The sequence below is a fragment of the Oenanthe melanoleuca genome, chromosome 21, assembly GCF_029582105.1.
Source record: "Oenanthe melanoleuca isolate GR-GAL-2019-014 chromosome 21, OMel1.0, whole genome shotgun sequence".
NCBI lineage: Eukaryota > Metazoa > Chordata > Aves > Passeriformes > Muscicapidae > Oenanthe > Oenanthe melanoleuca.
The window spans coordinates 5,399,447-5,467,985 of NC_079354.1; the positions used below are offsets into that span (position 1 = coordinate 5,399,447).

The window sequence follows — 68,539 nt, forward strand, 5'->3', positions numbered from 1 at the left end:
CAGAACACCTTGGAATCATCCCTGGGAGTGTCCAAGCCCGGGTTGGACAGGGCTTGGAGCAACCCGGGACAGTGGGAAGTGTCCCTGTCCCTGCCCACTGCAGGGTAATGGGATGAGCTTTAAGGTCCCTTCCAACACAAACCATTCAGAAAAAGCTAAACTCAGCTTTCTCCTCGTGCTGCTCTCCTATTTTCCTGAGGAGAAACCACAGGAGTTTTTAAAGAATTCGTGTGAGGATGAGAAACCACAGCTTTTAAAGAACTCGTGTGAGGATGCTCTCCCGGTTAATCCATCCCCGTGTCCCTCATCCATCTCCCATCAGCAACAGGTGCCGGCAGTTCGTTTGGGGAAGGGAAGGGAAGGGAAGGGAAGGGAAGGGAAGGGAAGGGAAGGGAAGGGAAGGGAAGGGAAGGGAAGGGAAGGGAAGGGAAGGGAAGGGAAGGGAAGGGAAGGGAAGGGAAGGGAAGGGAAGACTCGGACCGGGGGCTCCGGGTGATGCCGGGTCCGGAGGGAGGCGGGCGGGACCGGGGGCTCCCGGGGAGCGGCAGGGCTGGGGACTCTGTTGTCGCCCGGTTGTCCCCCCGGTTGTCCCCCCGGTCCCCGCAGCCCCTCCCGCCGCCGAGGGCGGACTCTCCGCCGCCGCAGCCCGGATGCCGCCGCCGCCGCCGCGTTCCTGGCCGCTCTCCCAGCGCCGGTGCCGCCGCTTCCTCCGGGAGCTGCCGGCGGGGGAAGCCGCGGGGAGGGCTCCCAAGGGCTTCTCCTCCTCTCGCCGGGTTATTTTTTCCGGTGCTCTCTCCAGCGGGGGAGGTGGGAAGAGCCAAAGGCGGCGGTACCCCCTTCCCGCCCCCCCCTCTCCGCCGCAGCACATGGGAAGCAAAAGTTTTCCTCCTCCTCCTCCTCCTCCTCCTCCTCCTGCTGCTGCTGCCGCCGCTGCCGCTGCTCGGTGCCCTCCGCCCGCTGCCCTCGCCCCGCAGCCCCCCGAGGATGCGGCGGCTCCGCTCGGACCCCGATGTCGCGATGGAGGAATAGAGCCCGGCAGGAGCCGCGGCAGGGCGGGCAGCGAGCGAAGGCGACACCGCCAGCGCATCTCCCGGGGACGTCTGCGGCCCCGCGGGGCACAGGAGCTGTCGGGATAAAGAACCAGATGCTTTAGCGCTGCAGCCGCGCTCCGGCCCCGCCATGGGCACCGGGATGTGCTCCCGGCGGCAGAAGGGGCTGCTGCAGACCGCCTTCTGCCTGCTCACCCTGGCCTGCCTGGCCTCCGGGGTCTTCCTCTACAGCCACTTGCAGCAGAAGGTGCGGAACGCCGAGGCGCTGGCGCAGAAATACAAACAGCAGCAGGAAGCGCTGTCAGCCCAGCTGCAGGGTGAGTGACCCCCCTGGAGGTGTCCCCAACTTCTGTCCCTCCCAGCCACGAGCACGGTGCCCTGGAGATGCTCAGCGCTTGGCTTTAAGGATGCTGTGGCCCTTTCCTTTCCTTTCCTTTCCTTTCCTTTCCTTTCCTTTCCTTTCCTTTCCTTTCCTTTCCTTTCCTTTCCTTTCCTTTCCTTTCCTTTCCTTTCCTTTCCTTTCCTTTCCTTTCCTTTCCTTTCCTTTCCTTTCCTTTCCTTTCCTTTCCTCTTCCTTTCCTCTTCCTTTTCCCTTCTGTTTGGATGTCAGGAATTAGAGCAGCCCTGAGTCTGAATTTGCTGCTCGCAGCAAAGGGGGGATCGGGATGTGTTGGACGGGCTCAGCTGCGTCACTTCTATTTCATTTCTGTTCCCTTTGGCTGCAAATCTAAACCCGTGTCCCGCTAATAAAAACTCTGGGACGCGGCTCCGCTCCCGCTGCCCCGTGTGGAAGTGAGCAGAGAGGGAAGGAATCTCTCACCCAAGTTTATTGTCCCAGGCTGCTGCTGCCCATTGATAAACCCACCTCAAGAGGTTGATCCGGGACTAAATAAGTCGTGCCAGCATTTTGGGGCTGCAGGTTTTTAGCTCCCTAAAAAGAGGAGAAGAGGAGGAAGAGGAGGAGGAAGAATTGGCTTTTCTGATCTCACAGCACTTGGTGCCTCTGGCAAGAGCTGCGGAGACCGGAAGGCGAGCACAGAGCGTGGATTCCTCCTCCCCCTCTCTCCCCTCGTTTGTCCTCCTTACATAAACGCCTCGCTGTGGGAAAATGGGATTTTAGCGCCCGGGGAGCGGTGACTCCATGGCTGAGCGCTCCTCTCCTGTGCGCACCCCTCATTCCAGCCGTGCTGGGGGTGCCCGTGCCCAGCAGCTGGCACAGCGTTGGAGTCTCCGGAGGGATTTGCTGAGCTCCCCGTGGAGAGGCTGGGTGGGAATTCCCTGGGGGTAGCCAGCACTTGGCTGTGTGATGCTGTGTGTGCCTCTGGAGTGCCCACAGAATGAATGGATGCAGCCAAAAATCCTTCTCAAAGCCAAGAGATTATTTATCCCTTTTTTCCCCCTCTGAAAAGTCATTTTACGTAACAGCGTTTATATGGGAGCTCTTCCCCCGGCTAAAATCAGGTACAGGGTGTCTGTCATGACTTTTGTGGCACATCCAGGGATATTGCTCCTACAGCCTGTATTGCTGCAGACTCAACATTTCAGTCTCATTTTAGACTCTCACAGTCTCATTCTGTGACTCAACATTCACATCTTTCAGGGTTAAATCTTCTCCCTGTGGTTCTGTGGAGCATCCATCCCTGGTGCCCAGGGCTGTGTGTTCTGTGTTCCTCTCCAGAAAACAAAACCCAGTCAGCCTTGGGAATGGATCTGAAGCGTGTTCAGGTTTTCAGTGCTGTTATCTCGTGGTCTGGTTCCATTTTCCCTCACTCCACGAGGCAATCCAACATCTCCAGCTCAGTCCCAGCCACGGTTCCCACCTGCATCCCGAGTCTGGGGTGTGCAGAGATCAGAAGTTGTGTGTCAGCATCCCTTGGAGAGAGGGGCTGCTTCTCCCGGGGATGACAGTGGCAGCCTCAGGGAACCCCAGTTTTGGGAACAACAGAGCAACAACTGAGCCAAGCTCGTGTTTTCTTCCACCCAAATATGTGTGAATGGCAGAGCTGCAGCCTGTTGCTGGGATTTCTAACCCCTTGTCAGCCCTCCAATTCCTAAATACAGTTGTTGCCATGGCTACCCTTTTTTATTTTGAGAAGACACTCACTTGTCCAACAATTCTAACAAAGGCAAGGCTTCTTTTTGATTTGGCTGCAGGGAGGAGCCTGGCAAGGGGCAGATGCAGCGATGCCCGTGGGGGTCTGGCAGTGCAGAGGTGCTGGCACATCTGGGCTGGCACATCTGGGCTGGCTCTGGTGCTGTGGCTGCTCCCTGCACTGCTCTGGGGACAAACCTGGGGCTCTGGGCTCTGTCCCTGCACTTGTTACATGTTTTTAATTCCCATGTCCTCTTCTGCACCTGGCCCTGCCTTTTCAGCAGGGGTTTCATTGTTCCAGCAGCTCCTTTGGCAGCAGGTGGAGGTGCCTTGGAGCCGAGTCCTGGCTGGATTCCAGCTGGATTTAGACACTGACCACCCTCCATTCTCTCCTCTAAAAGCAAATTGTTCAAGACTTCCTGGCTCCCTGCTTCAGAACTGTGCGGTGCCAGTTTGGTCAGATGAGTTGTTGCTGTGTCTCACCACAAAGATGAGTAAAGAATCACAGAATTTTGGATTGTCCTGAGCTGGAAGGGACCCTCTGGGATCATCAGAGTCCACCTGCTGGCCCTGAGCACCCCTAGAGCTGAGACACTGCTGTGTGCAGTGCTGACTCCTTGCTCTGGGTGAAGAAACCCACTTTCTCTGGGCTCTGGGGACCTGTAGGAAAGGCAGGAGAAATGAAAACTTTATTTTCTAGGCACTGGAGGTTACTTCAGTTTATCAGATATATAAAAATGGGGTCAGGGAGAGCCAGATTTTGTGCTGTAAAATTCTGAATGAGCACCTTGTGATCTGGAGCTGTCCCTGAAGCCTGGCTGGGATCTGGGCTGGGGGTGTTAACACAGCCCAGTGCTGCTGGGAAGTTGCCATCACATCAAGGCCTTGCCCTCTGCAGCTCTGCTAGATCAGACTGCAAGAAAGTCAGATGTGAGAGAGTCAGAAAGTGAGAGCCCAGGGCTCCCAGATCTTCTGGGAAGTGCCTGATGTTCCCAAGCTGACAATTCCCTGGACAAGGAGTGAAGGAGCACCCAGGACCCTTTGTGTGCTCAGCTGGGGAAGCCCTCAGGGTGACATCTGAGCAGTCTGTTGGGAAAAGTGCTCCTAAAAGTAAAGCTGTCACCACTGAGGAGGCACTTGCACAGCTGCAGGGATGGGTTTGCTGCTTAGCAGGGGGAAACATCCTTCAAACCACTGCAGGAGTGGTTTGGACAACGTGGTTCAGAGCAGAGCCTGGGTGCAGTGACCCAGGCCAGGGGAAACATCTGCATCCCTGGGATGTCTGTGTGGGTAAAGATAAGGAAGGAGACAGCCTGGAGGTCAGAAAGGACAGAGGAATTTGCTGCTCCAGCATGACCTGAGTGGAGCTGGCAGGGCCCAGAAATCCACTTGGAGTGAGAGCATGAGTCACTTGTGGCTGTTGGCTTGGCCAGAAGTCAGCAGGGAGTGGATTAGCACTGGCTTCATGCACCTCAATTCATTTTCCTGGAGACTGGGAGTTAAGGCACAGCTGGCCCCCAAAATCTTGGCTCTGGGAGGTTTCCATCACCTCTGGGTGCTGCCCAGTCCAAGGGCATGAGGAGCTGTGGTGGCACTCACAGCAGAGTGGGTCCATCACACCCCTGGGAGCCTTCCCTTGGTCAGCTGGCTGCTCAGCCCTCTCCCTTCTCAGTTTTGTGGGCCACGGGCTGCTTGGTTCAGCTTTTCTCTGTGGGTTGTGGAAGAAGAAAAAATCACCTGCACTGAGGGCCAGTCAATGGCTGGGTTGTGGAAGGGTAAAAATTCTCTCCTGCATGGAGCTGATGCCTTTCCAAACAGGGAGTTTGGCTGCTTGGGCCTGGCAGGCACCTGGCCCACAAAAACATCATTTAGCCACTGAGCACTAAAACATCTCCTGGGCATCACCTGGGATTCAGAGCAAACCTGAGTGCAAATACTCCCAGTCTAGGGTGAGACTGGTGTGGTGCATTGGGAATGTCCATGGTCTGCAGCCCAAGTGTGCCAGGCAGGAGGATAAACATGTGAGAAAAGAGCTGTGGGGACAGTTCTGAGGCTGTGGGTGGGGATAATTGTGAGGCTTGTGTGGATAATTCTGAGGTTTGTGGGACATTCTGAGGTTTGTGGGGACAGTTCTGAGGCTGTGGGGATAATTGTGAGGCTTGTGTGGATAATTCTGAGGTTTGTGGGACATTCTGAGGCTGTGGGACAGTTCTGAGGTTTGTGTGGATAATTCTGACGCTCTGGGACATTCTGAGGCTGTGGGGATAATTGTGAGGTTTGTGGGACTGTTCTGAGGCTGTGGGACACTCTGAGGTTTTTGTGGATAATTCTGAGGTTTGTGGGACACTCTGAGGTTTGGGGGACACTGAGGTTTGTGGGGACACTCTGAGGTTTGTGGGACACTCTGAGGCTGTGGGACACTCTGAGGCTGGGGGACACTGAGGCTGGGGGATACTCTGAGGTTTGTTGGACACTCTGAGGTTTGTGGGACACTCTGAGGTTTGTGGGACACTCTGAGGTTTGTGGGGACACTGAGGCTGGGGGACACTCTGAGGTTTGTGGGACACTCTGAGGCTGTGGGACACTCTGAGGCTGTGGGACACTGAGGTTTTTGTGGATAATTCTGAGGTTTGTGGGACACTCTGAGGTTTGTGGGACACTCTGAGGTTTTTGTGGATAATTCTGAGGTTTGTTGGACACTCTGAGGTTTGTGGGACACTCTGAGGTTTGTTGGACACTCTGAGGCTGGGGGACACTCTGAGGCTGTGGGACACTCTGAGGTTTGTGGGACACTCTGAGGTTTGTGGGGACGCTCTGAGGCTGTGGGACACTCTGAGGTTTGTGGGACACTCTGAGGCTGTCCCAGCTCCTGTCCTGCTCCCACAGTGGTGTACGAGCACCGCTCCCGGCTGGAGCGATCCCTGCAGAAGGAGCGAGGGGAGCACAAGAAGACCAAGGAAGGTGAGTCAGCATTGTCCCCATTGTCCCCATTATCCCCAGTGTCCCCAGAGTCCCCAGTGTCCCGAGTCCCCAGTGTCCCCATTGTCCCCATTATCCCCAGTGCCCCCATTGTCCCCATTGTCCCCATTATCCCCAGTGTCCCCATTGTCCCCATTGTCCCCATTGTCCCCATTGTCCCCATTGTCCCCAGTGTCCCCAGAGTCCCCAGTGTCCCCAGTGTCCCCAGTCCCCTCCTGCCCTGCTGTGGCTGTCCCTGGGTGGGGTTTGGGGCAGGGAATGATGTGCCCTGGTGCTGCAGGTGGGGTCTGTTCTCTCTGTTCTCTCCTGCTCCTCCAGTCTGGGAGCAGCAGTGCCCCTGTCGTGGTGTTTGAACAATTCAAGTGCTGACTAAACCTGGCACTGGACCATGATTTTTTTGTTTGAAAGATGTCAGCTTGCTCCTGTCAGGAAAATTAATCCACAAACACCAGAGGTTTGTGTCCAAAAAGAGGAGTCCTTTTTGCTTTATTGCAATAAAGGGAGAGGCCATGGGACATTCCCCTGGGGTCTCTCAGATTTTTGGAGGACTCACCTCCCTTTTTATCCCAATTTCCCTCTCTCTGTCCCCATGGGCTGAGGTACTTGAGAGGCACAGACTTCCCAAACACCTGATACCTGAGATTCCCCTCTCATGTCCAACTCTTCCTTTACATTTTTAATTCTTATAGAATTCATAGTTTTCCCCATTGCTTCTTTCATCTTCCAATATCCAATTTCATTTCTCAGCAAACCTGCAGTTTGTTTGTAAAGGCAAATATCCTTTTTTCCATTCATCAATCAGTGGAATCCATCCCATTGTTTCTTTTATTTCCTAGTGCTGGTTCAGTGCTGAGTTCCTCCTTCCCTCCCCCTCCCCTCCCAAATCCAAACCAGATCCTGTGAAATTCCAGCTCCTTAAACTGCCTCCTTTTCTCCCCTCTCTAGATTTTCTAGTGTACAAGTTAGAAGCTCAGGAAGCTCTCAACAAGGAGAAGGTAGGTGTGCTTTGTCCCAGGGTTGTCTCTGCAGCAATGGGAATTATTTTTAATGTATAATTCAATTTATAATTTAATAGATAATTTTGATAGTTGAATAGATAGTATAAATGAATTTAATAATTAACAGAGCAGGGCTGTGAGGCCACTGGAAGGCAGGGAAAGCTCTGTGTGTGCATGGTGCAGGCTGAACTTTGGCTGACTCCTCTGCTCAAGGAGTGGGTGAGGATTTTCTCCTTCCCAGGGAAAAGGGCTGGAGCTGTTCTGTCTGTTCTCCCAGCTCCTGGTGTGGCAGGGGAATTGTCACTCCACGGGACAGGAGAGGCTGAGTGCAAAGCTCATGGTGCTGCTGGGCAGAGCACATCTTTGTTTTCTGCCTCCAGGGGTTTGCAGGTGGTTTTCACCAGCCTGTGCAGTCCCCACTCAGCAGGAAAAGGATTCTCAGTGAGGGCTGGGAGGAAATGCATCCCTGGGAAAAGTCTGTCACATTCACTCTCGTTTCCAGGCTGGGTTTTTTCCTTTCATCTGTGCATGAGATGCTGGAGAAGGGGAATCACTTCTAGGCTGCTCCTCCTTGGGTGAATGTCAGCCTATGGCAGAAAATATCTGAGTTTTTTTAATGGTGGGCAACTCCCTTGCAATTTGGGGATATTTCAGACTATGAAGTATTTATTGACTATTTATTGAGTATTTATTGGGTATTTATCGTGTTAAATTGGGGGTTGGAGTGGCAGTCTCTGTGTGGAAGCAAATGAAGCAGAGACTGCCACTCCAGCTCTGGGGTGTTGGAGATTTTGGAGAGACCCAGGATGGAACTGAGCCCCATAAATTGGAATTATTCGATAGAAGAAACATTTTTGGTCATGCAACCCAATCAGCAAAACTTGAGAGGTGCCTGATCTAAATATATCAATATTGAGATTATTTTTCTATCGATCACACAGACATGTACCAGTTAGTTTCTAAGTTATTGCTGGGTTATTTTGCACACCCTGAGATGCTCACAGCAGGTTTGGGAGAGCCCCAGGATGGAATTGAGCCCCATAAATTGGAATTATTCTATAGAAAAAAACATTTTTGGTTATGCAAGCCAACCAGCAAAACTTGAGCAGTGCCTGATGAATGTACATGAAATTCTTTATAAATTATGCAGATATGTGTGAGTTGGGTTCTGCTGGGTTATTTTGCACACCCTGAGATGCTCACAGCAGGTTTGGGAGAGCTCTGGGATGGAATTGAGCCCCATAAATTGGAATTATTCTATAGAACAAACCTTTTTGGTCTTGCAACCAAATTAGCAAAACTTGAGAGCTGCCTGACATATTTACTTTAAATTCTTTATAAATTATCCAGATATGGATGAGTTAGGTTCTGCTGGGTTATTTTGCACACCCTGAGATGCTCACAGCAGGTTTGGGAGAGCTCTGGGATGGAACTGAGCCCCATAAATTGGAATTATTCTATAGAACAAACCTTTTTGGTCGTGCAACCAAATCAGCAAAACTTGAGAGCTGCCTGGCATGTTTACTTTAAATTCTTTATAAATTATGCAGATATGGATGAGTTGGGTTCTGCTGGGTTATTGGCACAGCCTGGATGTGGGCTGAGGAAAAACCACTCAAAATGTGAATTAAACACACCATTAACGAGCTGCTGGATAGCTTACTTTGAAAAGTTTTTTTGAAAAAGTTCTTTGGAAAAGTTTTTTTCCTGCCCTGCCTGTTCTGCTGGTCCCCAAGGTGAGCTGGTCCCAGTCCCTGCCTGCAGGTGAGGATTTGGGCTGAGGGCTGGGGAAAAAACACTCAAAATGTGAATTAAACACACAATTAATGACCTGATGCATAGGCTGCTTTGAAAAGTTTATTTGAAAAAGTTCATTGAAAAAGTTCTTTTCCTGCCCTGCGTGTTCTGGTCCCAGTCCCTGCTGCAGGTGAGGATTTGGGCTGGTGCTTCTGTGTGGTTTTTCTCCCTCTCTCAGATTTTTCTGGACCCTAATGCCACTGTTGGCTCTTTTTTTTCTCCCCAGCAAGACTCCATGAACAGATATGGGGCCCTGAGTTCCCAGCACAAGATCCTGAAGGTAAGGGAGCTTTGGCTGTTCTAAGGGATGGGGAATCCCAGGATCCTGATTCTCTGATTTTCTGGTTCTGTATCAGGTTACAGCTCTCAGCCACACCTCCTGTCAATGGCAGCCTTTGGGCTCTTCTATCATGCAGGGTTTTGCTGTTTTTCTGGGTTTCCAGGTGTCAAAATGAGTTTATTCATTGGGAGCTCGTCCTTTGGGCTTGTGCAAAATATTCCAGTCCATGGAAGAGGTTCAGAGCAGGGCAGCTTATAGCATTTTATAGCATTTTATATCATTCTACAGCATTTTATATAATTTTATAGCATTTTATAGCTTATCACCTGATCTACCTGAAGCATATCTTGATGTTCAATTTTGCTTTTCTTGGAGCTCTGCAACTGGGGGCTGCTGGGGTGGATTTTTAGGACATTTTTAGTCTAAACCTTGGCAGTGAAATGCTGATTTAACTCTGGGATGGAGAGAGAGGGCTGGGTTCCAGCAGCCCTTAGCACCACTGGGCTGGATTTCCTGAGCTGAGCTGCACCTCCAGCTGCCTGGGTCTGGATTTTGGATTCCAGCTTGGGGAAAAGGGAAGTACAGTTCTGTCTCTTGGGTATTCTCCAGCACTGTGGATTCTGGGAACTCTCTGCAACAGCAACATTCCTCTTCATAGCAACTGCAGGCTGAGCAGAATTCTTTGCTTCTCTCAAGGGGACACTCAGAGCTTTTTTTTTTTCTCCTGGCTCCCTTTCTCTTGCTTCCTTTTATTGGAGGAGTGGGAAAAAAAGCCAACCACCTATTTTTTTTTTAAACTACATTTACAGCTGCTGAAAGACAAAAGCAGCCCTTGGGACTGGGAGATTTCAGTCTGAAAAAGCAGTTTTTAGCCCATTGTGAGGCTGTGGGTAACACTTCTGTCACTGGGGCCCAGGGGAAAAGTGTTTCCCAGTGGAAGTGGCTTGCTGAGGAGGAAGGTTGTGGCAGGAATGTCATCACCTGGGACATGGAAATGGGAAATGGGATGTGCCATGCTGAACAGAAGGGGCTGAGCTGGAGGTCCCAAGTGTCACCAAAGAAATGTCACCAAAGAAATGTCACCAAAGAATTGTCACCAAAGAATTGTCCCCACAAAGCCACACCAGCACATCTGGCTCTGGTTCCTGGCCCTGCTCTCAGCCTGGTCTGTGCTGGTGCTCCCTGCATGGCTGATCCACATCTGGAGCTGGCACAGATGTGAACCTCAGAGGGGGGAGGGGCCTGACTTTGCCCAAAATCAGCAGCTGGAGCCGTGCCCTGTGTCTGGGGTCCTGCTGGGCCAGGCTTTGTCTGACAGAGTCCTTTCTTCCTCTTGAGTGGAGATGGAAATGTTTGGCTGCCATCCCTGTGCAGCACCCCTGGCATTCCCTGGAATTCTCACAGGAACTTCCTGGGGCTGCTGGAACATGAAAAATGAGCTGTGACCCTCCTGTGGGTTCAACATCCAAGTTATGGGTTCAACACCCAGGTTGTGGGTTCAACACCCAGGTTGTGGGTTCAACATGCAGGTTATGGTTCAAAATCCAAGTTATGGTTCAAAATCCAAGTTATGGGTTCAACATCCAAGTTATGGGTTCAACATCCAAGTTATGGGTTCAACATCCAAGTTATGGGTTCAACATCCAAGTTGGGGTTCAACATCCAGGTTATGGGTTCAACATCCAAGTTATGGGTTCAACATGCAGGTTATGGGTTCAACACCCAGGTTATGGGTTCAACATCCAGGTTATGGGTTCAACATCCAAGTTATGGGTTCAACATGCAGGTTGGTTCAACATCCAGGTTGTGGGTTCCACTTTGTCCCAAAGCTGCTCTGGAATCAGGGCAGGAGCAGCTGGGTTTGAGGTGCTGTTGTTGCCTCCCTCACCTTCACCTGGTCATTTCTGCCTTGGGCAGAGAGGTCTGGAACATCCTGGGCACTCCCTGTGGTTTGAACGGCAGCAGGAAGCTGAGATGGGAAAACTCGCTGCTCTGAGTGGAGGAAATCCTGATTTTTGGGAGATGAGCTGGCTTGGGAATGATAATTTCCACAAATTGCAATGTGAGGAACTAAGAAATGCCAGGACATTTGTCACCCCTCACCCCAGCTGCACTAAACATCTCTCACAAAATATCCATGTGCTGCATCCTGCAGGTGGGTGGAACAGCAGGGCTGGGAGGAGGAGAAGGTGCAGAAGGGAAAATTCTCACTCACATGGAGAAGGGAAAATTGGAAAATTCTCACTGACATGGCCAGGGGAGGTTCCTGGTCTCCTCAGGATGCCTGCCCTTGGAATGTTCTGCTCACAGATAATTAAATCCTCTGACTAATAATCCCCTGGGGGGTGTCCCAGACCTGCAGCTCCTCCAGCAGCATCCTTGGATTCCTGCTGGGGTTTTTCCCCCTGGGAGGGAGCTGCTGGGTGTGAGACCTTGGTCCAGGCACCAGAGGATGAAAATTTCCACCCTCCCTCCTGCTTGGAAGCACTCAAATTATTCACATCCCCTTGCAGGCAGAATGTGCCTGAGAGATTAATTGGCCAGAGCTGGTGAGGACTAAAAATTCCTTGGATTTCACAAGAGTTTCTTGTTTAAATCAAACCTCATTCACTAATGTGGTTTTTGTGGTGTTTAGTAGCAAAATGATTTTAGGGAACTGGTTCCTCTCAGTTCTTTCTGCCAGGGGCTCTGGTGAGAGCTCTAAGAAAGGCAAAGCAGGAATCTTCAGTTCTCTTTATTTTCCTCTCAGATCCTGTGATCTGGTTAACCAGACATCCTTATCTCTCTTTTTCTTCTGTCTCTGGGCCCCCTCCATCTTCTCCTCTGCTCTGCCTGTATCTTTGGAGCAGAGTTACATCTCTTTCAGTGCAGGATCATTTCTGCAGGGGGAATCCTGGGCCACAGACACTTTGTTTTCCTGGAGATAAATGCATTGACAGCATTTAGAGGTTTTAAAAAAATTATTTTTTTTTTTTTTAATTTAATTTTTCCCCCAGGAAGCCTGATTGAAATGTCTGCCTGAGTCCTGGGCCAGGGTTCACCTGAGAGCCACTCACTCTCCACACATAATTGGTGTTGACAGATTGAATGGAAGGAATCTCTCTGGGTTACCATGGGAACAACAGCAAAAAAAGAATAATTAAAAAAAAAAAAATAAGAAGGAGGTGAATTCTGGTTCAGTGGGTGCCAGCAAAAGGATGTTGGTATGTTTCTGTGTGTTTTCTGCAAGAGATCAGCTCTCCAGCCCAATTCTGTCTGGTGAATCCTTGGGGAGTTTTGTTACCCTGGAATTCCATGTGGGATCCCTGCACAAACTCTGCTCCTGGTGAAGCAGCTCTGGGAGGGGCTGGGAGAGCTCCCAGGCTGTTGGGAAGCAAAGCAAGCCCAGGGAAAAGCCCTGGGTGTCCAGGTGTGACCAACACCTGAGGAATATCCAACACCTGAGGAATATCACACCTGGGAACTCAAAGGTGATTATTGCCAGCCTGCAGTGTGCAGGCTGCATGGAAAGGAGCAGGAAATGTCCTTTACAGAACTCTGCCTTTGTGTTCCACAGGTTTTTTAGTTTGATACCAGCAGATTTCCTGGCCTGAACTGTGATGGATTCCTGCAGGAGCAGCTCCTGACTCTGTCCCAGAAAGGAACTTGCCACCAATTCTGCCTCCAGCTTAGTGGCTCCCAAAAAACCCCCAAAACCTCCTCCCAGAGTGGGGTTTAATTTGTTTTAATTTCTCATTTCCCTGGACATTGAGCTGTTTGGCTGTACCTGGGGTTTGTGGCTGCCTCCCTGAGGACAAACACCTCTCCTGCCCCACACCTGGCAATGCCAAATCCCTCCCCCAGGGCTGACCCTGCCCCTTGTCTGTGTCTCCAGAACCAGCACGATGATGTCAAGAAGCAGCTGCTGGACCTGCAGCTGCAGCACAACAGCCTGAGGCTGGAGCACAGGAAGAGCCTGGAGAGCCACAGCCAGAAACTCAGCCAGCTGCAGCAGGAGAGGGACAGCGAGGTCACCAGCCTGCAGGGTGAGACAGACACCACTAAACCCACAAAAAAACACAAAAAACCACAAAAAAACCACAAAAAAACCACAAAAAACCACAAAAAAACCACAAAAAACCCACAAAAACCCACAAAAAACCACAAAAAAACACAAAAACACAAAAAACCACAAAAAAACCACAAAAAAACAAAAAAACCCACAAAAAAAAAAAAAAAAAAAAAAACACAAAAAAAAAACACAAAAAAAAAAAAAAAACCCACCAAAAAACCACAAAAAAAACCACAAAAACACCAGCCTGGCATCCAGACAGGGCAGAGATTCCCCTGCAAGCCCCCAGGAACAATTTGGTGTGACAATGTGACTTGGGGTGTTGTCACATTGCAGGAGCAAATCGTGCAAATTCTGACATCTGAGCCAAATGAAACTCATTTTTTGTAATTAATTAATGGTGTAGGTCTGTAAAATGCAATTTAATAGTGTGAGTGTTGTGGGTAATGCTGATCCTTTAATTCCCAAAGAGTGGGTTTTATTCAGTTGCTGTTTAATTACATTGTGGGGCTTTTAAGGTTTGCATCTGTTCCTGCTTGGTGAAGTCTGGAATATCAAAATCTGCTCATGGATGTTTGGGGTTTTTTTTCCCCTCTGCTCAGCAAAGCCCAGAATAATATCTGATGAGCTTTTGGGTTAGAAGAGGGGAAATAAATGAATATTTGATTGTGTCTGTTCCTGAAATAAAGATTGTTAGAGGGATTTTTTTGGGTTGGGTCTCAGTGAGAGCCCCATTCTCAGTTTGGTGTCAGCCTCAGTGGCAGAATGTGTTGTCCCAGGGCTGAATATCAAGAAAAGAAACCCTGTGATCAGAAATATCTGTAATTTTGATCCTTGTGTGCCATTCAGTCATGGAAAAATTCCCATGCCAGCCCACAGAGAAACCCCAGTGCCTCGTGACCTGGGGATGTTCTGAGAGATGCAGGATCCAGAATCAGGCTGGATTTTGGGAGAGGGTACAGGATGATCCCCAAACCTCAGCACATCACATTCCTGACACTCCTGTGTGTAAAAAAAGCTCTTTTCCAGCTCCAGCCTCGGGGATGCAGGGCACAACTGTCCTTAAAATAAAGGAATAAACGTGCCTGAGGACAGAGCTGCCCCATGGTTATTTGCTCTAAGTGGGTCATGGATTTTTTTTTGGTTTGTACCATCAAGCAGCAGCAAGGAGAGGGAATCTGTGAGCTCAGGAGAGCTCCAAACCCTTCTTGGGCTTCTTCCTTAAGCTTCCAGTTCCCCCAGGAAAGAGAAAGAAAGGAAGGAAAAAATCAAATTATCTGAGTCCTGTGGCAAACACAGGAGTTAAAGAGCCTGGAGAGGAGGAATTCCTGGGGGTGCTGGAGGAGTGATGAGCAGCTTTAAAGAGAGATCTGTGGGGTCAGGAGGAATTTGTGGTGAGAAGGGAGATGGCACCCTTGGAAAAAAAAAAAAAAATCACTTTTAAGCAAATTTCTTCTCCTCCTGCAGACACGGTGTTTAAACTGAGAGAAGAGAGCAAGCTGCTGAGGAAAGCTCACCAGGAGGTTCACTCCCAGCTCCTCAGTGCCCAGGTAACCCTGGGGTCTCATCCAAATATTCTCTAAACAAATCCAGTTACCAGCTCTATGCCAGGGTGGGGAGTTGCCCAAAATGCTGTTGGTAGTGTAGATCCATTCTGCAAAATTCTCCAGCCTGGAATCTGTCCCAAAAATATAAATTTGCTGCACAAAGACCCAGAATTCCCAACCCTGGAATGTCTCCCCACATTCCAGATGCTTCCAGGAGATGGTGAATTGATGGGTTTGGTTTGTCCTGACTGGGAGCTTCCCACAAATTCATATCCCAGGAACTCTTCTTGGCTGCCTTTTCCTCCTTCCTTTGGTGTTTGTTTTGCTGAGGGGTTTGCTTGGTGTTTGTTTTGTTTTCAATGTTAATTTTGAGGTCCCATTTCAGGGGGAAGAACTGAAATCAACAGAGCTGCTCAGGAATTAATTTCCTGTTAAACTTCACTTGCTGCTTGGAATCTTTCCTACTCTGCCCAGTCCCTAATTTGGTCCATTTCCAGAAATCCTGGCAAGCACATGAAAAGGTCTCCCCCCTCAATTTCCTATAAATAACCAGGGTGGAGATGAGGAGCTTTTCCTGAGTGGCATTTTCAAGGGTTGGAGGTAAAGAAAGGAAGGAGGGGATGCATTTGTTTACCCAGCCCCCTCGATTTTCCTTTGTCTTGCAAAATACATTGGATTGTCAGGTATGATTATACCAATTATATTGGTATTTATACCAATTATCAGCCCCCTGGGAGGAGCACATCCAGGAGGAAATCCCTGAGCAGCAGCTCAGAGTAAAAGTGCAAGAAAATAAAAGGCAAAGAGGCAATACAGAAATCTGGGGTTGTCAGTGATGGTTGTGAGTGAATTTTCTCCAATAACTTCCAACTTTTTCTTGAAAATTTTCCTCTGCCAAACAAATCAGGAGATGTTCAACCCCGTGTGAGGATTCTCTGTGTCCTTCTGCTCCCCTCAGGCACAGATGGAAGAGTTCAGGCAGCTCAAGGAAGCTCTCCAGAAGATGCCAGGCTTGAGAGGAGGAGGAGGAGGAGGAGGGAGGGGGCAGCAGCCCTTGGTGCCAGCCAGCAGCCAGCTGCAGCCAGGGAGGCAGAAGGTTGGTACCCCCAGGAAAGCTGGGATCAGCATTCTGCAGGGTCCTGCAGCTTGCAAACAACAAAACTGAGAGTTTCCCTTTTCCTTTTTCCTTTTTCCTTTTTCCTTTCCTTTCCTTTCCTTTCCTTTCCTTTCCTTTCCTTTCCTTTCCTTTCCTTTCCTTTCCTTTCCTTTCCTTTCCTTTCCTTTCCTTTCCTTTCCTTTCCTTTCCTTTCCTTTCCTTTCCTTTCCTTTCCTTTCCTTTCCTTTCCTTTCCTTTCCTTTCCTTTCCTTTCCTTTCCTTTCCTTTCCTTTCCTTTCCTTTCCTTTCCTTTCCTTTCCTTTCCTTTCCTTTCCTTTCCTTTCCTTGCCTTGCCTTGCCTTTCCTTGCCTTTCCTTGCCTTTCCTCGCTTTTCCTTTCCTTTTTCCTTTCCTTTTTCCTTTCCTTTTTCCTTTCCTTTCCCTTCCCTTCCCTTTTCCCTTTCCTTCCCTTTTCCCTTCTGGAATCCTTCCTTCTTCTTTCCCTCCTCCCTCTCACTTTTCCCAGGATCTCCATCCCGTGCTGCCCTCGGTGGTTCCTGGCTCTCAGCAGCTGCCAGCACCAGGTTCCTCTGGCCCCAGAACCCGAGCCCAGGATGCCAATTCTGTGCCAGGAGCTGTGCCAGGAGCTGTGCCAGCTGTGCCAGGGGCTGTGCCAGGGGCTGTGCCAGCCTGGCCCCGCTTCACCCGCACCATGAACAGCCTGCCCAGCCCTGTAGGTTCTGCTCAGGTTTGGGGTGCCCTGGGCTTGTGGCAGCTCAGAATTGGGGGGGTTGTGATGCTCTGGGTTAGGCTCGGGGGAGTACAAAGAATAAATCATCAAAACTCCCCTGGCCTGCTGGGGTGGCTCAGAGGGAGCAAATCTCTAAAAAAAGACAATAATTGCAGTGTGGCTGGACTTTAATTAGAGATGTCCATGACCTTCTCTGCTACCAGGGGGCCAGCCAAGAAAAAAAATATGGGCCAAGTAGCCTTCAAGTAATATAAGTATAAATAGTTGAATTTAAATGATCTGTTTAGTAAATTGCAATTTAGCATCATGGATAGAAAAGTTTTTTAGTGCTAATCATAGTGCCTTGTTTTTTCCATGCACTTAACTTAATGATTGATAATTAACTTAATGATTAATAAAGTCTGTTAAATAAATCTTTATGGTTCTAAGAGCAGGGGGAGATGTTGGAGTCAGTGAGTTGAGGGTTTGTGAATTCTTCAGAGGTGATTTTGTTGTTGCTCTTTTCTTGGAGATTCACCCACCCCAGACAAGCCTGGCTCACTCAGGATCTGAATCTGTGTCTGGTATCTGACTGTAGATTTCTTCTGGAGCACCTCAGGATGTTTTGTTCTTTGAGAACAAACCCCCAAGCCCCAGGTTTGGGGTGTCTGAGGTGCCCAGGTGTGTCTCCCCTGCAGGATGTGAGGATGATGATGCACATCCAGGTGAGGAGCCACGAGGGGAGCCAAGCTCCTGGGCTGTCCCTGCCTGAGCCAGGACAAACCTCTCCAGCAGGAAAACCCCCAGTGCCAGGCAGCCAGCCCTCAGCAGGGAACAGCCAGCTGCAAATGCACAGGTTGGTGACACAAAACTCTTCTTCTGCTGCTTCTTCTTCTCCTTCTTTCTTCTCCTTCTTTCTTCTCCTTCTTCTCCTTCTTTCTTCTCCTTCTCCTCCTTCTCCTTCTCCTTCTCCTTCTCCTTCTCCTTCTCCTTCTCCTTCTCCTTCTCCTTCTCCTTCTCCTTCTCCTTCTCCTTCTCCTTCTCCTTCTCCTTCTCCTTCTCCTTCTCCTTCTCAAGGAGCATCCCAGTTCTCTCCCTTGTTGTGTTTATTGTGGATTTGCTTGAAAAGTGGGTGGAGGAGCAGGTTTTTTTTGGGTATGTTGCTGGTGTTGGTGGATTCCTGGGAGTCTGGGCAGGGCTCAGGATGCAGTGGATGCTGTACAGACCCTGGGGAAAGCATTTATTGTCTCAGCAGCACTGGCAGGAGACTGCTCTGTTCTGCAGAAGGAAGAAAATGTCTCTGTGGCTGTAATTCATCAAAGCCTGGCCACAACCCAAAAAAGTGGCTCTGAAAATAAAATGTGCTTCCTCCTCTAACTTATTTATCCCCTGTGTGTGTGCAGGTCATATCTGTTCAGTTTGTTGGAGCACACAGGATTTTATTTCTGGTTTATCTGTAGAAGAAACTTCTGGATTTCATTCTAGACTCAGCCTGTTCCTGCCCTTTCTTCTCTTCTATTTTTGTCTGCTCACTTAACCTGTGACCTTTCCAGGGCAGAGATTGTGCTTTGCTTATTTCTTTAAATGGCCACATCCTGCCCAAAGTGCTGTGATCAATAAAATCTGCAGGGACACACAGGAACAGCTCAGGGGATGGTGTCCTGGTGATGCCTCTTTGGGCTACCTAAAAACAAAATTAGGAGAATAAAAAACAGTTTAATTATATTTACTGGAGGGTCTTCAAGTATATTTAGGGCAGGGGCTACACCCAAAAATGGACCACGGGTTTTCACACTTATAAGTTTGGTCCATTTGCAGATTGGGGGTTAATCCTCCAATTGCAGCTTCAGGTAATGAAATAATTTATCCTAATTTTGCTCCTCCTAACTCATTTTTGTTTATATTTTTTGTGGCCTGTGAGCTGTCCTGGATTGCCTGGAGAGGAATTGTTGTTCTGAGCAAAATGGGAGAGCTGCAGCTCACACTGTACATAGAGTTTAGAGTTCTAACTAAAGAACTGCAGGATTACAAATACATGAGAAATGTAAAAGTCAAAACCCTGAGTTGTTGCAGGCAGGGTCTGGTGTGGCTGTGATGGCAGAATGGCCTTTCCTCAGCACTCAGAGCCCAGCCAGGCTCCTGGCACTAGGTGAGACAGAAAATGCAAATATTGATTTGTTTGGGGAGGGATTTCAGCCAGGACAGGAATCCTGGGCTGTGTGGTGAGCTTTGCTTTTCCTGGAGCCATCACCAAGGAATTGCAGAGCAGCTGCAGGCTGGGGTTTGTGATAAGGAGCACAGAACCCAACCCTGCCAGGGCCAAGAGCAACAGGGGCTGAGGCAGAGCAGAGGGACCCACACCCAAACTGCCCTGGGGGCTGACCAGGGGCTCCCAAGCAGCTCCTGGTGGTGGCCAACCTGCATTTGCATTATTTTGTAATTTTATACAGGATTTTTAGGATATTTTAGGATATTTAGGATATTTTATAATGAGGAAATCTGAGCTGAGGACTGGGATTTTTCTCACTGAATGGTTTCTGTGCTGGCTTCAAGAGCTTCTGAAGTTAAAGCCACTTGTCCTTTCCAGCAATTAAAACCTGAAATGTTTTAAGCAGACTATTAAATCTCATTTGTTTGTGTGCTGGCTTCAAGAGCTTCTAAAGTTAAAGTCACTTGTCCTTACTAGCAGTTCAAAATTGAAATGTTTTAAGCAGAGTTTTAAATCTCATTTGTTTGTATGCTGGCTTCAAGAGCTTCTGAAGTTGATGCCACTTGTCCTTTCCAGCAATTAAAAACTGAAATATCTTAAGCAGACTATTAAATCCTATTTGTTCATGTGCTGACTTCAAGAGTAGCTGAAGTTAAAGCCACTTGTCCTTTTCAGCAATTAAAACCTGAAATATCTTCAGCAGAGTATTAAATCCCATTTGTTTGTGTGCTGGCTTAAAGAGCTTTTAAAGTTAAAGCCACTTGTCCTTTCCAGCAGTTAAAAACTGAAATGTCTTAAATGGGTTTTTAAATCTCATGTAGAGGACAGGCTGGAGCAAGCAGTCAGCCTGTTTGGAAATTTGCTGTGACTTATGGGGTTAAAAGGTTTTGCTTCACTTATTTTTGAGTCCCTGTCACTGGGATTTCATCCCTTCTTTGCTTCTGAAGCTGTCCCTGACTTAAGGCTATTGAGATATTTGGGAAGCATTCATTTTCATTTAGTAGCATCTTCATTTTCCATGAAGTTGGGGCAATGAAGAGCACTTGTGGTTTGGATATTTTTAAACCCTTGGATGTGTGTGTTTGGGTATGTGTGAGCCATGAGTAAGAACTTATTTAGAATTGGAGTTTGTTGCTATGTGAATGTCATTGTCATATGAATAATATTAAGGGAGTTTTACAATAAATTGTATTTACAAAGCAGAACTTATTTTCTACTATGTGGCATATTAATGTTCTTTTTCAAGCAGATATCTCAGTAATTAATACAACCTGCTGGTTTTCACCCCCCAAAAAAAGTTAAATTAGGCCAAACTTCTGCATGTGTTGCAGTATTTATTTTTTTTTAATAGTTTCATGGAATATTTCCTGAGGCAGAGGGTTCTGTTTGCTTGCAGCTGGAAGGATCTTGTCAGCAAAGTGAACGCCCAGATGGATGAAGAACAAGCACAGGGGCACCCCAAGAGCCCCCAGTTTGCCCCCAGGGGTGGGCAGGGGGGCAGCCCCCAGCCCCCCAGCCCCAGGAGAGGGGCAGAGACGGCAGCAGAGAGGGAGAGGATGGACGAGGAGGAGCTGCAGATGGGTATGGATGTGGTGGAAAATCTCTGCATGCATTCCCAGAGATAAAGCACCAAGCTGGTGGCAGTGGCTTTAAGGAGACCCCACTGACTGTCCTGGTTTGCAGGACAGGTGTCTGCCAATAAAGGCAGGAGCTTCTCTTTGAAATGGGGAATGTAAACCCCCTCCCTCCAAATTATTATTATAATTTTGGAATTAAGGGGCTCTCAGGCAAAGAGATGGGAATTAGCAATAACAGTTCTTTACTAGGAAAATTAAAATAGCAATGCAGTATTACACAGAACAATCCCAGCCCTGCCAGAGTCAGAATCCAAGCTGACACCCGTCAGTCAGTCAGGGTGTTGGCACAGTCCCATTCAATGGTGGCTGCATCCTCCTGCAGGGGCAGATGTGGTTCAGCTGGAGCAGTGCTCCTGGAGAAGGTGCAGTTTCCTCTGAAGCTCCAGGGATGATGTGCAAAGGTCTGGCTTTCCTCTGGGATCCAGTGGGAAGAAGGTTCCTTGGTGTCCAAAATCTCAGTTTTTATCTGGGTAGGAAAGGCTTGGCTCCTCCCCTGGCTGGAGCATCTCCCATGGGATGATGGAATTTTATCAGTCATGCCCTGGGACTCAGTGGCCATGAACAGGAGATATCTCCTGGAGGGAGGATGGGCTGTGGGAAGATAAAGATGATTGCCCAGCTGGTTTAAAGATGGCCCATGAGCAGATAATGTGTGCCAGGAGATCAGGGGCACTGCCCCAGCTGGGTTAACAGATGAGGACAGAATTCACATTTCTGGCCACATCAACTTAACACATTGTCCTGTCCCTGTCCCTGTCCCTGGCAGATGCAGGAGTGATCAACAGGGAGGACAAGGTGCACTCACAGAAGGAGCCCGTGGTCCAGGAGCCCATGGTGAGTAACCAGAGCCTCACAAATCCACTCCAAGAGTGGGAAGGGCCCTTAAAGCTCATCTCATCCCACCCCTGCAGCAGGGACACCTTCCACTCCCCCAGGGTGCTCCAAGCCCTGCCCAGCCTGGCTGGGAAAAGTTTTCATCTTTCCATCCTGCCATGTTTCACCTGGATGCAACTCTGGCTCAAAATAAGAGTCCAGTAAGTCAATAATTAGCCAGCAGTTTCTGTAATGTGCAATTCCAATCTCTTTGGGTCTAGAGGGATAACAAATAATGTTTTGGGGTTTTTTAACAAACACTAACAGGCTTGGAGAGGTGCAACCAAGTGCTCCTGCTTGCTGGGGAAAGCATTTTCTGCCTCCTGAGGGAAAATCCTGCCAGCTATTCACAAGAGGCTTTTCTTGTCCAGATGCCAGATGATGCTGCAGATCCTGCCCAGGACCCCAATAACCAAGGTGAGGACGAGTTTGAGGAGGCTGAGCTGGAGAGACCTGACTTTGAGGAGAAGGTGGGAGGCTCAGAGAAGTTCAAGGAGCCCAGTGTTAAAGAGGAGCCAAAGGAGAAGCCACCAAAGGTGAGTGGCTGGGGACAAGCAGCAGGGCCAGGGAGGGATCCCCAGCTGGGGATGGGTGGGCACAGAGCTTAAGGACTGCAAAGGAAACATCACATTCCTGGGTGGATCCACAATCCCACCAAGAGGATGGGGCAGGCAGGAGAAAGCTCTGCCTAAGTTCTTCCACTGGGGCTTGAAATTTCCATTTCATAGGACTTTTGGGGTTTTTGTTTTGGTTCTGCTTGTGTTTCTTCCCAGTACAATCAGCTGTGCAAGTCCAGCTCTGGGATAGAGTGGAGCAGAATAAGCAAAGGGACAATTTTAGGAAATTATCTTACAGCCCTGTACCAGAGTTTGCTCTGGCCTTGTCCTCTCAACTTGTTAAAGTCTCCCCTGGGGCTTGCAACACCTTTAGGGATGGAGAGATGTGGAATAGGGGATGGCTCACTCCCAGCTCTTCCTGCACAGGGGCTGGGGCTTTTCATGCACTTGGGACCAGAACCAGAGACAAAAATCTGATTTTGTGCTGGGTCCTGGTCATGCAGCCCTGTCCCAGGCTCCTGGCAGCAGTGACAACATGAGAGAGCTCTGCCTCCCTGTTTGCCTCCTTACAGATGGAATCCATTTATTCCACAAAGTGTTTCTTGCTGCCTGAAGCAGGCTCTGCATCAGGGAAATGTTCATTTGTTTTGACAAGCAGCTGAACGTTGCTTGTTTTAAAAAAGGAGTGTTTTATCTGTCAGGCTCTAAAATCATGATTAATAGTGGGATTAAGAAAGAAAAAAAAGAAATCCAGGCCAATGAAATCAAGTAACAGAGAGATGCTGGCACCAGCAGAGCAACACCTCCTTGAGATTAGTGAAAATGTGGAAAGAATTAGTGACATAAATACCTGGCTTTCAGATCTGGCTGTGCTGTGCTCCCTAAAGCTCCACCCTAAATGACTCAAAGTTTTCCAGAGTTCTGGGGCTTGAGGCACCAGCCCTGGGGCCCTCCTGCTGCAAGTGGAAGGAGCTGCCAGCAGGTGGGAAAAGAGACTGGATGGAAAAAATAAATGGAGTTTGTGTTGCCTGATTGTCCCTGTGCTCCCCCTGATTGCTGATCCAGCCCCCAATTCCAGAGCTGGGAGCTGTGTCCTGGCAGGGAGTGGGGCTCTCTCAACCCCTCCTGGCTGTGTTTTTCAGGATGCTGGCAGACCTGCCAAGCCCAGGGAAGATCCACTGGAGGACTACCAGGAAGATCAGGAGCAGGAAATTGTACGACACCAAGGTTCTTCCTCTTTCCCTCTCTGCTGTGGGGTCACCTGGGTGTGTTGGCAGCCAGGAGCTGTGAGGATTCAGCTTTTAGGGAGCCAGATGTGAGCAGGGACCCCAGGTCTGCCCCTGCCTGCTCAGTGAGGTCTCCAGAACAAACCTGGAGCCCACTGCTCCCTTTTCCACTGTTCAGGGCACGCTTTGTGCTCTTTGTCCCCTCCTGCTTCCTGTCTGCATCCATCTGCAGCAGCTGAGCTGTGGGATGCTTCCCAAACAGCAGCTGGGAGGAACCACAGCAGGAATCACACAGGAATTACAGGAGGAATTATAGGAGGAATCACAGGAGGAATTATAGGAGGAATCACAGGAGGAATTATAGGAGGATATATGGGAAGAATTATAGGAGGAATCACAGGAGAAATCACAGGAGGAATTATAGGAGGATATGTGGGAGGAATCATAGGAGGAATCACAGCAGGAATCACACAGGAATTACAGGAGGAATTATAGAAGGAATTACAGGAGAAATTATAGGAGGAATCACATGAGGAATCACAGGAGGAATCATAGGAGGAATCATAGAAGGAATCACAGGAGAAATCTTAGGAGGAATCACAGAAGGAATCTCAGGAGGAATTATAGCAGGAATCTCAGGAGGAATTATAGGAGGAATTCTAGAAGGAATCACAGGAGGAATTATAGCAGGAACCATAGGAGGAATTCTAGCAGGAATCACAGGAGTAACCACAGGAGGAGCCCCATGATGAATTCCAGCAGGAATCTCAGGCTGTGCCAGTGCAGCAAGGCACAGATCAATGGTTTTCAAGCATTGAGAGGATCACCCTGGTACCTTCTGGCTCACAGATAGAAATGAATCCTCTTCCAGTCCTCATTCATTCTCTCCCTGCCCTTTGTGAGTGGCCCCTGAGGGTTTTTTCTGCAGTTTCCCCAGGACTGCAGAGGAGCTGAGGGTTTGGGCTGCCCACTGAGGAAATCAGGGGTGGGCAGAGCAGAGCTGGTGTCAGGTCTGCTTTTCCTGAGAGAATCCAGACCTCTTGTAGGTGCCTAAAATCACCCATGGGGGCTGTGCTGGCTGCTGCATGTCCTGGTTTGTGACACAATTTTAAACGGGGTAGATGTAAAATATCAGCTGCTCTTCTCTGCTCTTCATATCTGCCCCTCATTCTGCTCCAGGCTGAGATATTAAAGTTGCATTGTGCTGCCAGGATATTAAATGTGCTTAAAACACCCTGGCTGACCATGGCAACACCTCTGTGACACCTCAAGGTCCTGGCTCTTCCCTGTGTTCCCTGGGTTTTTTTGTTTGTTTGTTTGTTTTGGTTTTTGGAAAGCTGGGCTGGTTTGGTGGAACAATTCTGGTGTGCTGTTATTTAGGGCCTTCTTCTCCAGGATTCCCTTTTTTTATTTTCTGATTTTTCCTTCCTGGCTGTTCCCTGTGCCCCCAGGAGGATCCTGGAGGGGAGGTGGATGACAACGATGACCTGGAGCTGGTGCAGGAGCGGAAGGAGCGAGCGGGGATGAGGGGAGCTGGTGGCAAGAAGGATGATTACTTCTGAGAGCTGCTGAGGAAAGCTGGACACTGCAGGAACGAGGGGATGGGAGCTCCTCCTGGGACCTGGCTCCCCAAATCAGCACTGCCCAGAGCAAAGGCAGGAGGAGGGAGCTCTCTGCAGGGTTTGCAGAGCAGAATTCCATCTGGGAATGGGGTCCTGCTGCCCCCCGGGAGATCTCTCCAGGGAAGGATCTTACCCTGCTGCTTTTCTTACAAGCACTTTTTGATTTACTGTGTTCTTCACCCTCTTGTTTTTCACATCCCCTTTCAAAGCTGGAGAGGGGTTTTTTGGTTGGTTTTGGGGGGTGTTTTTTACCCCCCTGGGGTGCCTGAGCTGGTCCCTGGACTCACTCGACTGATCTCTAATACAAAGGAATCTGTCTTCATAAATTATTTTGCTCAGCTGTGTTTCTTTAACACACCCTTTGCTCTCCTCTGAGTAGGGTGGGGAGGGAAATTTCCTGTTCTTTGTCTGGAGCTGTGCAAGAGCACCAAGCACAGCCAGCAGTATGTGTGGATGTGAACACTGCAGCCCCTTGCTGCTGCAGAGACCCTCCAGGGCTTTGGAGCAGATCCTTGGAGAGTTCTCCTTGCCTTGGCTTTGAGCTGTGACAGTGTGACAGTCCTGCTGGGCTCAGTGTCCCCTGTGCATCTTCCCTGGCCTGCTGGAGGTGAGGGCTGGCCTGGGCTGAGAGCCCTTCCCGATGGGGATGGAGTCAGCCACACCAATAAAAGGGAAATAAGGAATATTTGCAGCTCAGCTAATGCACTTCCAACCTGTTTGGTTTCTCTCCAGTCTCCCAACATTGGACAGGGGGCTCAGGTAAATTCTGTTCTAGGCAGGTCTGAATCAGCAAGCTGGCTATTGTTGATGCAGAAGATTGGATCCTGTGGTACTTGGCCTCCAAAAGACACCTGACCTCAGGGACAAAGAAGGAACAGTCTGGAATCTCTGGAGTTTAAAATGAAAGGAGAAAGGGTTTAATGATGATATCTCAAAGCCCAGGACCTGTTTGAAGTGAGAAGAACAGAGCAGAGCTGTCCCACTCCCTGCCCTGTGCCAGACCCTGTGCCTGAGCTGTCTCCTCTTCCTCATCACACCCTGGAAATCCCAGACTCTGGCACCTCAGTCATCAAACACAGCTTGTGCCTGAATGACATCACCTGGTAAAAAACCAGAGCATCTTTGTTTTCTATTTGAATTAGTTGAGCTCTTTTTAATCCTTGTTTGTGGCATATTTTGCAAGTGCTTTTAAACACTAGGGAAAATTATATTTATTTCCCAACAAGCTCAGCCTTTTTCATTCTGACAGCATTGATTATTTTTTTCTTCCACTGGTTGTAATGGAGCTTGAAATTTACATTTCATAGGAGTTTTTGATTCTTTGTTTTGATTCTGCTTGTGTTTCTTCCCAGTGCAATCAGCTGAGCAAGTCCAACTCTGGCACAGAGTGGAGCAGAATAAGGAAAAGGACAAATTTTAGGAAATTATCTTTTAGCCAAGTGCCAGAGCTGCTCTAAGGAGCTCACTGCAAAACTGGTGGGGTTTAAGAAATCCAAAATGCCCTGAGATGGTGAGAGCTGCATTGGTGATGCAAGGCTGCTCCTCTATGAATAGCTCACAGCAGATCAGCTGAGGCTGCAGTTGCTGCTCCAGAGCATCCTGATCAAAAGTGCCTCCAGCTCCAGGTCAGAGCAAAAGCTCAGAGCCCAGCACAGCCCTCCCTGCTCCACACCCCCTGCTCTCCCCAGCCTGGCACTGCCACGTTCTGCCCTCACTGGAAGTGAATCAAGAAAATAGAAATAGAAGCCCAGTGGGGGTGAGGCTGCTCACTGATTCAGGCTGCAGGATAATCTAAATCAGGAGGCAGATCCTCTGTGTTTGCACATCTAGGGTGAGTAATCCTCAGAGTTATGACTTGGGGGGAGCTGCAGGCCTGAGTGCAGAGCTCCCAGCTTGGAGGATGCTTTAGGAACCATATGTCATGTGCTGCCCTCAAACATCCCTGCCCTGGGGATTGTCTGCCCTGGCCACATCTGAGACTAAAATTAGCAGTCTTGTATAAATTGTGAGCTGTGGGTTGTCAGAGCTTCACTGCCTGGCCTGCAGCGAGTTTTAATTCTCACTCACTGTTTCCTCCAAGAAGAAACAATAAAGCCAGGGGAGGAGAAGCAGAAAAGCCAAACCCTGTGGTGCTGGGTCTGTCTGGAGGCTGTGGAGCAAGCTGGGGTGCTGCTGGGGCCCAGAGCTCAGGGCAGAGCACAGGGTTTGGTTCCAGCAGAATGCTGAGGTTCTGTGTTACTGCAGAGCGAGGTCTCAGGAAACAGATGGATTGCTAACAGAACAAACAGTGCCACAAAGGGTTCACAGGGAGCCAGCACGGGCAGGCTGACACAGCCAAAGCATGAGGGTCTGCTGGGCTGGGGCAGAAATAATTGAGGTTTTGCTCAGACACACTGCAAGGCCAAAAAAAAGTGCAGAAGTGCAGTTAACCTGTAGTGCTACACATTTTTTGATGGGTTCAAACCATTTTTCCTCCCTGTTCCAGAACTCAGAGCTGTTAATCACAAGCAACCACAGAGGTTGGTGCCAGATCTCTTCCCTGGACATGGAAATAATGACAGCTCTGGAAAGCAATCTGCTCTTCATTGCTGGTAGGAGAAGGACACAAAGTCTGAAGGAGGAAAAACTTGCTTGCTTTGGCTCCAGCCACTTCCTGAACATGCTCACATTTCTCAGGAGGGGCTGTCAGGTCTCCAGTTTTTGCATCCTGGCTGGAATTCCACAGGTAAATTTGCCAAGAAGTGCCTTCAGCAGCACAGCACCTCTTCCTGCTCCAATATCTGAGAGTTTTCCAAGCCATAACTGCACCTTCAGCATCCTTTTCTATGCTGCTCCTATTTTTTTTTATTGATTCCCATTGATCCCTCTTAGTATCAAAAGAGATTTCTGGCAACTTTCCATAGGCTAGCAGACACCCCCATTAAATCTGGTGAAAAATTTCCACATTTCCAGATCTGGAAATAACTTGCAGTACTTGATATTGGTAAAATAAAGATTTCGTTAGGAACCACACACTTGAAAACTCCAGTCTTTCCAACAGGAAAAGGTGTCCTGATGCCAGACCACCCATGTTCAATGCATCAGAAAACAAAATTATTTAAACAAATTCCACACTGCTGTGAATTAAATTTATGTATATGCAAGCATCACCTTCCAGGTATGATTTGAGTTTGGTCTGTTCAGGCTGTGAAATAAAAATAGGCCTTGGGATCTTATTTTTGTTGTATTGTCAAGTTAGATAATTCAAATTTTGTTTTTAAAGGAAACATACACAGCAAACTGCAGTGTGTTTCTAAATAAGTAACAGTGAAAGCTACAGCAATGTGTTTAGGCACATCTCTGAGGGCTTTAACAAAACAATATGTTAATTATTCTGTTTTACAAGTTAAATATAGACAAATGCTTATGTTTTGCTATAAAATCTGGAGCACAATTCTCCATAAAACCTGATCAAAACAAACAAAAAAATGTTGTTTTCCCCCTGCTACTCAGAAAGGACTTAAAGCAACTTTTACCAGTTTAACAGCTCAAAGGATCTCCAGACACTGTTTAAGGCTGTATTTTTGTTTTTCTACCCACATTTAGCCAAGTGAATACTCTCCTGTACCTCTCTCAAGGTCAGAGAACATTAATTACAGAGTGATGCTGGGATGGAGCCCTGCTGTCTCCTCCTGTGCTGCAGAATCAGCTGCTGCCTCCAGCTGCAGGTTTGGGTGCAGGGCTGGTGCTGCTGCAGAGGGAGGAAATGGAATTTGGGGAGGGCAGGAAGAGGAAAATCCCCGATCCTTCTGTCTCAGGGCGTGCACTAAGACCCAGAGTTATCCCTGCTCTCAGCTGACCTCCTGGGAGGATCTCGTGTCTCTGTTACATCCTGGCCGAGTTTATTTAAATTCCCAAAGCCAGGAGGTTGAAGCAGCCTGGGTGTGCGGTTCTCACTGTTGTAAAAATAAAATAAAATCCGTGTGAGCTCAGTTGTTTCTACAAGGTTTGCATCAGCTGAAGGGGAGCTCTGTCACCTTCCCCAGCCCTGCTGGTGTCAGCCCTCGGGGACAGAGCCACCTCCGGCCACCCCCAGGCACAGTTCTGGGGGTTTGAACCGTGTAACGTGAGAATTGCTGTATTTTACAGGTTAAATACAGATAAATGCTTATGTTCTGTTATAAAATTAAAACGAGATCCTGTGTAAAACCAGATCGAAAACATGATTTTTTTTTTTTTTTTAATAGCATTGTTTGGTGTGGAATGAAATCTGCAACTCGATCAAGACAGGACTGAGCAGCCCCTCAAGCACTGGGGGGGATGGGCACAGCAGGGATGGGGGGGCTGCACATCCCCAAGGGTGCCAACCCTTGTGGGGTCTGAGAATCCCCTGTACCAACCCTTGTGGGGTCTGAGCATCCCCCTGTGCTAACGCTTCTGGGGTCTCAGCATCCCCTTGTGCCAGTCCTTATGGGGTCTGAGCATCCCCCTGTGCCAGCCTTTGTGGGGTCTGAAAATCCCTCTGTGCCAACCCTTGTGGGGTCTGAAAATCCCCCTGTGCCAACCCTTGTGGGGTCTGAAAATCCCCCTGTGCCAGCCCTTGTGGGGTCTGAGCATCCCCCCGTGCTGACTTTTATAGGGTCTGAGCATCCCCTTGTACCAACCAACTTGTAGGGTCTCATCATTCCTTTGTGCCGACCCTTGTAGGGTCTCAGCATCCCCCCGTGCCCGCCCCCGCGGGGTCTCATCATCCCTTTGGGCCGATCCTTTGCGGGGTCTCAGCATCCCCTGTGCGGGCTCTTGAGGGTCTCAGCATCCCTTTGTGCCGACCCTTGCGGGGTCTGAGCACCCCCAGTGCCGGCTTTTACGGGGTCTGAGCATCCCCCGCGTCCGCCCTTGTGGGATGTGAGCATCCCCGTGTGCCGATCCTTATGGGGTCTCGGCATCCCTTTCTCCCGAACCGTTCAGGGATCTCAGAATCCCTTTGTGCCGACCCTTGCGTGATCTCAGCATCCCCTTGTGCCGACCCATTGCGGGGTCTGAGCATCCCCTTGTGCCGACCCATTGCGGGGTCTGAGCATCCCCTTGTGCCGACCCTTGCAGGATCTCAGAATCCCTTTCTGCCGCCCTCGCGGGGTCTCATCACCCCTTTGTGCCGACCCTTTGCGGGTCTCAGCATCCCCTGTGCGGGCTCTTGCGGGATCTCACTATCGCTTTCTGCCGCCCTCGGGGGGTCTCGCCCCCCGCCCCGCGGGCTCCCCGCTCTCCTGGCCCCGTGCGGAGCCCCGAGCGCCGCGTCCGTGCGGGCAGCCGCAGCCGCGGCCGCAGCGGGCGGGCGGGCGGGCGCTCCGCAGCCCGGCGAGAGTTAACGGCGGCACCGCCTCTCCACCGCCGGCCCCGCCGCGGCTGCCGAGCCCGCGCTCGCCCCGCGCTCGCCCCGCAAGCCTCCATGCGGCGGCCACCGCCGGCATGCCCGGCACGCCCAGCCTGCTGCCTCCGCTGCTCGCCCTGCTGTGCCTCGGGGCCGCCGACCCCAGCGCCGACCCCGACGAGCCGTGGTGCCCCTACAAGGTGGGCGGCGATGCTGCGGGGGCGCGGCTGTGCTTCCGCCCGCCGGCCCGCGGCTTCCAGTGCTCGGCGCGGGGCTGCCGCGCCCACCGCTCCGCGGGCGGCGCGCTGGTGGCCAACGTGCTGCGGAACGGCAGCGTGCTGCTGCAGTGGGGGCTGCGGCACTGGGGGGCTCCGGCGCCGCGCCCCTCCGCCGCCCTGCGCGGCTTCGTGCTCAACTGCTCCTGGGACGGCACCTACACGCGCTTCCCCTGCGACAGCGTGGAGCTGGGAGCCGCGTGTCGCGACTACCTGCTGGCCGAGGCGCACGGCGGCGTGCGCTACCGCCTGTGCCTGCGGCCGCGCTTCGCCCCGCCGCGCCCCGCGCCGCCCGCGCAGTGCGTGGAGTTCCGCGTGGAGCCCGCGGCCATGCGCGACATCGTGGTGGCCATGACGGCCGTGGGGGGATCCATCTGCGTGATGCTCGTCTTCATCTGCCTGCTGGTGGCTTACATCACCGAGAACCTCATGAGCCCCCGCGGAGGACGCGCGGCCGCCGCTGCGCGCCGCGCCTAGTGCGGGAGGAGGGGGTGATGCTGCTGCTGCTGCTGCTGCTGCTGCTGCTGCGGGTCGTTCCGGAGCTTTCCGGCGAGGGAAGAGGTTTTCCAGATTGTTCTGGCAGCGTGGGGTTTGCCGTGCCCGAATTTCCAGGTTGCGCGGAGTTCGGAGCTCTTCTTGCTCCTGCGGTGGAGCCGTTCGTGGTGACCCAGCTCGTGGCGTCTCAGCGGATCAAAAGCGGCGGCAGAGCTCCACAAGTCCCAGAAATTGTCTGTTTTTAAGGGCAAGCGGCAGATCTTACCAAGACTCTCCAGGACACCTTTATTTTAAACCTAAAACCTCTTGGTCTTAGATCCATGCTTGATTTTTTTCTTTCCTGTGGGGTGAAGTTGTCTGAAGTTCAGGAGAACTGACTGGTGGAACCACAAACCCCATAGCTGAGTGTGTGTTTGATCCAAAGCCCACTTAATCCTGTGTTTTAGGTGGGTTCTGTATCATGCTGGTCACAAATTTTGGGGCCTAGACTGGCCACTGTCCAAAAACAACGGGGGTTTTCTGGTCTGGGGTTTTCTGGTCAGCTCCAGCGACCATCAACATCCAACACCTGCTTTTCTCCCATCAGAACTGTGTCATAGTTTCACAAAGAGTGAAGATAAAGGGATAAATCATGGAAGAAAAACTCCATTTCGTTGAGGAAGTAGGAAGCAACCCTTAATTATAAGTCAGATATAAGTGAGCCCCCCCCTTGGCCCCTGAAATCCCCTCCTTTAGCAATGCAGCTGCACTAAGGTAGAAGCTTCTTGACCACAGAACTCACTGATGTTGTAGCCGAGTGTTTTGAGCGTAGGAACACTCCCTGTGAACTCCTCACTTGATGCTGTAGTAAAGTAAGGTTTTAGCCATACTCTAGTACTGATTCTATTGTGCCTTAGTGCTGAGAATTTGTCCCATTTCTATCAGTGTATCTGTTCCTGTAGTCCTCGTAGTTAAGTGTATCTCCCTCGTGTTCTTGTCTCTGGGATTAGTGGTTGTTGGTTTGTCTGATTGTTTTCTTTTTTAAAAAAAAACCGACTTGGGCTGATCATTACTTGAAATTTAATATATACACGAAGTAGTTACCTTCAGAGAGGTATCTAGTGAGGTAGATTTTAGTATGTGTTGTTTGTATGTAGTTGACTGCTGTAACACGAAAAATTAATTTATTATCACTTAGGAACTGTGCACCTAGAGAAAAAAAAAAAAAAAAAAAGTGGGGGAAAGGCTCTGCTGTAAAGGGATTTTTGCTGTTGAAACACGTCAGGTTCACGTGTGATCTGTTTGTGTAAATGTTTAGCCTTGGTGAACGACCTGTTTGCTTGTTTGTGAAGTTTAAACTTGGTGGTAGAGGTTAAATTTAGGAAGTGTGTGGAATCCTTAATAATACACAGTATTTGTACTGAACATGATCCCTTCACGAAGTTGGGAGAGGCTGAGGAGCTGAAGGTCTGCGTTTCATCAGGCAGAAACTCCTTTTTCTCTGTTATCCCTGCTGTGTTTGCATCCTCACGTGCAGCTGACTCCATTTCAGTGTTCTGTGTTTATTACCTTGCCTGTGTACTTGATTTAACTCATTGGTGCCATCATTTTTGGTTTTTTTATCCCCGAGGAGATCAACTGCTGGAAGAAAAGGCAATTTTTAAGAACGTTTAGATAAATTTTGGTCTTTTAAAGCTTTCAAGTCAGCCTTTGCTGTAGCCATTGGAGTGCCACAGATTTTGCACATCTCTGTCACCTTTTGTCAACCAATGTCACTGTTCTGTTCCTCATCTTGTCATGAATTGCCAGATGTGAAAACCAGCTGTATAGACAATGAGCCTTGTACCACCTCGGCAATGAACTTAATAAATTAAGAGGATAATGAAAAGAAATGGAAATTTCATAAATATTTAATGGTTCAAGATCTTGCTTGACTCAAAGTGAGTCTGCCCAAACTGGTCATAATAATATTCCATTGCCTACTGTAAAATTATGAAAGCATTAGTGGGAAAATAAGAGAGTTATTCTCTGAATACTTGATTTTATTTACTAGAGGTTTGGACTGTAAATAACTGGGTCATTCATGTGGCAACACTGATGTAAGTCTGAGGAAATGGAAATTTAATTTCCAGTTTTGAATGTGACTGTCTTCAGTAAGACACCTCAGCAGGTAATAATGGAGACAGTGACCTGCTAAAACAGCAGCTAGAAGATACTAAAGAGGTGTTTTTGTAGTCATTTCACATTTTTATTCATCAGTCTCTGGGGATTGCATTGCAGCAGCAGAGGGTAAAAGAAGAATATAAATCCTGATAGAAGAAAATCTGCAATTTTCTAAAGGATTATTTTCTTTTTTTTTTTTTTTTTTTTCCCTTTTCCTTTTCCATGCACTATAAATGGGATGTGGGGAACAATATCTCAGTTTCTCGTTCATTTTCAGTTAAGTTTTACTTGAACACATCTGAGTGTGTGGAAAAGAAAATCAGAGCATTCCCTGTCTTATTTTTTGTGACATTCAGCAAAACAGCTGTTGACCCGTTGATAACTGGATTTTTCCTTTTATTACTATAGAAATTTCCTTCATCATGAATGTAGACATTTCTTGTGATAGGGAAAATTACATACACACAGGCTTGGTATTAATTCAGCTGCCACAGCTGAATTAGTGAGACTATACAGTTAAAGCTTTCTCCAGGCTTTGCAGCAATTCCCAAAATGTGCAGAGTAGTTTGTGGAGTGATAATCCATCCTGGCCTGTCCAGGCAGCAATAAAGAAGTGGCAGAATGCTGATTTATAACTGCCAAGAAGCTGCTTTGGGAAAAGTGGAAATAACTCCTAAGGCAACTACACATTCTCCATGTTGCCATACAAGTACCTGCTATTAAAAAATCCATGTGGTGCCTTCTTATCCTGCATTTATCCAGTCAGTTGCAGTACAAATATCAGGCCACATCCAGGAGTTAAAATGGAGAATAATATGCTCATTAACAAGCTGCTTTTTCCTTGCTCTGTGCTAAATGTGAGGAAAACAACTGCTTAAATGTGAGCAGCTCAAAGCCCAGCTTGACCCCAGCTTTGAGTCTTTTGGAGGAAACAGTCTGTGCCTCAGGCAAAGAATCTCTCCTAATTGCATTCTGATTTTTTTTTTTTTTTTTTTTTTTTTTTTTTTGTGGGCTGTAAATGGGAAAGCTGCCTGGCTTTATTTGGAGGTGCAGGCAAAAGCTGGGATTTTGCTTCCATGGAGACCTGGAGTTTCAGTTTTATGAGGCTGCAAACTGCTGCTGTGTTTCACCAGCATGTTCCAAAAGAATGGTGGGCTGGGAGGAGGAAAAGAGGCAGGTAACAGTGGCACATTCCTGGGAAAAGCTTTGGAATTGCAGCAGGGATGCTTGGATGAGGTTTTTGCTTTAACCTCAGCAAAACCACCCTGAGATTGGTGTTGCTTCAGCACAGGTCGGTCACTGGATCTCTGATAATTCCCTGACCAGAACCATCAAATGATCAGATCTTATTATTTGCAGAATAAGAATTAAGAAGATGATACAGGGATAGGAATGGCTGTGAGGAGACCCAAGGAAAGAAGTTTTTGCAGGCAGGGGCAAGGAAGTGCTGAGGGGACAGGTTTAGGTGGGAAAAGGGCTGCATGAGGAAAGGGGAAAGATTTCTTTGTTAAAATTGAGGGGATAGTGAGAAAAGCTTTATTTTTTGTGGAAAATACAAGAGAGAGGTTTTACATGGAGAGAGGAGAGGAGAATGGTGCTGAATGTCAGGAAAAGTCTCTGCTGGAAATGCTGTGGTGATAATGGGGGGAAAAAATTCCTCAGAAAGCAAAAAGGGAAAAAATATCAATGAGAATATTTTTAGGAAGCACTGAGGAGAGAATCCTGCCTCACTGTGAAGTTCAGCTGGGCTGGGGAATAGATTTGTTCCTGGTTTATCTACTGTATTTCTCCCTGCCCCATTACCTCCTGCCTTTGAAACAGTGCAAGGAGGCCAAAGAGGAAGCTCTTTATGAGATGGAAAAGGGAAAAAAACCACAAAAACCTCAAAGAAAAATGGGATCGAGCCGGGAGCAAGGAGCACCGTGGCAATTCTCTGCGTGCGAGAAAACAATTCTGAAACCAGCGAATGGTTTCAGCGGTGGGTGCATAAATAACTCCTCGTTCTGGCCATTCTAAATTTGTGCAGTTTGCAGTAACAGCGTGAGCTTTTCCTCCTGAAATGCAGAATTCCATGATTAATCCCGGCACCAACCATCTGCTCGTTGCGGATGCCCCTGGGCACAGCCTGGATTATCCCGGGTGTCCAGCCCGGCTCTCTTCTCTTCTCTCATGACTCAATCCTGCATCCAGACGCTTCCCCTCGGGATCTTCCAGCCCTCGGCGGCGTTCGGCTGCCATCTAGTGCCAGACAGAGGGGGAATTGTCCTAAAAACCTGCTTTTCTGACAAGTGCGGCTGTTTAATCCCACAAACCCAGAGAGGCAGGATCGGCGCTGAATGGATGTTTTGTGTTGGGAGCGCTAGAGGCCTCATCACCTCAAAGATAAAAATGTGATGAAATCTTCCTAATGTGCAACCTGAACCTCTCCTGGTGCAATTGGGGTCGTTTCCTTTCAGCCTGTCCCTGTTCCCTGGGAGAAATCCCGATCCCACCCGGCTGTCTCCTCCTGTCAGGGAGTTGTGCAGAACCAGAAGATTCCCTTGAGCCTCCTCTTGTCCAGCCTGAGCCTCCTTTTCTCCAAGAAAAAGAAGCTTTTTTCCAGCTTTCCCAGCTCCTCCTGGGGCTCCGAAAACTTCCCCAGCTCCGTTCCTTTCCCTGGATAAGGAGAACCTTTAGAACCATGGAAGATCCTGAGCTGGAAGAGACCCACAAGGATCAGAGTCCAAACTCTCACCAATCCCAACCTGTGCATCTTTGGGAGTGTTTTCCAAACTTTCTTGGAGCTCTTGGGGTAGTGCCCAGCACTCTCTGAGGGATGAACCTTTCCCAAAATCCAACCTGAGCCTCCCCTGGCCCAGCTCCAGCCGTTCCTGGTCCCCACAGAGATCAGCGCTGTCCCTCCTTTCCCCTCACGAATCTGTGCCCTGCCATGAGGCCTCCCCTCAGCCCTCACACTCCTCATAAAGCTTCTCCTCTCAGCACCAACACCTTCATACCTTTTTTTTTTTTTAATATTATTTTTAATATTTTTTTAATATTATTTACTCAGGCACAACCCTCTCCCTCCACGTTGCGCCTGATGTTTGCCAGACCCATCGACGACTCTCACTCCACCCGCCCTCACTCCTGTTAGAAATGAGAAACAAAAGTCTCGATATTCAGCAAAATTTAGATTGCTTTATTTTATATAGACAGAGCAAGCAGCGCTGGGGAGGCAGAGGGGTCACAGCCCACTCCATGCTCCACCAAACTTTGGTTTGCAGCTCTCTTTTATAGCATAGTTTCCTTGTAGCCATCAATAATTGTTATTTTTTTTTGCTGTCATAATCCTGCCAGGTAAGCAGTGGTGGTCTGTGGGGTCTCTGGACAAAGTCTCTAGACAATTTGTCAAGTCTCATAGATAACCATCTGCTCTTGATGGATAAGGAAATGGCAGAAGATGAGAAGTCTGCTCTCAGGGATGTAATTGATAAAAGATTCGTGTTAATCATAAAAGTATTGGGGTTTGTATAAATCAGAATACTTAGGTGTGAAATGAAGAATGACACGAAAGAAAGGAAAATATATGATTAAATCATTTTATTTGAAATCTTATGTTTTCTAAATAAGTTGTATCTACTGACAGCTTGCAAAACAAGGCTTTCACACAGCCCGACAGATTCTGCAGAATCAGATTTCCTGCCTTTGTGTAATCAATCCCAAACTATCTGCTAAAGATCAGAATTCCCACTTCTCCTGTTTTTATCTCCCAAAACCAGATGGTTCCATGACCCATTGTCCCAAGAGCTGTCCCACGGAAATTTGGAAGTTTCTTTGACCACCACTGCTTACCTTGCAGAATTACTACAACAAAACAATAACAATTATTGATTATTGCAAGGAAAACCAGACTATAAAAAGGGAGCTGCAAACCAAGTCCGGGCTGTGACCCCTCACGTTTCCCCAGCTTGCTCTGTCTACATAAAATAAACCAATCTAAATCTTGCTGAATATCGAGACTTTGTTTCTCATTTATAACACAGGTAAGCAGTGGTGGTCTGTGGGATCGCTGGACGAGGTGAAGTCTCTAGACAATTTGTCAAGTCCATGGATAACCATCTGCTCTTGGTCCATAAGGAAATGGCAGAAGCCGGGAAGTCTGGTCTCAGGGATAGGCTGCAATGATCACACAAAGGCAGGAAACCTGATTTTGCAGGATCTGTGAAAGCCTCGCTTTGCAGGCTGTCAGCAGACACAACTTATTTAGAAAGCACAATATTCACACCACGATTCTCCCGGCCCTCCCCTCACGGCCGCCCCGCCCCTGCCCACACGGCCCGTCCCGCCCGCCGCGCTGCCGCCGCCATTTTGTGGAGCCGCGGCGGCCGGCAGGGAAGGGGCCGGCAGGGCAGGAGGGAGTCCCGGCCATGCCGTCCGCGCCGCTCCGCGTGGCCGTGGTGTGCTCCAGCAACCAGAACCGCAGCATGGAGGCGCACAACATCCTCAGGTAACCGCTGCTGCCCCGCTTCGCCCCCGCCGCGGCGCGGCTGTGGGGCCGGCCTTCGGGGCCTGCGCCCGGCCCGCCAGGCCCGTGCTTGCGGGGCAGCGCCCCGCCTTCATCCCGCTGGTACCCGCTTCTCACTCCGCTTCCACCCCGCTTGTACGCTCTTTTTATCCCCCTTTTACCCCCTTTTCAGCCCGTTTTCACCTCGCCTCCTCCGCGCCCCGCTCCGGGCCGCGGTTGGAGTCGCGGCCCTCCCTGACGGAGCTGTGGACTGGGGTTGAGCAGGGCCTGTGTCTCAGCGTGTGGAAGCTTAAATATTCCCCTTTTTTTTTTTTTTTTTTTTTTTTTTTTTTTTTTTTTTTTTTCTTTCCGTCTTTTTGAATGCATATGAAAGGGGCCCACAGGCAAGCCGCGAAGGGAGGACTCTTAAGAGCAAGGAGTAATGGGTACATGGTGAAAGTGGGGGAATTTAGGTTAGATGTTCTGAATAAATTTTTTAGTGTGGTAAAAAGGGTGGTGAGGCGCTGGCACAGGGAGATTGTGGCTGTCCCACCCCTGGAAGTGTCCAAGGCCGGCTTGGACGAGGCTTGGAGCAACCTGGGATGGTGGAAGGTGTCCCTGGCCATGGGTTGGGTTTTAAATTTAACATTCTGTGAAGACTGAGCCACTCTGTGCCCTCAGAGGGAGCCCTTTTCTCTCCCAGGAGAACCAGAACGTTCGGTTCAGAGCCTAAATGTCTTGGAGATTATAAGTGTTAATCTGTTTAGCAATGAAGAGGTGAGAAGGGAGGCTTGGGACAGACTGATGGACAGGAGAGACCTGATCTGCCTGAAATCGTGTCCCTAAACCTTCCCTTTGCACTGTAAAACACGATAAGGATGGTCAGGTTTATTTTATTGAAGTTATGCAAAGAAACGTTCACATCAGAAATACACGCTGATGGCATAGTAGGCAAAAACACAGCATAAGCTGTGTGCTACATGTAAATAAAGATAAAAGCTTTGAAAGGAATAAATAATGGAAGCATTTGGTCTGGCAGCCATCTTACTGTGACAGCATTTCATGCACTTCACGCTCACTCTTGGCATCAGATGGTACCTGTGGCAGTTCTGTGAAAACATGACATTGTTTTTCCTCTAATAATGCTGGAACTGAGTTTTAACTGGAGGCTGAGTATTAAGGACAAAGTAAAATTTACTTCTAATGTCTGGCCTTTTCCTTCCCCTGTGTTTTTTGCAGAAATAAATCACTTCCGGTGTGACTGATGCTTGCCAAATGTGGCAGGGTGGTTTTTTTGGTCTGTTCTCCCCTGTTTGATTTAGAAGTAACAAAATTCTATTTAGGAAATGTTTCATTTATTAACATCTTTTGTAATTAGAGCAACAGTAACGACAGCCCATTTGCCAATAAACTTGGGGAAAATGTCAGTGTTGGCTCGGAGCCAGCCTGCCTCACCAGTTCAGGGTGGAAAGAACACGTGATTAAAAGAGGAAGAAGCTGAGGAATGATGAAACTTTAAGGTATTTTGTTAGTGGGTGACAAGACTTTCAAAGACACAAAAACAAAGCCTGGCCTCCAGCACTCAGCATGTGCTGGTGTATTTTGTGATTAACCACGTTTTAAACACTCTAATTTTCCAACAGCAATCAGGCTGAAGGTGTGTCTGAAGTTTGTAGATAGAGTAAGAGCCATCAGCACTTTGTTGAGCCAAGGAAGCAAAGGGGAGCAGGAAGAGCAGTGCAGAAGGACACAATCCCTCCCTTAGAGCTGTCAGACTGGCTGGGTGTAACCCCTGCCTGGGTCACATCTTACTCACCCTGCAGGATTTGCTTTTGCTCTGCTGGGGTGGGGTGAGAGAGCAGCAGAGCAGGCCTGGGTGCTGTGTAAGCCCTGCACAGCAATAACAAATAACAAAAACAAATCCACCACTCAGCTGCTGGGACAAAAATTAACTCTATCACAGCCAAAACCAGCATGCTCTGTAGGTGACTTTATATTTTATATTTTGCTCTAGAGCAGACTCAAGCTCAGTTCTCCCTCAGAGGAGGAAGGCAGAACAGTAAATCTCTCACAGCCAAACTTTTTTTATGCAGCAACTTCCACATTTCTGTTTGCTTGGTAACACCATGGTGGCTTTGGAAGGAAGTTACAGAGTTCATGTTCTCTGTGTCACTTAGTGGCAATAAAAATTTTTAAAATGCTGATACACACTTCAGCCACATATTCCTTGTTTTAGAATCTAACTTTTAGGAAATTAGGAGTATGAACACAAGATCTTAATGGCAGCAGGGAAATTCAAATATTGCAACCCTTGTAGCAAAATCTTAGTTTTCATATTGATGTTAAGAATTGCAACTCAACATTGAGGTGTGAGAGGATTTAAATTGCACCTGTGCTGTTTCCATAAGTTGTTCCTCACAGCTTCTCTCCTGGCATCATCTGTCAGCACCAAGATGCAGTGAGATATTGACATTGCCTCATTTAAGAAATCCTAAATTAATAACCCCCCCAAGAAGGAGATATTCTCACATTTTTATATTAAAGCACACTTCCATTTGACAGCTTAGTTAATAATAATAATAATAATAATAATAATAATAATAATAATAATAATAATAATAATAATAATAATAATCTAATAGCAAGTTGTATTCAGAATGAGTTAACAATGGTTTGTCCTGCTGTTCAGTAGTGTGGGCTTGTTTTGGGGGCTTTTTTTTTTTAATATTGATTGGGAAGTAGCCTACAAGGGTTGCTGGTTATTTTTCTGCTACCCATTGTAGAAATGAATTTGATAAAATTAGTGATTTGTCCCCTGAACAACTTCACCACTCTCAGTGCAGTGGCACTGCAGGATTTATTGCATTTGCTTTAATATTTAGTAATATTTCCTCCAGCTTTATAAAGAGAGGCTGTGCTGTTATGAAACTACAATAAGCTGAAAAGCAATTTAATAAGAGTGTGTGAGATACCCAAATAACAATGAAATAAAAGAAAGGTGTGGGCAAAAATTCATGTCTCAAGCTGCACAATTATTATTATTATAATTATTATTATTTCTCCTGCCAGTGCCTGGAGCTGAGTGTCCCAGTCTCACACTGTGGTGTCAGTGCAGTTCAGGTTGGTCTTTGGTTTCAGATTTGTTTTCAGTGAGCTCTGAGATCCTTTGAGGGAAGAGCTCAGGGCCACTTGGAGAGCTCTGGGCTGAGAGGTGAGCAAGTGCTGAAAATGAGATGTGGCAGTGACTCACTTTGTCCTTAATACATTGGGAGTTTATCTAGATCAGCCTTAATAGTATTTATAGAAACAACTTCCTGAAATACAGTCATTACCAGTCTGTTAAAGTGTAACCTGCACATTTTCAGAAATCAGTGCTGGAGTAGTCTGTTAGTCTGTCTGACTCTTTACTTTTTATGACAAAGCTCTTTTTTTTTTTTTTTTTTTTTTTTTTTCCCTGGGTAGTTATACCAGGCCAAAACCAAACACTAAATTCCCATTGCCTTTTAGGAATTGTTCATTTTTACAAATGTGCCACATTTCCACAGACACCTCATGATTCACTACACTGGATGTGTCCAGCTGTTTAACAAAAGTTGATAATATTTAATAAAAGCTCCTGACTAATGGCTCTGTGCAGGCATTTTCCCCTCTCTTGTGCCCTAGTTGTTGCAAGAAATGTGTTGAAATGTTTTTAGAATAATTCATTGTACCTGGGGCATAAATAGTGTAAAAATTGGCACTACCACTCACCAAGATACAAAGATGAAATTCCATGTGAGGAACTCATATTCCAGCTGTTCAAGGAAGTAATTTTGGATGGGTCATGGGCCTTGGAGGCACAAATTTTTGATGTGTTGAATGTCAGAAGATTTCAGATTGGCTTTAAATGAGATCATGCAAACTTCAGGGACAGCTACAGCAATTAGAGGTGGAGATTTTAATGTGTGTGATCCAAGCTGACCTGTTTCAGAGAATAATATTAAAGGAAAGAAAATAAAAGTTAGGAGGAAACCAGAGAAGAAAAGATCAAATTGAAACATGAATTTTTTAGCACTGCAATTTCTTCTGTACATATTATGTCTCTCTTCACATCTAGTAGAAGCAGCAGAATCAAAACTTGGATCTGCAAGTATTGCAGGGAAAATAAATGAACAGTGACTCATAACTGCACCAGTTACATGTGATGGAGGGCTGGGAGGGGCAAAGAATTGCACTTTTCTCCACTTGTATCCATTTTCAGTCATCAGTCCTGCAGAAAGAAGCAAAAAATCCTCACTTATTTTGTGTGTTTACAGGAACAGGCACCTATAAATAGTTGCTGAAGGAAAAAGTGAAAGAAAAGAGAAAGGAGGGGCTGTGTTGCAGTGGGAGGAAGTGAAGGAAATAAGTGTTGGTGGTTTCAGAGCTGTGTTTGAGTTGGGGGCAGGAGGTGATCACAGGCTCTGCCCAGAAGTGTTTGGGATCCCTGAGGACACCCTTGGAAGGCAAACAGTTCTAAGTTGGTGTCCTGCTGAGTTTCCTTGGATTGCACACCAGCCAGTCTGGGGCTGACTCTGGCACTGGATCCAGCTCTGCTCGCTCCCCTCAGAGGAAAGCACTGCAAATTTGGGGATGTTTGTGGGTCTGGGGGCACAGGCACTGGGTTGTTCACTTGCTTTTTGTTTAATATTGTTCACTCCATTCAGAGTGAACTCTGCTAAAACCATTCAAGCTGAAAGTGTGAGTCCTTAAAAAACAGATTAAATCCTGGTCTTGCAGTTTCAACTTATGTTGTCATTACAGACCCAAATGTTTCAGCCTTCTGAGTGATAACAACAGTATTTTACTACACAACTTGGTCCATTAGATCACCAAAAAAATATTTTTTGACCTATTATTCAGTAGATTGCCATATTTTTTAATATTACTGAGGGAGATATTGAGGTTTGAGTATTTCATTTAATCAGCAAGAACATTTTGGCATTGCTCCTAAAGACAAGCAGGCTCCTGCCTCTCTATTTATTTTTTTTAAATTAGAACTATTAAACAAGCAGTTGTTCATAAGAATGGAATGAAGTAATCCCTGGTTTAGCCAAGAGTTTTAGAACAGCCAGCAGAACATCTGCCCCACTTGTGTAAAGGTAATTGCACTGTATGGTTTCCAGTGGCAGGCACACAAATGTTTGTCCTGGGCTAATTAAATTACACCAGAGGCAACAAAGAGAGAAGAATAATGCAGTGAGGCCAGCAGGAACTGGAGTATTGATCAGTCTGTACAGTTACTTATTTGTATCAGGAGAAAACCATCCCTGCCTGTGTTACCATGAATACAGAACGTGTTTGTTGCAAATCCAGGTGTCAGAAAGCACAAAAGACATTTCCAAGTAGCTGTGTACATAATTGTCAGGAAATTCCTGTCAAAGAGAGGTGCTTCTCTTGGAGTGGTGGGTGAATTTAGGTTGTAACTGCAAGGAAAATGCACTTTGGGTACTCTTGCAGTTTGGTTGCTGAGAGGTGGTTTTTAAAATCTACTTTTATGTTCTTCACACTTTTAACTTTTCAAGTCCATGCAGTGTAATTGTGCTCTCTCCCCTCCCCTTGTGTCTTTCAGCAAACGAGGATTCAGCGTGCGATCCTTTGGCACAGGGACTCACGTGAAACTGCCAGGACCTGCCCCGGACAAGCCAAATGTTTATGACTTCAAAACAACATATGATCAGATGTACAATGATCTGCTTAGGAAAGACAAAGAACTGTATCCCTGTGGCATGGCCTCTTTAAAAAATCCAGTGTGGTTCATCCTTGAAAGGTGTAATTCATTATTTGGCATTAAGAATCTATAGAGTTGCTTGGCTGGAGAACTTTTAACTGATTTAAGTTTATAGGAGGTTTTTTTTTTTAACAATGGGCCTCTAATGCTCCCTTGTAAATTGTTACCCAGTTGCAATGCACACATTCCAATGCTCTTTTGTAGTGTGTTACCATGTTAGCTCTGAATGAACACATCACTACCCTCAGATTGTCTCCCCTGCACTGTGGATCCTTCTCAGTGCAAAGACTGTCCTGAGTGTGGATTTGGGAAGAGCGACCACCTCGACTTTAATGTTGTATTTAGCTCAGACAAACTGCCAGGTAAGGCTTACAGAATACTTTCTCTGGGAGAGAGGATGCCTTTCATTAAAGAGCTCACCCTTCTCACTGAGGATTTTGTGATATGTGATTTGCTCTGTGCACCAAGGAAGAAATAACCCTGTAGTTTATTCTAAAGGATGGACAGAGGAGGGTCCAATAACATTTAATCCTGGAGAGCAAAGGTGATCAGGGTTAGGCACACTACTAAAAATGTCCCAACTGCAGTGTTTTAAAATACCTATATTTAAAGTTGATTTTGTTTTTTTAAATAAGAAAACCCACAAACAAAACTTGGGGAACTCGTTCTAGATATTTTTTCAACAAGGATCCTTTTTTTAAAAAAGTTCAAATGTAGGCTGTAATCTTAATACATCACATGTGAGTGCTGGTTTCTTTAATTTTTTTTTTATCCCTCTGCCCAAAGAGAAAAGGAAAATCTTGCAAACCCATCTTAATGAGGTATGCCATATCCATATCCTGATTAAAAGACCTGCTTAAAAGAAAATTCCTTGAACTGAGAATTAATTTTAACAAGCACCAATGACTTGAGATTTCCTTTTTGAATTCTTCACTGCTGCTGTGATGAATATGGCAGTACTTAAGAAAAAAAAAACAAAAAAAAGAACAGAAAGCCAACCTGTTCCCCCCTCTCAGCATGTTTTGGAGTCACCATTGTGGTTCTGCTCCATGCTTTGCTGTGTTCCCCAATATATTTGCAGTGTTACAGTTAAACCTTTTCTCAAGATAAAGGAGGTTTAAACAACTGCAGGGGAAATAGGGCAACAGCAGATGCCTCTGTGACTTTGCTTTTTTGATTCTCAGATAATTTAAGGTTTTCAGACTGAAGACTGGCAATACAGAAAGCAACTCCATTTCCAGAAGTGGGTTTTCAGGGTAAAGACTTGAACCAAAACCAGAGCTGCTCTCATCAGCAAGTTGTGGAATAGTTTTTTTTGTGACCCAGGGCCCCAGGGGCTCTCAGTTCTGTTGGGTGAGCATAACTTGAGAGAGGGGCTGGGAATTTCCTGTGGGGTGGGAGGGGCTGCTCTCCTCCTGGGCTTGGAGTGTGCTTGGGGTGGGGGTACAAAAGGAGGGGTGGTTCCATATGATTGAGCTGCTTTTCTGTTTCCCAGCCTTGCTTTCATCATCTGTAGTCTGAAATTTTGAGTCTTGCTGCCAACACTCTGCTTGTTCCCATATTCCAGTGAGGAAACACCTGAGGTTGGAGTGCTCTCCTTGCAGGCACTGTGGACACCAGATCCTCAGTGACATTGTGGCTGTGAGGGAACATCCTCTGCCCAAAGAAACCACCCCAGCTTCAGAAAACAGTGGCCTCAAATAAAAAGGAGCTGCTGCACTGCTGGACCTCACTCAGAGCAAGGTTAAAATTGCATTAGAGAAGAGATGCACTGAACCTCTACTGTTCACTTGTGAAGAGGGGGAGTAACTGTTAAAAACCCACTCTGCAGAGATTAAAAGCACCTTCATTGCAGTTAATTAGTGAAATATAGAGCACAGCCTCTCATACCTTGAAGGCATATGTTGAATTTTAGTAGCACAGGAATAGGGGATTAATGGAGCTAGGAATACAGATTTGTTTGAGTAGGTGGTTACAGTAGATCTAAAATGGAAGGACTTCAAAGCCTTTTAAGATGTGGCAGTTAAAACTTAGAGTTAAAATTAGTATCAGCATCTCCCATTGAATTTTTAGAATGTAGCATTTAAATTCCCTGAGGCCCAATCGAGGACTGCCCCAAAACCATTTAACAGTGTTCTGAACATTGATTTTTCAAACATTCCTCTGTTATTTCTAGGATAGCAGTAGAGAATTCTGCTCCTGATCTGAGGAAGACACAGCCATGGGCTGTAGTTCCCATGCACCACCTTGTATTTGCATGTGTAACCCACCTTTCCAACATTAGGATTATTTGTCCTTATCATTACTTGCCCCTTACAACTCTCTGAAGGGATTTGAGGACTTAATTCTAATTCTGTGGTGGTGACCTTAAAGCTGAAACAAAAATAGAGCAAAACTGCTGGTGAGCCTTGCCTTCAAGTGAAGGCAAAAACTAGTCAAGGGTGAAACTTGCTAAACAATTTAAATTTAAACCCAATTTACATCTTCATCAGCTGTTGATGTTGTGCCCAGGGATAGGAGCTGTTCAAAAGGAAATTTGGCCAAAATTCTGCAGGACTTGCTCCTGGGTTCTATATCAATGTGAGTAACTCCAGGGCTGATTGTTTCTTTCCTTTCCTAAACACTGATGTCTGTGACCCTCACATTAAAGATGATTTTCACAGCTAGGGGGTATTTTTAATTAGGATTTCTAGGCAGCCTGCACCTACCCTGCAAGCTTGGCTTCCTGCTCTGTTTCTGACATTTTTTACCTCCTCTTTTAATTTGATCTCCCTAACTTTAGATAAGATTTCAGTTTTAGCTCCTTAGCTCCATGAGGTTATAAAATCGAGGGGAGGGTGGAAAATGTGTCCTGAAGAAGTTCCTAAAGCTGCTTCAGTTAGAAGGAAAATTCCAGAAATGAAGAAGAACTCTGTGCATCTCCCTTGAAGACATTCATTCTTCTCTATCCCCCCCCAAAAAAAGAAAAAAAAATTACAATCTTGGTGATGGGATCTAGCTTTTACTCTGTGAATTCCATATTGAAGTTGGATGCCCATGTGATATCTTATATATAGCTCAGTCTTGAGGAATAATTGACCTAAATTCTACTTCAGGTAAGCTCTTCATGCATGTATTTATCTTATATTTTCATCTAGTTTTTCTTCATGGATTTTGAACTGCTAAGCACTTGTCAGCTTCTCTCCTGAGCTGTCATTCCAGTGTTCAGCAGCAGAGCTGTGTCTCTGGAAGCCACTTTGGAATGTTTCATTTAGATATGTTGAGGGATTTTTTAATATTTTTTGTTGGGTTTGGGTATTTTCTTCTTCTTCTTTTTTTTTTTTTTTTTTTTTTTTTTAAGCCTAACCTTGCAAGAGCTAAAAATAGCTGAAATCATGGCCTGTGTGTCAGTGGCAGAACTTCTTCCCAAAGCAGTGCAGTACAAGTCTCATTTTCTTTCTTACCATGTCTTACAAAGCACTTCAGTGCTCCTAGAAATAGAGAGAAGGGATGAGGATGGAAAGAAGTGCTTAAACTGGATTTAAACAGGCTTCTAAGAGGCACATTTCTGCAAATCAACACACTTCCAGCCACAGGCTGCATTCCAATCCCTTTTTCTCCATGAAGGATTGTAAGAGCAAAATGCTTCACAAAATCTCAGGCCTTTCAAAGGCAGCAAATCTTCAGTTCTTCTGATCACTCTGCCTTTAATCTTGGCTTCATTCACACTAAAAAGGAAATACATCAAGTTATTAAAAATATATGAGCTGGATATATATTATTTAAATATTATTTCCCCTGTGTTTGAGCTTTGGGACGTGGTAGAAACTACAGACTCCAATCTAATAGCAAAATTCTGTTCAGTAATATAAAACAGCCTCTGTCTCTTCTGAGGAGTCTGAAAGGTGAGTCCCAAACAGATGTTCTGAGGAATTCTGAGTGAAGGATCCAGTCTGGGGCTGATGACTTGTAAAATCCATTCAGAGCTGGAGTGGTTTCATTCTTTGGCAGTTTCATTCCAGTTTGAAGGAGTGAACTGACAGTCGATGCTTCTTGCCTTGAAGTTACCTCCCATTAACACAAAACTTCTGTGCCAACATTAAGGATGCTTATACTTGTTTTTTCTTTATTCCAAACCAATTCCCATTTTCATGGTGGCAGCTGTAATTCCTTGAAGTGGCATTGATTGCAAGGCAGGAATGTTTCCTGCAGACCTCATCCAGCCTGGTGCTTTCTTTGCAGGCTCCTGGTGCCAGGTGCCCTGCTAGCTCTGTGATTGTATTTTCAGGTTTCCCAAATGTGCTCAATGAAATGCTTTAATTGATTCAGGGTTTGCAGTGCTTGTGGTTTGTTCTGTCTGAGGTACCTTCAGCTGTGACTGGAAATTCTGAGCTTTAGAGCACAAAGGGTGACAGCAGCAGGAGCCAGTTTGGGAATGGCTGTTCCCTGTTTCCCTGAGCTGTTCCCTGTTTTCCCTGGGCAAGGGGATGATTCATCCTTTCCCATCCCTCTCTCCTCAAAGCACTTCCCCCTTCCCATTCCTACATTTGCTGCTCCTCTCTGGCTGGCACTGCTTCCCAAACCCGAGGGGAGCATCCCCAGGTCCTGTGAGACCCTCCTGAGCCCTCTGTGCTCACCTGCTGCTCCCTGGACTGACTGCAGAGGTGGCATCTCCAGGGCACTCACTGCCAGGTGATCCAAACACTGGATTCCAGCAATCCAAACCAAGCTGCTCTTGAAGTTCACACTTGAATGAAGTGCTCACTCAGCTGCTTGGTGGCATAGTCAGATCCTGCCACATCCTCCACCCATCTTGTCCTTGGTACCCCTGTCATTCTGGTAGTTCCTTCAGTACATCTGTGGCAACCCTTCTCCACCTCTTTGCCATTGCTCCCTCTCTTTTCCCCTCTGGCACCTTGGATCTGTTCATTTTTACCCCAAAATTAGCGTCAGCTGCTCAGCACTGATAAATTCTTGTCTGATACTTAAGCTCAGGGCTAAACTCAAGGGGTTCACTGATGTGTGGGTACCCTCAGCTTTGGGGCTCAGGCACACTTCAGGGAGTGAGCAGGGCTAGCATGTGGTTATTTATATTTATATTCATATTTGGACCAGCTCCTAGGAGCAGTTGGATTTATCTTTGCAGCTTGTGGCTTACAAATGCTGGGTGCTTGTCCTTCACTAGGAAAAGCAGGTTCAGGATTTCTGCAGGTTGTTCATGCTGGCACAAATATTGCAGAAATATCATGGAGCCCAGCTTAGCATCTTCCTTCTCATGTTAGATGGCATATTTTAGAATGCCAGACTGCTTTGGGTTGGAAGGGACCTTAAAGCTCATCCTGTGCCACCCCCTGCTGTGGGCAGGGACATCTTCCACTGTCCCAGGCTGCTCCAAGCCCCATCCAACACGCTGGAACACTTCCAGGACAGCCACAGCTTCTCTGGGCACCCTGTGCCAGGGCCTCCTCACCCTCACAGGAAGGAATTTTTTCCTAATATCCCATCTTCCCCTGCTCTGTTTCCATTTCAATCCAGTAGAATGGTTCAGCATTAATATTTAGTGACCAAGAAAAGACTTGTGAACAAACTCTGGTTTGCTCTGGACTGCACAATTTCAATTCCAAGGGACAGGCATTGTATCAGGAATTTTTACTAATATCCCATCTCACCCTGCTCTTTTTCCATTTAAATCCAATAGAATGGTTCAGTGTTAAGATATTCTCAAGTTAAAGAACAGCAAGAGACTTGTGCACAATCTCTGGTTTGTTCTAAACTGCCCAGTTTCAATTCCAGCATTCCAGGGATTGTGTTCTCTGGTCTGGAGTGAAGGCAGGTCCTGCAGCCATAACCCCTGTGCTTGGGAAGTGGAATTTGTTGTGCCTGTGCCATTTCCAATCTTTCATCCCCTCTAAAAAGCTGATGCTGAAGGTGGAACAAAGTTGGGCAGCCTCACCCCCCCTCACACCTTTGATTTAAGGAAATGTCCAGTTCCTAGACAGAGTGGCAGGCAGGCTTTAGCAAGGTGTTCTGTTATAATGTAGATACTAATAAATAAATAAATAGGGATGATATAGAAAAGACACCTGCAAATGCCATTCATGCTCAGGTGAAAAGCACTGTGCTCTGCTCCTGGCTTTCCCAAAGAAGAAATGCAGAGTTTAAGGATGGTGTCAGCTGCACCAAAGGGAATAATCAGATTTTTTTGAAGATGTAGAAGCTTTTAGTGCCGGCCATTACTTTAAAGATTTTTTTTTTTTTTTTCCTAAAAAGGATGTGTACATTTCAGCAAGTATCATTTCCCCAGTTAGGTTTCATAAATTGGCTTTTATATTTTCAGGAATGGCCTGGGTTGGAAGGGACCTTAAATACATCTCATTCCACCCCTCTCCATGGCAGGGACACCTTGCTCAGAGCTCCATCCAGCCTGGCCTTGGACACTTCAAGGGCAGGGGGATAGGGATGGGAATTTTAAATCTATCTAATTAATTTCTATACCCCAACACTTCCAGCTCAAATCATTTGTGAGCTTCAGCTTCACATGAGAGTTAAAATGAAACTTAGTGAATACTTGGATCAGTAAGATAATTTTTCTTTTATCATACAGGATAGAGACTTGACTCTCTTGGCCATCTCTAGGTTGATGCTTGTGGCTAAAAGTGTTTTTTGGGTCCTGTCAGTGACAAATAATGATAAAGTTTGGAGGGATGATTTCCCAGATGTCTGGAGCAGGGACCCATCAATGGGATGGTAAAAGGCATTTCTGGTGTCCATGGCAGGAATTTTAAATTTGAGTAGCAAAAGCAGTGAAAGCTTTAAGGGTTTAGCTAATCACTTTTTTTTTGCTTTTTAATAAATCTTCATCACTAGTATGGGATATCCTTAGCTAAGAGGAGAGAATGCACAGTCAGGAATAGAAATTCTCCATGAGAATGAGAACAGTGTTGTGCCTGTTGGAAAAACCCAACTTTTGTGCTGCAACATCTCCTTTTTCTATCAAGCCTTTCCATTGCTGACTTGTCCTGCCTAAATCCCATCACACTGTGGATCTGATCAGCACAGTTATTCTAATAAATGTGAAATCTGAATTGGACCCTGTAAAAAAAAAAAAATTATTCTGCCAAGAGTTTGCAGTAGGTGAAGGGAAATGTAGGCAGGTTCTGGTGTCCTGAGCATGGTAGGGCTGTGAAGATGTGACAGCACAAAAAACCAGGGGAAATTTTGAGAATTTGAGTCCTGAAAAGAGAGCAGGGATGCACAGGGCAGGGAGTGTGGAGTTGAAATCTATTGGAAGGAAAGCAGAACCTGACTTACATGATCCAACACCTGCCAGTGTGGTAGAAACCATTCATAAGTTGTAGTATCTGCATTCACCTGAGCTCCCAAAGAGCAAAAAGCTGCATTATTATACCTTGGAATAATAATAATGTGCAGAGCACACCCCCTTCCTCCCTCAAGGGATGTGCTGGCTTTTTCCAGGTGAAAAACATTCCAGGCAACCAAATAGGAAAGCACCATAAATCTTGTCTCAGTCTCCTTTTATAGGCAGATGGACCCTTGGAAAAAAAACCAAAAAAAAACAAACTAGCTGTAAGTTGGCAGCAGAGAGCTGGGCTGTGAAGCAGAAATCTTGTGTGGGTTTGGGAATCTGCGTAATCCTGTCTCCAGGCTCACTCAGGAAAGCGAGGGGACAGATGCCAGCAACATTTTATCCTAGAAAGGGAAAAAAGAGAACCCAAAAAAGTGTGTGGGATGTTGTGGTTTTTTTTTTCCCCCCCTCTTGAACTAGATGATGTAGAAATGAGGAGAGCAGAGCCCGGGAAGGGCTCCCCTCCCAACCGAGCAGAGCGACGCAGGCAGATGTTGGCAGATTCTGGAAATGGCAGATATTTTGGAAATGGTATTTTGAAAATGCAGTCATTTTCCTGCTCTGCAAATAACCACAGGTCTGAGATGGCTCCATCCAAGTGGGGATTTTTTTCCCAAACATGACAAACCCTCAGCAGAGTTCACAGGGGTGCTGCTGTGCAAAAGCTTTGGGCTGTAAAGGACAATTCCTTAATAATATAAGGAGAAACTTTTTGGGAAAGCAGAGTAAAAAAGGCTTGGGAATGATGTGGAGAAAAGAAATGCAGCAGAAGTCAGGCTAATTAACATAATTTAATTGTGATAAACAGCCTATCAGTCAATTTGTGGTGCAGAATTGAAATTCCAAGTAGTTGAAGTGCAGTGATGCAGACACACAGAAGAACTGAATCTATTTTCAACATGAACTAGACTCTTGTAGGTAGAAAGCTGGGTTTAATTTTTAATATAAGTTAAACACTTGAAGGATTTAAAAACTTTGGAGGCTGATTGCTCAAACAGGAGCACCCTGAGCACACAGGTGTATATCTGGGCAGTAGAATTTGAGCTCCTGCTAAAAGGTAGGCAGGAAATTGTTGGTCTTTTGTTACAAAAATAGTAGGAGTGTTTTCTGGAAAGAAATACCTATCTGTCACCTTTTTGGCAAAGAAATAAGCCCAGGTGACCCCTTACAGATTGCTACAAATGATGGAAATTGTTTTATTCTCAGAATTGTTATCTGGAGAAATTACAGGCTGTTACCTTTACTGTTCCATTGTAAAATATATATACTTAGATGGCTAAAAATACAGCTGTGGTAAAGTCAGGAAGAGATGCATCCCTTTCCAAAATTCCCAATTTACCCCTAAAACTTTGCCTTCAGAGGGAGTTTGGTTTTACTCAAGCCAGCAGATTGATGTGACAGTCAAGCCTGGAGTGTTCCCAATGAAACTGCACGTCCCAGAAAGGTGGAAAACAGTGGGATCAGAGAGTCCTGCCTGGAAAGGGGCTCCAGGATGTAAAATCAGAGCCTCTAGGTTACAGCAGCAGTATAAATATAGCTGCCAAGCAGCATCACAGGTTCCTTTCACACAGTGATGAAGCTCTGACAGGCAGAAGTCAGTGTTTTCTTCATTCTTTCCCATTTATGCAGCTCAGGATATTTTTATGGGATGTGCTTCTGTGGTTTCTTTGGCTTCTTCTGGAGTTGCAGTTGCTTAAATCCACATTTCCAGGTGGGACTTTGTGCAGGTGGCACCTGGAGCACCTCGGGGTGGCCTTTGAAGAGCAAAGCCCCTGAAGTGAGGGGCAGGGGCTGAAAGGAATGTAGGACAGACATCCTGCCCACAGAACAGCACAGCCTGGGGTTCCAGGGATTTATGGATATAAAAATAGTTCCCCAAGAAAAGTTCTTCTGAGAGCCTTTTAAAGCTGTGGTGCCAGTGACAGCTCTGTGAAAAGCAGCTGCAGGGTGGGGCTTGCACTCACTTTAGCAATCTCTTTAGTGGTCACTGATTTTTAGATTTGCAAACAGAATATTTTATTTTAAGGATGTATTAATAGTTTACCTTGTGCTGGGTGTTTGCTCAGAAACCATGACTTTCCTTCAAGTAAAGATTCTTAACTCAAGCCACTTCAGATACACACAGAATGGAATTTTACACATGTTGGACAGAAATAAGAGAATCAAGCCACGACCAGAAAGATTCCAGAACTGCAAAGACGTTTTTGATTTGATCCTAACGTGTGAAGAAAGAGTCTATGATCAAGTAGTAGAAGGTAAGGAGCTTGAACTGATAAACCAAATTAACTTTGAGTGGTTTTTCTTTTCCTTCACAAATGTGGAAACCTCTCTGGCTCCTCCAGCTACTGGAACACAAGAGTTTGCAGTTGGTGATGTAGATTTATGCAGCAGAGAAGTGGTGCCTGAGCACTTGTCCCCAAAAGGTGCTGGCAGCTACACAGAGTGTGTGTAAGGAAATTTATAGAAACTCCATGTGTGCTTTGGAAATGCTCATGGATCTCAGAAACAGAGCAAATTGGGATGAGCTGATGGAAAAACAAGTCTGAGCTGTGTTCCTGAAGCTCCTCTCCCTTCCCTGCTGCTTCCTGTGAGCTCCCAGCAGTTCATCCCTGTCCTGGTCTGAAGGACAGGTGTCTGCCAATAAAGGCAGGAGCTTCTCTTTGAAATGGAGAATGTGAATCTCTTCCCTCTACATTAGTATAATTCTGCAATCAAGGGGCTCTCAGGCAAAGAGATGGGAAATAGCAATAACAGTTCTTTACTAGGAAAATTAAAATAGAAATGCAGTATTACACAGAACAATCCCAGCCCTGCCAGAGTCAGAATCCAAGCTGACACCCGTCAGTCAGTCAGGGTGTTGGCACAGTCCCATTCAATGGTGGCTGCATCCTCCTGCAGGGGCAGATGTGGTTCAGCTGGAGCAGTGCTCCTGGAGAAGGTGCAGTTTCCTCTGAAGCTCCAGGGATGATGTGGAAAGGTCTGGCTTTCCTCTGGAATCCAGTGGAAAGAAGGTTCCTTGGTGTCCCAAATGTCAGTTTTTATCTGGGTAGGAAAGGCTTGGCTGCTCCCCTGGCTGGAGCATCTCCCAGTGGGATGATGGAATTTTATCAGTCATGCCCTGGGACTCAGTGGCCATGAACAGGAGATATCTCCTGGAGGGAGGATGGGCTGTGGGAAGATAAAGATGATTGCCCAGCTGGTTTAAAGATAATGTGTGCCAGGAGATCAGGGGCACTGCCCCAGCAGATGGGACAGAATTCACACTTCTGGCCACATCAACCCAACACAATCCCCATGAACACCTCCTGGAGTGTGGTGAGCCCTGCAAATGTGCTGCAGCTCTGCCCTGGAATGAGTCAGAGAGGAGGCAGGAGGATCTCAGTGGGCATCCAGCTCCACATGAGCACAGCACAGAACTCCCTCAGAGCCACAGGGGCCCAGCAGGAGCTCTGCTGATTCCTCAGCTCAGAACTCTGTGTCCCTGCAATTGCTGGGTGCACTTTGTGTGAGGTTTGAGGAGTTTCCTCCACACTCAAACACCAGCCAAGAGAATTGGTGTCACCCACAGAGCTCCAGGGTTGTCACTTGGCCTCTTCAGTGGCCATATCACAATACCAGGACACTTCTGGGCTCTGAATGCTCCAGTGAAGGGTTTGAAATATCCTGAGAGGGCATCTTCAGCCTGGCTCAGGTGGCAAGCAGCTCTCACTCTACTTTTTAGATGGGAGGAAGGGAAGAGCAACCACTTGCACATTTTCCAGCTCTCTACCTTCACAATGCCCTTCACACTTGGCCCAAGTGACTCTGGATGTGAAAGATGATATTTTTTAAGAGATTTGCCAAAATGAAGGTGCAGAGTGGAAGGTTAAAAATGGATGTAGAAGGAATGATACATTAGGGAGGCACAATAGTCACGTGTGCATTTGTAAGAAAAATGTTTTATTGTTTTCACACAGATAAAAAATAGAATTTTCTAATGTGACCATCAGTGCTTAGATTGCAGGAGTTCATCTTGCAGTTTTTTAGAGTGTTGGATGTGTTGGTGCTTTTTTAAAAAATGAGCAGTTAAAACCCTCCAGGTGAGGAAGCTCAAAATCCTTCTTGACTTTTGAAATTCTTGATCTTTAAAGATTGTCAAAGAGGAGCAATAACTTCTTTAAATTGCCATGACTCTTTCACAAATCTGAATTAATGTTACCAAAATCCACCTCTTGCTTTTTGAAATAGAAGGGATTATTAAAGAAATGATAAAAAATACTTCAGAAAATTTGATTGTGACAACACCTCCATATTTTTTTTTTTAATCTTGTTACTACTTTGTGTAAAATATGATTCCATTCCACCCCAAGTTTTGCTGTTGTGTTTTGTTTTGCACAGATTTAAATTCCAGAGAGCAGGAGACGTGTCAGCCAGTGCATGTGATCAATGTGGACATTCAGGACAACCACGAGGAGGCAACACTGGGAGCTTTCCTCATCTGTGAGCTCTGCCAGTGTGTGAGTAAAGAGAAAAATCAGCAAAACTGGGCAGCCTTGGCCCAGCTGCCTGCTCAGGGCTGGCTTTGCTTGCTGCTCTATAAAGCTCCTGCATTTTGCAGTTGTTCAGTAAAATCCATATCAGGATGCAAATTTCTACATTTCCCTTATTTTTGGGGTAAATGGATGAGTTTAACTGAGCTCGTGGTTTGCAGAGTGAACACCCTTCAAACCAGTTGTGATTGGGTGGGATTTAAATGTGATTAAAAAATCCAAATATCCTTAAAAACACCCTGTGTTTTATTGTAGCACACTGAGCTAAAGACTAGAATTAAATGAGCTGCACTCAGTGTGCTGGGAGCAGAGTCCTGTGTTGAGGAGTTCACCATCCCAGGCTGCTTCTGCCTCCAGCCTGTGGGATTTATTCTGGGCTCAAGTCCTTTCCAGATCCAAAAGCCTAAAGAGGGTTCAAGGAGTTGAAGTTTCAGCCATCTGTTCCCTGTGCCTGGAGCTATTCTGGAGCCTCTGGTTGTGATCTGGGGAGGAGGGATGGTGCCTACTCAACAAATTCCTCCTGAAATGCCACTTGGGTGGGCTGGGATCTGCAGAGAAACACCAACCAGAATCTCTGTGCCTTTGGGAATACTGGGAATCTCAAAAAAGTGCAATAAAGCCCTGTTGGTACAGCCGGCCAGACAGATTTCCCAGTAAACCAACAAGCTGGCATTATTGCAGTTTCCTGAACATCAAATCCTCAGAGCTTGCTTGCTCAGACTTTTTTCTCTTCCAGATACAGCACACAGAAGACATGGAAAATGAAATAGATGAGCTGTTACAGGAATTTGAAGAGAAAAGTGGAAGGACTTTTCTTCATACTGTCTGCTTTTATTAAAGCACATCTGTCTCTTAGGCCTTAATCCAGATGAGGGAAGCATGTGTTCAAAGTTCTGATTATACTGTATTTTCCTGGAAAATGAATATTGATCTTTTTTCTGTTTGTTTGTTTGTTTAAAAACTCCTTTTCAGTGTCTTTTTTTTTTTTTTTTTCAGGTATTCTGTCACAGGTAGGCAGAGATACTGGTTGGGCTTGTACATATAAAATGATTAAAAGTATACACAAAGGCCACCTATTTAAAAATTAAAATCAAGTTTTTCTTTAAATCCTACTTTAATTATTACAAGTAGGTTTTTAATTATAAAGAGAATGTTTCTTGAATATAAGTTTATAATGTATTTTTCCAGCTTATGGATTTATTTTATTTCAGTTGTGCTTTTTTTTTTTTTTTTTTTTTTAATTTTAATGTGACAGAATGGCTGAACTCTGTGAGGATGTGAATGGAACAATGAAAAAACTGAGTATCTGTATATTATTAGCTATAAAGTTGGAAGCATCCAATAAAAAATTAAAAAAAAAAAAAACCTGTAAGTTTGTCTGTTTTCAAAATAGAGGCAGAGGAAGTGTGGCTGTTCTTTTTGAGGTAAAACATGAAATATTTGTGTGAGGTGAATGAGACTGTGAGGCTTTAACTGGAGCCCATGGATTTAGGGAACTTGGGGCAAACTCCAGCCAACAGAAATAATTTAAAGGTTTTTTGAGGTTTTTTCTGAATGGAAGCATTTTCCTCCCTTACAGCAAGAGTAAACACAGCTCAAACCCCAGAGCATGGGGGTGTGAATACAAATAAAGCAAAAGCTCAGAATTCTGTCTGCTCAGGCTGATAAAGTGCAAACAAACCAAATTATTGCACTTGCAGAGTGTGACACTGGTAAAGTGGTGTTGCTTTCAGGCAAGAGAAATATTGAAAGTTGTTTTTTTTTAAAGGCACCTGTGAATGATTTGGAGCAAAGCAGGCTCTTCAAAACCTGAGGACAACTTTGTAAACATCACCTTGGGAGTGTTTGTGCTCCTTCTCTCATTCTGTCACTGACAGGAATAATTTAATTTTCCTTAACTTTGTTCTGCACGTGCAGGAATTTGGGTTTTTCATGTTCCCCCAGTGTTGTATTGAGTGAGGGAACACAAAAACCACATCAAAGGGACTCACTTCAGCTTCCACACCTGAAAATTGCCAGTCCACACTGGAAAATGTTTCTTGGCAGCTGCAGATGCTGAGCTCTGAGTCAGGCCCTCAAAGAAACCTTAAACTCTGCACTCCTGGGAGCTGGGCTTGGCTTTGTGGTGAGACTCAGCCCTGAGCCAGCTCCCTCCTGTGCTGGCCACTGTCCAAATGGGTCACTGCATCATCCTTGGGTCCTGGGGCTGTTTGATAACCCAGAATTACCTGTGCTGGGGTGGTTTTATCTGTTAAAAACACTGGAGATCAGGACCAGCAAGGGGATGGCAGCTGGAGCAGCAGTTGTTTCCCAATTGCCTGGTCCTGTCCCAGTTTATTCCTGGAGCCTGTATTTGAAGGATTTCTGCTCCTCCTCATTTGTCTGTCTGATACCATCTCTGTTTCCATGGGGATATTTACAGCCAAAGGAAGGAGATGGTTCTGTAGGAACTGCTTTGCTTGATCCCTTTAAACACAATCCAAGCAAACCCAGGGCTGAGTGTTTGGAGCAGAGTTTTCCTTCCCCAGCACTGAAGCTGCTCAGTGGGGAGGTGAGAATGTTTGGGGAATTGTTTGGAAATGTTTTCTGCTCTCAACTTAATTCATCCTACCCAGAGGTCTTGGTTGTTATTTCATGGAAAAGCAGAAAAGCCCCACACAGGATGTTTTCACCTGTGGGATTTACAGCAGAGTCCTTTTTATGGATTAATTAGAACTCTTGACATGTCACTTCTCATTTAACTTGCATGTTACTGAAAAATTGATGATTTCTAGAAATACTTTTTCTCCATATGCTTCATTAGCATTGAAATCCCCAATGAAGCTGAGTTTATACAGAATTTTATGTGGTTCTTGCCTTTGAGATACACATTTTTACATACAAAGATATTTATGTGGCTAAACACAAGGTCCAAGTTATTTTCTGCCTTAAAAGAAATTTCAAGAGAAACATTTTATTTAAAGCAAACAGGACAATGAATGGGGTTTTCCTTTAAGAGCAAGGTGGGATGTAAATACTGGTGGAGAACAGGTGCTGAAAGATTTCTTTTCAAGGTCTGGAGTTGCCTCTTCTCTCTTTGGTGGAGAGAAGCAGGGAAAGGTTCACACCCTGTGAGCACAGACCATGAGGAATGAGAATTTCTGCTGGCAGGGAGAGTTTCCAGCTTTTTGGGATATTCCCCAGCTTCACAGGATGGGCAGAGATGGATTTAAAATGCAGATTCCTCCCAGGGGTGCCATCCCCTCCTTTCCAAACACCATGATTGTGTTTTGTCAGCACTTCTCTGGCTTTTTTGACTTTCTGTGAAAGGCTGGATGGATTAAATAGATTTTTTTTTTTAATGTGGGCAGATCTTTGCCAAGCACTTCGTGGGGTTTCCATCCTTGTGCAGATCCCATCCATGAGGCACAGAGCAGCAGAGTCCTGCTCATCCTGGTTGTGACACGAGTCACTCTTGGTTTGTGTTTTTTCTCGTGCCTCTCCAGACTTTCAGAACAATCAGAACATCTTCCAGATGGGTTTATGTAAATCAAACTGGGCATCCTGGTGCTTTTCTCCCTCTGCTGGTGTCTCATTCCTGCAGGTCTCTGCCTGTTGAGGAGTGCAGACAGTGCCCTCAGGCTGCCCCTGCTGCAAAGAGCTTCTCCCCAAGGGTCTGGGGGTGCTGGATCTGTGCAAAGATCCATCATCCTGGGTTTCCCCAGTGGATTTGTTGCTGAGTCTCCAGCTCCAACTTCCACTTCTCAGATGTGCTGGATCTCAGGACAAGGTGCTGATAAAGACAAACACAAACACACTCGTACTGGCACGAAACTGGGGAGAAAATGGGAATAAAAATCAATGAGAGGAGTCCAGGGAGGGCATGGAGACAATTCAAAAGGAGAAGAAATGCTCTGGTTGGTGTAAACTGACTTGTGTGGGCACCACAGAGCTGAGCTGAGGTCGTGTTCCCTCCAAGAGAAAAGCAGAGGAGTCAGTTCCTGTGGGTGTGGTTTGTGATAAACTCCCACCTGGGGCTGAATATTTACAGGGGGGGAAATAATCCTGGTTAGGGACTGGCCAGATGGCACCGGGATCCTGTGACACCGCCTGGGTGAGGCTGCTGGTGACAGCACAGCTCCAGGCTCGGAGCTGGGCAGGAGCTCTCAGCTGCTGCTTTTCCAAAGGGAGCAGCTAATTCTTAATCAGGAATGAGTTTAACAAAGCCACTGTGTGGTGTTAGCACCCACTGGAGAGTCTTTGCCCAGGTGTGACAGGGTCACTTCCAGGCTGGAGTTTGTCACCTGCAGGCAGCTCTGCTGAAGGTGGGACATGAAGGGCACTGGGAGCAACCAGGACTGTGGAGATCACTCCCAGAATGGTCAGGACAGGGATTTTTGGGATCCCCAGAAACCAGGATTGATCAGGACAGGGATGTTTGGGATCCCCAACAGCCAGGATTGATCAGGACAGGGATTTTTGGGATCCCCAACAGCCAGGATTGATCAGGACAGGGATATTTGGGAACCCAGCAGCCAGGTTTGATCAGGACAGGGATTTTTGGGATCACAGCAGCCAGGATTGATCAGGACAGGGATTTTTGGGATCCCCAACAGCCAGGATTGATCAGGACAGGGATTTTTGGGATCCCCAGCAGCCAGGATTGATCAGGACAGGGATATTTGGGAACCCAGCAGCCAGGATTGGTCAGGACAGGGATTTTTGGGATCCCCAGCAGCCAGGATTGATCAGGACAGGGATTTTTGGGATCCCCAGAAACCAGGATTGATCAGGACAGGGATTTTTGGGATCCTCAGCAGCCAGGATTGATCAGGACAAGGATTTTTGGGATCCCCAACAGCCAGGATTGATCAGGACAGAGATGTTTGGGATCCCCAACAGCCAGGACTGACCACAACAGGGATTTTTGGAGGATTTGTGCTCCAGAAGCACAGCAAGGTGAATGGCTTTACCCAAGCCAGTGACAAAATCTCTCCTCAGTGCCTCGAGCCCAGCTGAGAGCTGACCCAGCCTGGTTTGTGGCAGTGATGAACATTGGCTGGGGAAACTTCAGTTCCACAAAATTCCCCGGGATTTGTCTTCAAACTGTTCCCTCCCATGGTTTTATTCAGCTGTGACTTCAGAAACGCTTTTGTTTTCTACAACTGGCAGAGTAACCAGCTGCATCCTCTCTGAGCTCTGCATTTCCTTGGCAGAATCCACTCCTGAGCTCAGGAAGAAGTGGAAGCAGCTCAGGGCAGAGGGTTGGGGCTCCTTTGCATGAAGAGCCTGCCTTGTAAAATGTTTCATGTGTGTGCTTCAATTAAAAAAAAAAAAAAAAAAAAAAAAAAAAAAAAAAAAAACTCTGCAATGCAATCTGTACTCTAATTTGAGGACACCATTTAGTGATTTTAATTGTGTGACAGTATTTTGGTATTTTCAATACCCAGTAGTAGGTTAATGACTGTTCCTTGAAGAATGGAGTTTATATAACACAAGTCATTACATAAGGAGGCTGATTGTGGCCTGAGGAGCAGCAGGAAAACAAATATGCAAAAAATGCAAAACCCAGCAGCAGCAAACTCTGCTTTGGTCACCCTGAGAAACCCCCAAAAAAGGAGCAGCTGGGTTCTAGCGAGGAGAAACTCACCCCGAGGAAGGCTGAGGAGGGGAAGGCACTGCAGGACATCAAGCTCGGTGTTTCCCACGTGGTGGCTGCGATTCCTCCACCTCGCCCCGTTCGCTGTAAAAGGAACAGCAACCAAACAAGCACAAACTTCTCGGCTGGTCACTCCTTTCCTTTCCATTTTCCCGGCAGCTCCTAAAAGCTGAGTCGGACCGAGGGGTGGAACCGAGCCGTGGAGATCCGGAGCGCGACCCTGTAGGGACAGAGACGGGACAAAGTTCTGGGAGTCACAAAAGCGCCTCCGAGGGGTCTCAGCGCCTTTCCCGGGGAGGATTTGCGGCTGGGGTGGGATTTGCGGGGAGAGCAAACCCTCCGTGCGGGGGCCGGGACCCCGCGGGTCCGTGCGGGGAGAGGAGCGACGGAGGCGGCGGGGGGACCCCGGGACCCCCGTTCCGAGGGGCGGCAGCGCTGGGGGGTCCCGGGGCCCGACCCCGGGCGGAGGAAGGGCGGGGTGAGGATGGCGTGCGGCACCAAAGCGCCGAGCGAGCGGCGGCGGCGGGGCTCGGCGTGCGGCTGCGGGCGGGGGGAGCCCCGCAGGGCCGGGCCCGCAGAGCTGCGGCCGCCGCTCGCCATGAGCCGCTCCCGGAGCAGCGCCTCCCCACGTAGGTAAATGCCCAGGGTGGGGAGGGGGCGGCCGGCGCTGCCTGGGCGCATCTTCCCCCTGTCGCTGCATCCCGCATCCCTCCCCTGCATCCCGCATCCCTCCCCCGAGCCCGGGAGGGGCTGGGCCGGGGGCTGCCGGCACCGAGAGGGTTTGTGGGGCTCATTTTTTTTTAAGGTGGGGGTGAGGGTGGGCGCGGTGATTTGGGAGCTGGGGTATTTTATTTTTTTTTTTTAACACATATATTTTTTTAATTTCCCATTTTTTTGATGATTTTGGGGAGGGTCGGCGGGGAGGATGCGATGAGGCTCCCCCGGAGTGGGTGATTTTTTTTGCAGCCTGCCTCCTCCTCCCCCAGCCTCTCCCCCCCACCCCGGCTTTGGCTGCCTCGCTTCCCAGTTGCTGCATGAAGGCTGTGCTTGTACCCGGAGCCGCGCACCCGGGGGGAGCCCGGAGCCAGCGCTGGCCGTGGAATTATTATTCTTATTTTGATTATTTTTAAATTTTCCCATTTTATTTTTTTTATCTATTTTTTTTTTTTTTTAATTTTTATTTTTTTTTAATTTTTTTTTTTTTTTTTTTACCTGTCACATTCGTCCTAGAAAAATAAAAAAATAAAGCGGGCAGGGCTCGGGAGCCCGCGGCATCCCCGGCACGGGGGAGTGCGTGTGTGTGCGCGGGGGGCTCCCCGCGGCCCCGGCGCCCCCCGCAGCACCGCAGCGAGCGGGCAGCGAGCGCGATGCGCCCCGCGCTCGGCGCTGCGGAATAGCGCGGCCGCCGCTCGCCCTCCGCGGGCCGGGCGCGCACGGACCCGACCGCTGGCCATTCCCTCTTGATGTCCATGAATGCAAACACCATGATTTTCATGATCCTGGGCGCCTCTATCGTTATGGTAAGAGATTTTTGTGCTTATCTCCCTCCCCTCCGTGGTCCCCCCTCCATTCCTCCTCCCTCCCCTCCACCTTCCCCCCGCACTGTCCCTCAGCCTGAGCACCTCCGTGTGTGTGTGTGTGTGCGTGTGTGTGCCCCACCGAGCACCCAGCACTCTCTTCTTGATGACTGCTTCGGTCTCTGGCAATCAAACTGGAGTCAATGTTTTATTCCATCATCCAGAGTTGACCAGATGCCTTGGTTATGGGCTCTTACAGGCAATAGCTTGCTTGATGGACATGAATGCGTTGTTGGACAGATTTCACAATTACATCCTACCGCATCTGAGAGGGGAGGACCGAGTTTGTCACTGCAACTGTGGAAGGTGAGTTACCTGCAGAGCCTCCCCTGCCCTGCCCCCAGCCCCTTCTCGTCTCCCCGGGAGGAGGTGGCCAGCGGCAGCCGGGGCTGGGCTACCATTTTGGCATTCTGGCTGTGTCTCACCTTCCTCAGCTGCTCCTGCATGAGCAGGGTGAGGAAGGAGGGGGGATGGGGGTTGGTTGGTTGGGTTTTTTTTCTGGAAGAAGAGTTTTCTGTGGGCTTGGAAGTGCATTTTCCCTTTGTGAGCGCATTTGTGTGCAGGCATTTGGGAGCCCTGGGAAAGTAACTTGGGTTTGAAGGTTTGTCATTTTGCCTTTTGCTGTCGGTCAGGCCGTGGTGTGCCCCAGACTGTTTGTGGGCTGGGTGTTGCAGTTGGTGCTTGTGTGGCTCTTTTGGGGTTTGGAGAAATGAGAGGATCCCTGTCCAGGCCTAGGACAGAGTCACTTTGCAATCTTGGATCAGATTTTCATTCCCTGTGGCTTTTCCCCCCGGGAGCTGTGGTGGGCACAGCACACTGAGGAGGCTGGGCTGTGTTTTTGGGTGAGCCAGGAGCGTCAGGGTGGATCCCAGGCTGTCAGGAGTGAAACCTTTGCTGTGCACAAGTTTATGTCTGGACAAACACCTGCCTCCCTCTGTGGCTCTTGGGAACATTTAATTCTCCTAAACAGCATCTCTCTTGTGGCAATCACCCAAGTGCTCAGCTTGAAACTGGGGTCTGGCTGCTCTGGAAGCTGCTCAGGCCAGGGCTGAGCTCTGGGGAGCTGAATTTCACCCTTCTCTGTGGGATGCTGCTCCTCAAGCTGCCCTCCCGTGCCTGGTGGGGCTGGAAAGCAGCCACAGGACCCCTGGAGAGCCCCCTGGCCACATCCCAGCCCTTGGGCCTGAGCTTTGCCCCTCCTGAACCCAGGAATTCCACCCCTCCTGTGGCCCTGGGCTGTGCTTGGCTGGCTGAACAGAAAATGCTTTGCCTCAGCTCCAGAGGTGATCTGGGCCTCCCTCCCACGGCTCCTGCTCATCCTCCTGGGGCAGAGCAGCACAGAGGCACCAGCAGCACCCTCAGCTCTGGGGCACCTCCCTCTCCAGCTCAGCTTGGGGGCAAAAATCCACAGTGTGTTCCACTTGGTTTGGCTTTCTTAGCTTTTTTCCTTCTTTGAGCCTTCTGGATGTTTTTCACTAGTTCAAGAGTTTTCCTCTGCTTCTTCCAGCAGTTTTTCTTTTTGTTCATCACAGCTTGGTGAGAATGGGCAGCTGGTGATGGGCTGTGATGTTTGGAGGGGCTGAGCAGTGCCAGGTGTCACTGGTGGCCTGGCTGAGTGTCCCCTCTGCCCAAGGCTGAGGTGGCAGGGGCAGCACCCCTGCTCTCCCCCTGCTCCTGCAGAGATGCTCCTGAGGCAGATAAATTCTCTGTGACACTCTCCACAAACATCACTGGCTCATTTCTTCGAAAGTGCCACAAAAAAATCTTCCAAACAGCTGAGCATGGAGGTGAGAGGAGGCAAAAAGCAAAGTTTATGCCTTGCCTCAGGTCTGTGGGAGCAATGGCTCTGGCAGAAACAACAGAAACAACTCAGGAGTTTCTGAGCTTGGGCTCCAAACCCTGAGAGGAGATTCCCCAAAGCCTCCCCGTGCTGTGTGAGCCCGTGCTGAGCTTTGCCCTGAGCTGCCCCCTGACCCCCAGCACAGAGCCCTGAGCTCTCTGAGAGCTGCCCAGGCTCTGAGCTCAGCCCTGGGCTGTGTCCTGCAGCCTCCTGTCAGCACTGCTACCAGGGCTTGATGAAGAACTCAATTTGCCAACGAGCAGAGGGATCCTCGGAGGAGGGAGCTGGCTGCAGTTCAGGGTGTTGCAGAGAGGAATGGGGAAAATCAGTAAATGTTGCAGAAATGGAAGGGAAGGAGGAATTGGAATGAATGAAGATTGATGTGCAGTGGGCTGAGCTGCTGCAATTAATGATCTCCCTCCTGCCCCAGCCTGGGTCACAGTGTCAGTCAGAGCCAATAATTCATCCAGAAACGTTTCCCTTCCTCTCCTGGCTCAGGGCATCAGAGGGGATCCCTTCCCCAGGATTGTCCAGCAGGTTGTGAGTGCCCTGGGCACAGCAGGGTGTGCTCTCCAGGAGGAGCTCTGAGCTCTGTGTGCCTGGCAGGGGCTGGAGCAGCCTGAGGGGCTGGGAGATGGCCCAGAGGGGCTGGGAGATGGCCCAGAGGTGCTGGGAGAGGGCCCAGAGGTGCTGGGAGCTGGCCCAGGTGTGCTGAGAACTGGCCCAGGTGTGCTGTGAACTGGCCCAGGTGTGCTGAGAACTGGCCCAGGTGTGCTGTGAACTGGCCCAGGGGTGCTGGGAGCTGGCCCAGGGGTGCTCTGAGATGGCCCAGAGGTGCTGTGAACTGGCCTAGGTGTGCTGGGAGATGGCCCAGGTGTGCTGGGAGAAGCCCAGAGGTGCTGGGAACTGGCCCAGAGGTGCTGGGAACTGGCCCAGGGGTGATGGGAGCTGGCCCAGGTGTGCTGGGAGAAGCCCAGAGGTGCTGGGAACTGGCCCAGGTGTGATGGGAGATGGCCCAGGTGTGCTGGGAACTGGCCCAGGGGTGCTGTGAACTGGCCCAGGTGTGCTGGGAGATGGCCCAGGTGTGCTGGGAACTGGCCCAGGGGTGCTGGGAGATGGCCCAGGGGTGCTCTGAGATGGCCCAGAGGTGCTGTGAACTGGCCCAGGTGTGCTGGGAGAAGCCCAGAGGTGCTGGGAACTGGCCCAGAGGTGCTGGGAGATGGCCCAGGGGTGCTGAGAACTGGCCCAGGTGTGCTGGGAGCTGGCCCAGGGGTGCTGTGAACTGGCCCAGAGGTGCTCTGAGCTGGCCCAGAGGTGCTATGAACTGGCCCAGGGGTGCTGTGAACTGGCCCAGGGGTGCTGTGAACTGGCCCAGGTGTGCTGTGAACTGGCCCAGGGGTGCTGTGAACTGGCCCAGGTGTGCTGTGAACTGGCCCAGGGGTGCTGGGAGATGGCCCAGGGGTGCTATGAACTGGCCCAGGGGTGCTGGGAGCAGCCCAGGGGGGCTGGCTGTGGCCAGGCAGGGCTGGCTCTGTGTCCCAGCTGTGCCAGGGGATGGGGGGCTCTGTCCCTGTCCTTGCTGCCCCAGCTGGGTCCCCTCTCCCCTGGCAGGCTCTGGGCCCTGCCTGCTCCCAGCTGCACTTTGGGCTCCCGTGTTCCTGTGCCCAGTCCCAGCTCAGGCCCAGGTCTGGGGGCTCTGGGTCACCCCGGGCAGGGCCAGCAGGGCTGCTCCAGCTGCCCCAAAGTGCTCCCCAGGCTCCTGCAGGCTGTGCCTGGGCTGTGTCCTGGTGCCAGGGCTGTGCCCTCCCTGCCCTGGCCTCTCCTCCCCTCTCTGGCCCAGCAGGAGGGTCCCAGGACAAGTGCAAGGAGTGCTGTACATTTATTTTTCCATGTTTTTGAGCATTCAGTGTGTCTGCAGTGGCTGGGAAGGATCAGGACACAAAGCAGCCCCCCTTCCAGGAGCTGCTGGAGGCTGATCCCACCTCACCCTTCCCCTGGGATCAGGGTCACTGGGGCTGGGCTGTTTGCTGTCATTTCATGCCAGGAGGGGTTTGTTGAGGTGAGAGGGGCTGGGAGGTGCTTTTTGAGTCTGTGCTGTCAGAAGGGAGCTGTGACACAGAGGACCAGGAGGTGACACCTGTGCTGTGCAGAGTCTGAGTGGCTGCAGGGCCTGGAGCCCTGGGCTGGGGGAGCTGGAGCTGCTCAGCCACCCCTGGCCATATCTGCAGTTTTTTGGGTGGCACTGGGCTGCTGTTTGCAGTCTGAGAGAGCCTGGGCTGGACAGTGGAGTGTCCCTGCTCTGGTGACACAGCTCCTCTGAGGGGTGACAAATGTCCATAGGTGAGGTGTCACCATCACCTGGGAACAGGTTTTTCCCACTCCAGAGCACGTGAACCAAGGAGGGCAGAGCTGCCAGCACCCCCCAGAGCAGGGGAGAGCATCCACAGCTGGGAAAACTGCTGGGAAGGGAGGCTGGAGCCAGAACAGCAGCACAGAGCCAGGGCTGGCAGCTGGGTGTGACAGGGACAGCTCCTCCTGCCACATCTGCCTCAGGAGGGGGTGACAGCCACACTCCTGGGCTGCTGGCACCGTGCAGATCCCTGGGGCAGCCTGGCACTCTCCATCCTGGGCGTGGGGAGCCACCCAGGCTGCCCAAACCCCAAACCCCAAATGTGGCTGTCCCCAGGGAGGGCAGGGCTGGGCAGCACTGCTGGGCTGTGTGAGCTTCCCCAGCCTCTCCATCCCAGCCAGCAAAGGGTCCCTCAGTGGAAGCAGGGCTGGCAGCAGATCAGGAGCTGGGTGATGTCATGCAGAGGAAAAACACCAAAGGGCGTCCGTGCAGGAGGCAGGGCGAGCTGGAGGGAGCAGGTGACACCTGGAGGGAGCCAGGACAGCCTGGGGGGCTCACAGAGAGCACAGAGCCCCCCTGAGCTTCGTGTCCCCCTGCCCCGACCTTGGGGGTGACCTTGGCCGTGCTCCCCTGGCTGGGATCGCCTCTCACCTGGAGCTCACCTGGTGCTGCACCTGCAGCTCCCCCTGCCCGGGAGGCTCCAGGCTCTGAGCCAGCAGGAAGGGCTGAGCTGGAGCTGCGAGCAGAGCCTGGGCACAGGGCTGGGCTCAGCGGTGTGAGGAGGCTGAGGGGTCACGGGGGTGGCACAGGGACACGAGGGACGCTTCTCCTCTGTTTCCTCCTTCCCCAGCCCCTCTGGGCCGTGCTGGCAGTGCTCTGCCTGCTGCTCTCGCAGGGAGTTGTTTCCACCAGGACCCGGAGCAGGGAGATGTTTTGGGTGGTGTTTTTGGGGATGCTGAGGAGCAGCGGCAAGGTCAGGCAGGGATGCAGTTCTGCGAGGCTCTGCCTCCCTCCAGCCCTGCTGGGCGGCTGGATAAGCCCAAATTTCCCCAAATTTCCTCCAATCCTGCTGCAGCTGGCGATGGGGAAGGGCTCGGTCCAGCTGCAGCGGGAGATGTGACGTGGTGCCACTGTCACCTGAGCTGTCGCTGTCACCGGGGCTGAGCCGGAGCATCCGCGCGTCCCTGTCCCCATCCCTGTCCCATCCCTGTCCCGCCCCTGTCCCCAGGGGCTGTGACAAGCCCAGGGGCAGCTCCAGACTCCGTTCAACCAGATCCTCCCGAGGCTCCCGAGCCGCGCCGGGGCTGCAGCAGCGGCGCGGACACAAGGTCACGCCAGGGACAGGAGCGGAGGAGAGCAGGGCTCGTCCCGCCTTGTCACGGGCTGGGGATGGGCACGGGGGCTGCGGACACACGGTCCGGGCTGCCTTTGTCACCTGAGCCCGGTGACAGCGCTCGGCTCTGTCCTGCTGCTCCCCGGGAGCTCCCGGCGCCAGGAGCGCTGCAATTCCTGTGCCCGTCTGTTACTCCTTGGGAAAGATCCAGGGCGGGCACGGCTCGGGTGTTTTGGGGTCCCACAGGCAGGATCGGGCACAGCTCGGGGTGTTTTGGGGTCCCACAGCCAGGATCGGGCACAACTCGGGGTGTTTTGGGGTCCCACAGCCAGGGTGGGCACAGCTTCGGGTGTTTTGGGGTCCCACAGCCAGGGTCGGGCACAGCTCGGGTGTTTTGGGGTCCCCTGAGGATGGGCACAGCTCGGGGTGTTTTGGAGTCCCCCGAGGATGGGCACAGCTCAGGAGGGCAGGCTGGAACCGCCCAGGAATTTGCCCCCAGGAATTATTTGGTACATCCTTCTCTTGTGAATAAACACAGGCAGGAGGTGGGTTTGGCTGTGGGACCACGTGTGACATCTCTGTCCCGGGGCTGTGGTCCCCAGAGGCCCCACAGCCACCCCGACAGGGCTCAGCTGAAGAGGGTTTTATGTCCCTGAAGGGTTTTTTGTCCCTGAAGGGATTTTATGTCCCT

At 48.4% G+C, this 68,539-nt stretch overlaps 4 protein-coding genes and 1 long non-coding RNA gene across 8 annotated transcripts in view; 4 read left to right on the top strand and 1 right to left on the bottom strand.

The window, feature by feature from the left end:
- The first annotated feature begins 660 nt into the window (after nt 1-660).
- On the top strand, nt 661-25,071 carry LOC130261644 (Golgi integral membrane protein 4-like). Of its 2 annotated transcripts, none has more exons than XM_056508096.1 (14): nt 661-1,366; nt 6,028-6,102; nt 7,066-7,115; nt 9,142-9,195; nt 13,070-13,220; nt 14,714-14,796; nt 15,752-15,889; nt 16,415-16,621; nt 17,317-17,474; nt 20,224-20,408; nt 21,231-21,298; nt 21,709-21,873; nt 23,037-23,108; nt 24,572-25,071. In XM_056508096.1, the coding sequence occupies exons 1-14, from the start codon at nt 1,180-1,182 to the stop codon at nt 24,680-24,682; spliced, it is 1,704 nt and encodes a 567-aa protein (XP_056364071.1). In that variant the 5' UTR covers nt 661-1,179; the 3' UTR covers nt 24,683-25,071. The 2 variants fall into 2 exon arrangements, with proteins under 2 accessions (XP_056364071.1, XP_056364072.1); XM_056508097.1 differs by having other exon boundaries at nt 708-1,366; nt 23,037-23,121.
- A 5,049-nt stretch (nt 25,072-30,120) lies between these two features.
- FNDC10 (fibronectin type III domain containing 10) lies at nt 30,121-32,727 on the top strand. Its single transcript, XM_056508111.1, has one exon. The coding sequence runs from the start codon at nt 30,191-30,193 to the stop codon at nt 30,842-30,844; it is 654 nt and encodes a 217-aa protein (XP_056364086.1). The 5' UTR covers nt 30,121-30,190; the 3' UTR covers nt 30,845-32,727.
- A 4,583-nt stretch (nt 32,728-37,310) lies between these two features.
- Nucleotides 37,311-56,465, top strand: SSU72 (SSU72 homolog, RNA polymerase II CTD phosphatase). The gene is made up of 5 exons (XM_056508112.1): nt 37,311-37,490; nt 43,078-43,221; nt 52,697-52,836; nt 54,959-55,077; nt 55,847-56,465. Exons 1-5 carry the CDS (start codon nt 37,411-37,413, stop codon nt 55,946-55,948), a joined length of 585 nt encoding a protein of 194 aa, XP_056364087.1. The 5' UTR covers nt 37,311-37,410; the 3' UTR covers nt 55,949-56,465.
- Nucleotides 56,466-58,588: 2,123 nt separating this feature from the next.
- On the bottom strand, nt 58,589-60,797 carry LOC130261654 (uncharacterized). The gene is made up of 2 exons (XR_008842012.1): nt 60,740-60,797; nt 58,589-58,882 (listed from the first exon to the last, which is right to left on the bottom strand). It is a non-coding gene; the product is annotated as an uncharacterized LOC130261654 (long non-coding RNA).
- Nucleotides 60,798-61,299: 502 nt separating this feature from the next.
- TMEM240 (transmembrane protein 240) overlaps nt 61,300-68,539 on the top strand; it is a 15,301-nt gene continuing 8,061 nt past the window's right edge. Inside the window, exons 1-2 of one of the 3 annotated variants that reach the window (XM_056508115.1) lie at nt 61,300-61,381; nt 62,525-62,631. In XM_056508115.1, the coding sequence (XP_056364090.1) occupies nt 62,540-62,631 (92 nt within the window). In that variant the 5' untranslated portion in view covers nt 61,300-61,381; nt 62,525-62,539. Of the gene's footprint in view, nt 61,382-61,970; nt 62,269-62,431; nt 62,632-68,539 lie in introns of those variants that run through there. The other 2 variants (XM_056508114.1, XM_056508113.1) reach the window with 2 other exon arrangements.

What these genes read in the sequence shown, in the direction of transcription:
- SSU72 (XM_056508112.1), top strand. Translation starts at nt 37,411, where the DNA reads ATGCCGTCCGCGCCGCTCCGCGTGGCCGTGGTGTGCTCCAGCAACCAG. An exon ending in CTATGATCAAGTAGTAGAAG is followed by an intron (nt 52,837 to 54,958) that starts GTAAGGAGCTTG and finishes TGTTTTGCACAG; the next exon opens with ATTTAAATTCCAGAGAGCAG. An exon ending in TCTGTGAGCTCTGCCAGTGT is followed by an intron (nt 55,078 to 55,846) that starts GTGAGTAAAGAG and finishes TTTCTCTTCCAG; the next exon opens with ATACAGCACACAGAAGACAT.
- LOC130261644 (XM_056508096.1), top strand. Translation starts at nt 1,180, where the DNA reads ATGGGCACCGGGATGTGCTCCCGGCGGCAGAAGGGGCTGCTGCAGACC. An exon ending in GCACAAGAAGACCAAGGAAG is followed by an intron (nt 6,103 to 7,065) that starts GTGAGTCAGCAT and finishes TCCCCTCTCTAG; the next exon opens with ATTTTCTAGTGTACAAGTTA. An exon ending in AAGATCAGGAGCAGGAAATT is followed by an intron (nt 23,109 to 24,571) that starts GTACGACACCAA and finishes CTGTGCCCCCAG; the next exon opens with GAGGATCCTGGAGGGGAGGT.
- FNDC10 (XM_056508111.1), top strand. Translation starts at nt 30,191, where the DNA reads ATGCCCGGCACGCCCAGCCTGCTGCCTCCGCTGCTCGCCCTGCTGTGC.